At 59.2% G+C, this 60,948-nt stretch overlaps 1 protein-coding gene across 4 annotated transcripts; it reads left to right on the top strand.

Moving 5' to 3' along the window:
* Nucleotides 1–31,962: 31,962 nt before the first annotated feature.
* On the top strand, nucleotides 31,963–53,034 carry TP73 (tumor protein p73). 4 transcript variants are annotated; one of them, XM_075538098.1, is made up of 11 exons: nucleotides 31,963–32,193; nucleotides 44,376–44,562; nucleotides 45,041–45,156; nucleotides 46,872–46,981; nucleotides 47,438–47,580; nucleotides 47,844–47,932; nucleotides 48,717–48,841; nucleotides 49,302–49,450; nucleotides 49,797–49,935; nucleotides 50,529–50,622; nucleotides 52,636–53,034. In XM_075538098.1, the coding sequence occupies exons 1-11, from the start codon at nucleotides 31,978–31,980 to the stop codon at nucleotides 52,972–52,974; spliced, it is 1,707 nt and encodes a 568-aa protein (XP_075394213.1). In that variant the 5' UTR covers nucleotides 31,963–31,977; the 3' UTR covers nucleotides 52,975–53,034. The 4 variants fall into 4 exon arrangements, with proteins under 4 accessions (XP_075394213.1, XP_075394214.1, XP_075394215.1 ...); XM_075538099.1 differs by having other exon boundaries at nucleotides 48,717–48,838; XM_075538100.1 differs by lacking the exons at nucleotides 49,302–49,450; nucleotides 50,529–50,622.
* Nucleotides 53,035–60,948: the final 7,914 nt, after the last annotated feature.

The following is a 60,948-nucleotide window of genomic DNA, read 5'->3' on the forward strand; positions in this document are numbered from 1 at the left end:
GTGCTTCCTTGTCCTCAGTGTTACTATGCGATGAATGGCCCGGCCCCGCTCTTTGGATGCCATGGGAGACAAGCCCTGGGCGGTGGGGGTGGGGGTGGGGAGGGACGACCTAGTGCACAGGCCTGTCCTTCTGCATGCTTTGTTTCTCTGAATATGAGACCATCTCCCCACGTAGCCCCCTTGAAACCTCACAAGCCCTCTGGCCTGATAGCCCCGAAGGAAGGATGCCCTCGCCTGCTGTGGGGGTAATCAGGGGTCCCGTTAGTGTGGGGTCACATGGATGGGGTTAGGCCGGGCAGTCCTCTATCCTGGCTCAGGGAATGAATGTGGTTTGGGCCCATCCCAGGCCGCTGGTCACTCCTTGGTAGACCTCGGAGTCTGCCAAGCGAGCCCTGGTGTCCTTGGAAGGGCCTTGGCTGGCCTCGCCGTTTTCCCCAGGGCCTTGCAGTGGAGGGACCCTGCTGGACGCTGCAGCGGCGACCTGCGGGTGCCCGTGTCCCGTATGTTGCAAGTGTGGTCGGCATGCTCTTGTCCTGGAAGAGTAGGAGGCCACAGGATCAGGGCGCGTGGTCAGGTTCCGACTGCGTCTCCATCTCATTTGGGTGCTCGGTCAACCATTGGTTCTTTACAGAAACCACCAATGAGTTTCAGAGTTTGAGCTGATACCTGACTCGGAGAGGAGGCTGTTGGCTGGGTAAGAGACGGCGGCAGGCTGGGGGAATTCCTTGGCGGTCCCCAGAGACCGGCTCTCTCTCCCCCTCTCCAGATGGGCCCCCGCCAGAAGGGTGCGGGTGGCTTAATTGGGCACCTCCAGCTGTTCCGTCGTCCACATAGCGCACCCTGCCCAGGGCGGGGAGTCTAAATTTGTCTCTCATGGCCTGCCCCTGTTTTGCAGGCCAGGCCTTGGGAAGACGACAGGGAGGCCAGCTCTGGGCAGCCGTGGGGTCCTCGCTGTGCCCTGCCCGCCAGTCCTCCCCACCCCCACATCCTTGGACAGGAAGTCAGGATGTGGGCATCTCCTGCCCTTACCTGGACTTCCTTGTCCCCTCTGAGGGCGGAGGGCACCCAGCCTGTGTCCCGCACACGTGGCTGCAGACTGCAGGCAGAGGATCAGCCCAAGATGGCCCCTGCCCTGGGTTCTCTGAGGGGGCCACGCAGTGTGCCTTGGATTCTGGCGAGACGCCCACCCCGTGGAGTGAGAGCCGCCCTTGCCCCTGCGTGCAGGGCACTGATGGGCAAGTGGGTGCTTCCAGCCGGGCTCTGGACACCTTGCTGGAGGGCAGCTGGGCCTGGGCGGGAGCGGCCATCTTAATGGAAAGGCGCTGCTGCATGGGCTGCCTTCCACATGGTGGACCGCATGGCCCTAAGCCTCTCAGGGAACAGAGTGCTGAGGGCCGTTGCCTAGTTCTCTGAAGGGTGGGGGAGGGAGAATGGGGGAGGGGAGTGCCACCCAGAGAAGTCATTGTGAAAGTAGGGGTGTGGGTAGCGTGGCAGGGTGGCAGGGTGGGGAGCACCCAGGGCACAAGGGGCCACCCAGAGAGGCTCCAGGGTAATGGTGGGGGGCGGGGCAGGGATAAAGCTTTTAAGGAAGTGAACCAGGAACCTGGTGAGATCACTGTGACTGAGAAGGGGCTTGGGACCTTGGGCTTGCTGGTACCTCTGTGCACTTAGGCCACCTACCTGTCCAAGTTCATCTCAGGAGTCCCGCCTGAGGCCCAGGTGGGAAGGCAGGCAGGTGGTGGAGAGGGAGGCCCCGTGGAGGGGTGCCCCCTTCTGAAGCCAGTCTCTCACTAGCAGGGGTGTCACAGGGTCCCCGGTCCTTAAACGTGATCCTGAAAAGTTTCTGTTCCTACCTGGGGCAAGTGCCATTGGGGGTGTGGGGGATGGGGCAGAAGGGCCCCGTGGCCCCCCCAAACATACTAGGGTGAATGCCTTTCTAAGGTGGTGTGCTGACAGTGGGGAGAGGGTCAGGCTGGAAACCTGGCCAGGGGAGCTGGCTTCTCGGAGCAGCAGGGCCCTGGCCTGGGGGCAGGGAGAGTGAAGATTGCTGGGCAGGGAGGGAGGCTGAGGGGAGGGGTGAGTGGTGGATGGGGACAGAGCAGGGGGTAATGAGTGGGTATAGGGCAAGACAGGGGTGAGGAGTGAAGGGTGTGGAGACAGGGCAGGGGCAGTGGAGACAGGGAGGGGTGGTGAGGGAGTGTGGAGACAGGGTAGGGGCAGTTAGGGGCTGTGGAGACAGGGAGGGGTGGTGAGGGAGTGTGGAGATAGGGCAGGGGCTGTGAGGGGCTATGAGGGTCTTTCCTCTGGGCAGTCCAGCGAAAGGAGACACAGGGGACTATGTGGGTGTGGCAGCGACCCTGGGCCAGGCAGACACTGTGGGACCTTGGGCTCAGCTCTGGGGCCTACCAGTGCTCTTCTCAGGGAAGGGGGTACAGCATGTTTGCAGGGGGACACCGGGCATTTGTTCCGGATCCTTGTTGGCTACGAGGCTGCACAGCCCCCTCCACGGCCCAAGCCCAGGGGCAGACTCAGGCTGACTCAGCGGTGCAGGTGCACGCATTCACTCCGAGCTGCCTTGACCTCATGGGCAGCAAGGGCAGTGCTTCCCCAGACCCTCGGCTGACCCCCCACTGTCCCCTAGTAGATGTGGCGTTTCTTCCTAGAGCAAAACCCAGCTTGGATCCAAGCCTCTGAGATGCCCCTGATTCGTTTACATTTTACAGCCTGCTTATAAGAACCAAACCACCACCCCCCGGCCCCCACCCTCTAGTCAGTTCCAACCGCAGAGCCAAGACTGGCCCCTCTGGGCTGTCCCCTGCCATGGAAGCAGATTGCCAGGCTTGCCTTCCGCAGCACCACAGGCTGGGTCTGAGCCACCAAGCTCTTGTTAGCAGACAGTGCCAGCGCCATCCAGGGACCCGGGCTTCAGTAATGTCAACAAACAAACAAAAACATTTCCCCCTCAGAACTGGTCCTTCCCCCCTTCTGTTGCTGTTCGTGTGGTCGGGTTACCTGGCACTCCTGGTGCCCAGGACAAAGGCAGAGGGACGTGATGCAGGCGCGGGGCCGGGCCGGGCCGTTGCTCTTTGAGAGCAGTCACTGTGTCCTCCCGCCACGTGGAGGACTCCTTTGCCAGGCCAACCACCCGTTGCTTTTCCAGCGATTGGTCTTATCTGATGACCTGTCCACAGTCAGGTGGGGCGAGGTCTCCCATCCTTGCTTCTCACGAGCCTTTCTCTGTCGAAACCCCAACAAACTCTCGGCCATCAAGTTGGACTCACTCATCATGCGTGGCCTTATGGGCCAGGGTGGACCCTCCCTGTGGTTTGACCCACACGTAAAGAGGAGCCTTTATCTCTCTCTGGGAGTCCACAGCTTCCTCTTTCTTAGGGAGCTTTCAGTTCTGTGGGGTGAGAATTCCAGGTTCACGACATGGTCTATGTCGTCTTTGCACAGAGCTCTGTGTGCAGAGAGACCTTTGTAGTCCCTCTACTGGTCACCCCAGCCCCCACCCCATACCACCCCAGCCCTGTTTGCTGGGTGGTATCCTGGTGGGGCTGGGGGAAGGGGGGCCACAAACCCACCACACTGAGTGCTCTCAGTCTGTCTCTACCTCTCTTTCTCTCTGTTGCTGTTTCAACCTCTCACTCTGTCTCTCCCTGACTTTGTCTCTGTCTTGGTCTATTTCTCATTGTCTCACTACTATCCCTCTGTCTCTTTCTGTCTTTCTCTTCTTACTCGTCTCTCCTGCACTCTTGCTTTCTGTCTGGCCGTCTCTAACTCCCTGTCTGGGTCTCTCTGGTCTTAGAGTCTGTGTGGTGGTGTGGCCGGGCAGTGACCAGGCAGATGAGCAGAGGACAGGAGTTAGGGAGCAAACAGAGCAGGGGGAAGTGGCATGTGGCTGAGTGCACAATGACCTTTCTGAGCAGGTGGTGGCCTCTCTGAGAGGAAGCTGAGGAGGTTTGGGCCAGAGCTCAGGGCCCCGAGTCTAGGGAGGGAAGCACAGCGCCCTGGAGGGGGAGGCCAAGGGACAGCCCCTGGGGGGTTCAGAGAGAGGGCCAGGCCCGGGTTCCAGGTGGTGGGGGCCCAGGCGGGGAGGAGAGTGGGATAGGAGAGAGCCCTGGGTCCAGGCGTGTGTGGTCACATAGCAGAATCTGCTTTCTGAACACAGCAGTCCCTTACGGTCCTTGGAGACCGGCTTCAGGCCTGGCAGTGTCACCCTGACCGTGCTCCTGGGGACTGGCCCTCGGAGGCTGCCCTCCTTCATCCATCCTTGTCTCAGAGCCTCTAAGTCCATCCCGATCAGCCTCTAGTGCCCGGCCCTGCTCCACTGTCTGCCTCAGTGTCAGACTTCCTGGGAGCAGCAGGGGGCATTGCATGAGTCTGGAGGCGGGAGGGGGAGCCGGGAAGCGGGGCCAAGGACCTCCCCCAGAACTGAGTGAGCAGGCCTGGCCCCACATAGTGTCTGGCACCACAGGCTGTCCCAGTGCATGGGGGGAGCTCTGGGGCCTGGAGGAGGTGGCTCCTGGGTCCCATAGCTGCTTCCAGGAGTTCTGTTGTTGATACATGCCCTGGACTTGGCTCTGACCCATAGCGACCCCTCAGCAGAACAAAAATGCTGCCGGGCCCCGGGCCGTCCTCACGATTGTTCTTATGTCGGCGCCGCGTTTGCAGCCTCTGTGTCCATCCATCGTGCCCAAGGTCTTTCTCCCTCTCTCGCTCCCTTTCCGCTTTACCGAGCATCACGTCCCTTTTCAGGCACTGATCCCTCCTGGAAACACGTCCAAAGACCATGAGCCGAAGCCTGACCGTTCTCATTACCTCCAGGGGCAGTCTGGCTGCACTGCTTCCTCTCTCGGCTGCCGTGGCACTTTCAGTGTTCTTCGCCAGCACCGCAAGGCAAACGTGTTGCTTCTTTGACATTCCTCGTCGTGTCCACTGTTCGCCGGCAGATGAGGCGACTGGAAAGGCCCTGGCTTGGGTCAGGCGCATCTTGGTCCTCAGAGTGACTTTCTTGCTGCTCAGCACTTTAAAGAGGTCGTGTGTAGCCCCCCAGTAAAATGATTTTTAAAAAGAGGCCGAGTGCAGCAGCTTCATCCAATGCAGCGCATCATGTGGTCTCTTGGCTGCTGCTTCCATGAGCATCGATTGAGACTCCAAGCAAGAAGAACTCTTGGATAACTCCCATCCTTTCCCCCTTTATCATGATGTGCTGATGCAGGGAGACCTGGGGAAACGCTAATACACTAACCCCCTCCCCATGCCCCAATCCTGTGCCGCCAACATGGGCGATGAGGAGCCCCCGGACCAGGCCCTGGGAGACATTGATCGATTGACTAACTGGTTGATGACCGACTTGCGGCTGGCCAAGTGCTTGCACTGAGAACATGCTCTGCCCACAGGTGGCCAACCCAACAGTCTTTAAAAGGAAAAAAAAAAAAGACAAGCACTCTTAAAATTGAGGTGAAATACACACAGCATCAAACGAGCCATCGACAAGTGTGGTTCACAGTGGTGTTGGGTACCTTCACAACGCCACACGACTGCCACCTCCATCCAGTTCCAGGAAGCCCTGTCTCTGCCATAGGAAACCCTGTGCATGCCCAGCTAGCCACCACCACTTCCTGGCCCCCTCCCGGGCCCTGGTACCGATCCATCTGTGCTCTCTGCACTTGCCTATTCTAGCTACGAGGGCAAGCCCAAAGCATCGCCACACAGTGATAGAACCCTTCATTAAACAAAGATATCCTCACAACGTGAAGCTGTGGTTTCTCAGCATAGCCTCCATTAAGGTCAGGTGTGGGGGATGGCTGGGCCCCCTTCTAGGGCCTGGGGAAGCATCCACACCGGCTGACCTCACAGACCTCTCCACAGGGAAGCATCTCCCGCTGTCGTGTCCCCAGGGGTTCTTGGTAGGTGCTGTCAAGTCGGTTCAGAAGCAGAGCAGACCTATGTACAGAGAGACACGGCGGTGTCCTCACAGTTGGTCCTGGGTTGGATCCCTTGGCCGCAGGCACTGTGTCCCTCTCCTTGAGGGCTTTATTATTTTCCCCCGCTGCTGCTCCACTTGACCAAGCATGACGTCCTTCCCCAGGGCCTGGTCTCTCCTGACATGTCCAAAGTCCCTGAGACCCAGTCCCACCACCCTTGCATCTAGCTGTGCTTTCCCCAGACAGAGCTGTTCCTTCGGCCAGCCGTGGTCCTTTCAGTGTTCTTCGCCAGCAGCATACTTCAAGTGCATCAACGCTTCTTCAGTCTTCCTTACTCCGTGCCCAGCGTTCACATGCATAGGAGGCAAATGAAAATACCGCCCGTGGCTTGGGGCACGTGCACCTTCCCCCTCAAAGCAACGTCCTTGCTTTTCAACACTTTTAAGAGCGCTTGGGTGGCAGATTTGTCCAGTACAACGTATCCTTCGACCTCTTGACTGATGCCTTCGTGAGCAAAGAGTGTGGAGCCAAGCGAGGTAGAATCCTTGACAACGTCAGTCTTTTTGCCATTTATCCTGCGGTTGCCCATTGGTCCGGTTGTGAGGATTGTGGTTTTCTTTACATCGGGTTGTCATCCATATCGAAGGCTGCAATCTTTGATCTTCACCGGCCCGGGCTTCAAGTCGTCCCCGCTTTCGGCAAGCAGAGTTGGGTCATCTGCATGTCGCAGGTTGTTAATAAGCCTTCCTCCAATCCTGATGCCGCCCTCTTCTTCATATAATCCAGATCCTGTGATGATTTGTTCAACATACAAATTGAATAAGAATGGGGAGAGGATGCAATGCTGACACAGACCTCTCCTGATTGGAAGCCATATGCCCTTGCTCTGTTCGTGTAACTGCCTTTTGATCCACGTGCAGGTTCCGTGTGGGTCTCAGTGTCCCAGCTGCTGCTCCAGCCCCCTGTAGCACCAGTCCCCTCTAGTCGCCCCCCGCCCCCACAGCCACCTCTGTGCCTTGCATGCCAGGCTGCCGGGTAGCCAGCTTTGCTCTGGTCAGTGTGCAGGTCAGAGCTTCCTGCTGAGGATCTGGGTCGTGCGGGGAGTAGAGGTGATACAGGTCCTCCTCTTGACAGAACCGGTCGGGCCACCGTGCGCATGTGGCCTTAAGTCCCTGGACACCTACCTCGGTCCTCTGGGGAGTGCTCAAAGCCCTCACACCAGACAGAGGGCAGAGTCAGCTGTGACGAGCTGTGACAGCTCTCTCCTCACCTGTGTCCCTGGCCAGGAGCATACCCCCTGCCTCCAAGGACACAAAATCCATAGGTATCTGGTCAGCCTTCACCTTCCCGACAGCCACGTCCAGATCCAGGCCTACACGCTCAGGTCCACTAGCTGGTGACCATACAGAGGACCACAGGGTGGCCCCCAATAGATCCCACCTCAGCCCAAGGAGTGAGGGTGGGCATTGACAGTCAAGGGCAGGCTCCCGTCCCTGCTGCTGCAGGACAGCGGGCTCTGAGCTGCTTCCTCCTGAGGCACCAGGGTTGCTGGACGTGGGTGTCTTGGGAGAATTGCTGTATGGGGAGGGACCCACGAGTCTGGCACTCCCAACTCTCTCTGCCCCATGGGCAGGCAGCTCTTGGGGAAGGAGAAACCCCTATGCCCTTCCCAGGAGATGCTCCAGGGAGGGGCTATTCTCAGACCCAAGGCCCCGGGCAGCCCTGTAAACTGGCACCTAGGAATGAGACTGGTCTCTGGTAAGACTGAGATATGCCTCCCAGGGGCCATCGGCGTCCCGGGGATAGTCTATCTCCCACAGCGGTGGCCCTGGGAGGCCCCTGCCTGGTCTGAGCCCTCATCCCCAGCCCTGCCTCGGTTGCTTCCCTGGGAAGGGGGCACGTTGTGGCCCATGCTCCCCTCTGCAGCTTCATAAGCCCCTGGCATCACCAGCTCCCCTGCTCTTTGAGTGCTCCAGGAGGAGGAGGATGGGGTAGAGCTGCTGCCTACAGACCCATGAATCTTTTCCTGACCTGTGTCCTCTCCTCTCCAGAGCCAGCTGCCCACAGTGTGCGGGTGAAGATGTCCCAGTCTACTTCCCCTGACGGGACCACGTTTGAGAACCTCTGGAGCTCCTTGTGAGTATTCACCTCTGCCTAGGGCCCCAGGGGTCCACTGTGCATTAGCCTCACTGCCCCCCCCTGCCCCCACTATCCCTCCCACGGTGGACTAACAGGGCCAGAACAGGTAGGAGAGGGTACTGGGCTGCCGGGCTAGACTCTGTGATAGCCCCAGCTCCTGGGGCTAACTAGGCCAGAGTAGATGAGGGTGGGTACTGGACTGGGCTGATGATGGGCTAGCTGACGGGACCAGCGCAGGTCCAGTGGGAGCCTCGCCTGGATTTCGGGCTAGCCTCGGCTACTCTGCCTGGCTTCCCAGACCAAAGCCGAAAGGACGGCCCTGGGCTGAGCTTGATCCAGGCCCTCTCCCAGGCTGGCTGGGTGTATGTATGTGTGGGTGTGTGGGGTGGGGGTGGCTGTGGAAAAGCAGACCTGCTGTCTCAGCTCTTCTCCTGGGTCCCAGGCCCAGATCTGGCTCTTTCCCTGAGAGCTGAGGGCAGGAGGATTTGGAACCAGTGCCCACTGTGGCCACAGGACTCTCCTAGCCCAGGCAAGGTGGGCAGAGGAACGGGGCAAAAGGTCATCAGGAAGGAGACAAGACCAAAGCCAAAGGGCTCTCAGGGCAAGAGACCTGAGCCCCCAGTTGGGTGTGGGCTAGCCTCAGACTGTGCCTGAGAGGTGGGGTCACACCCATCTGGGGCTGACGACCCCCATTCCCTCTCTCCGGCACAGGGAACCAGACAGCACGTACTTTGACCTCCCACCAGCGAGCCGGGAGAACAACGAGGCAGTTGGCAGCGCAGAGGCCAGCATGGACGTCTTCCACCTGCAGGGCATGACCATGTCTGTCATGGTGAGAGGGGCTGGTGTCTGCCAAACTTGGGGTTATAATGTGGGTTGGCCTGCTGTGGGGGCCTGGCAGAGCCAGGGAACGGGGCTCTGAGGCATGTAGCTGCTCCCACAGCTCTGTGGGCACTTTCCACACTGGAAAGTGGGATTTAAATGTATTGGCTCATGTGACTGTCAGTCCAGGAATGTGGATGGCTTCAGGCATGGCTTGATCCAGGAGTAGGAGCGGCTTTGGGCATGACTAGAAGTGATGACTTCAGGGTTGGCTGCATCTGGGCTCTCACACAGCTGCTTCTCTCCTACCTCCCATGATGGCCTCTGATCTTAGATAGCACCCCCCCCACACACACACACCATAGTGAAGGGTACCTGACTCCACTTGCACCCCATCTCTGGGGAGAGTGGACCCCCTTTTGCTCACAGTCCAGCAGGCCTGTCTGTAATTGGTCTCAATGGGTCTCCATGAGCCTGGTGGTACAGTGATAACACGTTGGGCTAGTAACCTCAAGGTCAGCAGTTTGAAGCCAAGAGCTACTCTACATTAGTACCTCTTCCCACTCCCATCCAGGGTGCCTGACTCCGACAACCGTAGGGGCAGGTCTTGCCTGCAGTACAGAGCCGCTGGGCGTCAGTGACTTCATGGCGGAGAGAGTGTGGTCTTCTGGCTCGGGCGCCTCTGGCTGTCCTGAGTCACGTGATCCCCACCACCCCTGGGATGATGGAACACCCCTGCCTCATCCTGAGATGGAGAAGGGGCTCCCTAGAAATACAGGAGGCTGCTTCAGTAGGAAAGGGTGGGGACAGGCCAAGCACTGGGGCTCGGGCACCTCATCCTGATGGGCTCCCCTTCCCACCCCATGCATGCATGTGCACATACACCACATCCCCACCCATACACCACACATACACACACACACACACATCACATCCCCACAACCCACCCCCTCACACGCTCACACATTATCCCTGTCTGCTCACTCCTGCCCAGCTGAGGTTTTCCCTGGACACGGATTAAGGACTGTGGAGAAGTGGTGGAGCACATCAGGAGAGGGGTCCCGGGGGCGGCACACACCAGGACAGGGTGTGAAAACCCCTAACACAGAGAGGGCCACAACACCCGTTGTCCCAAGCATTCACCCCTGCAGTCACCTCTCGGGCTCCAGGTCTCTTGCCTTCTGGACACTGGACAACACAGTCCTGTTCCCAGCGCTCAGGCTCCCTCGGGCAGGGCCTGCTAAATGAACAAGGAAAAGCATCTCCCTCAACACACACCCCCACACCTTGCCCACTGAGCCTTTGGGGACAGAGGCCCCTGGACAGGGGCTGGCTGGTCTCCTCACCTGGGCACATTTGGGACAGGGCTGTGCTCAGCATTCATGCCAGCACCTGGCCTGAGGCAGGTGCAGAGCAGGGAGATGGTACTGAAAGTCCCCTAGGCCAGGGGTTGCTACCAAGGCTAGGCCCCTCTTATGCCTTCCGGGACCCCTCCACAGAGCCCCCACTGCAGGGTGTTCAGGCAGATGACCACCCACCATGGGCACCTAATGAATAATGGGGGCATGCTGGCTCTGGTCAAAGGTGACAGTGGGGGCAAAGGATGGGGAGAGAGACAAATGCTGGGCCTGGGGTGTGGTTGGCTCTGGGTAGTTCCAGGAGGAGAGGGTGGCAGCTGTGTTCTTCCAGAACATTCCTGTTCTGCGTTCTGTTCCACAGGGACAAAGGTCCCGACCTCTCTCTTTCCAGATCATTTCTCCGGTGGACATCAGTATTCCTTCTGTGGTCCACAGGGCTCCCCTGAGTGCAGATGGGTCAGATGTCTGTCTGTCCCCAGGTTCTCAAAGCTGCCTCCCCCATCCCTGAATGACCCCCCTGGACCCAGTGTCAGGGGGGGGCCATGGCTCAGGTAGGCAGGGGTGCCAGGGCGGGGGAGGGAGCTGGGCCTGGGTCTGGGTGATCCAGGCCCTCACCTGCTGGGACTTGCTGCCCCACCCTTCTGCCCCACCTGTCAGGAGCCATGGGCCTTGAAGTCCTTAGGAAACCCCTGCGCACAGTGAGCTCTGCAAACCAGGGGGTCCCCGGCATCACACTGTGCTCTCTGCACTTGCCTATTGTAGCTACGAGGGCAAGCCCAAAGCAAGCCCAAGTGCAGAGAGCACAACCTGCTGACCCCAGGTTGGCCAGCTCCTCGGGCAAGGCAGCAGCCCTCTGTGGTCGTTTGCCCAGGCTTAATGGGCAGCCCTGTCCAAATGGGGCTTGTGCTTCCTGAGCAGTGTCCCAGTGCAGCCAGAGAAGGACTGTCCGTGAGAGTAGAGTTGGGCGGGGGCTGGGGGGGTTGGGCTTCAGACAGGTCCCCCGCACGTCTGAGCCTCGAGGACCTTGCAGTGAAGTTGGGGTCACAGGAATGTGGGCCCGGAGCCACCAGCACTGTAGGCACCTCACGGATGTGTGAGGGCCGCCATCAGACCATCACTGTGGGCCCCACTAAGGAAACTGCCACCCACTATTAGAGAGCAGGGGGTGGCCAGGAGCAGCTGGTCCCAGGGGCCTGGGGAGGCTGTGAGCTCTGGTGGGCCCTGCAGGAGAGAGGCCTGCCCACCTGGGCCCATGCTTTCCCTGGCCAGTCACCTCTTGGCCCCCAGGGAGCATCCCTGGGCGTGGGGCTGCAAGGACAGAGGCCACCCTCTCCCTCCCCCAGCCAGTGCTTCATGCTCCTCCCCTGTGAAACGGCGTTGGCAGGCAGCCCTCGTGGGGGCTGGGAGGACTGCAGTGTGCGTGATGAATGGTGGGTGGGAAGTGTGGGCAGGTGGAGGCTCACAGTCCAGCCAAGCTGTTCCCCGGGCAGACCCAGACCAGCGGCTCTCAAGAAGTCTGGGGGACAGCCTCCATCCACCCCAAGCTGGGCCTGCACTGCCCCTTCCCATTGAGGGGCCCGGAAGAGACAGTCTGGGGTGCCTGGGAGGGGGAGTAGGTGGTGGTGGTGGTCGTGGTGGTGGCCGAGGAAGAGGGAAGTGACTGTTGGATGGAGCCAGGGTGGGGTGAACATGTGCTGCGAGTCGGCAGGAGAGACTGCGGGGGCACTGCCAGTCTCCCGGGGTCATCGTGGGCTGTGCAGCAGCAGCCAGCCAGGCCTTTCTTCCGAAGCACCTCGGAGTGGATTCCAGCAGCTGACCCTCCAGTGAACAGACCAGTAGGCCCCGTCCCCTGGCACTGGAGTCTCCCTCTTACTCAGGGATCCCTGTAGCTGTCGGTGGAGAGGGGGGAACTGCCTGAGGTGGCCTTTGCCCCCTATGGGCCTGAGAGGTGGGGTAGGTGGGCTGAGGAGACCGAGAGGAAGAGCTGTCAGTCTGGCTGGGGGTAAGTCAGACCCGGCCTGCCCTCCTGGAGCCCAGCAGGGTGCAGAAATGGAGTGGCCGTCTGCCCTGGCCTGGGCTTGGGGTGTCCCAGAGCCAGCTGGGAGGAGCAGGGTCCGGAAGAGGTGCAGGGGTGGGCTGAGGGGCAGTGGTGTAGGAGACTGGTCTTAGTCCCTGTGTTCTCCTCCCCGCCCCCCCCTGCTTTTGGAGTCTCCTGTCCCTTTGTCCCTTCCTGGAAGGGTGGTTGAGGGGGGATAGGGGTAGCCAGGGAGTTAGATGGGGAGATCTCTGTCCTGTGTCCCCCTCCTCAGCCCAGTATCCGCCCTCCTCAGACCCGTGTCTCCTCCCCTGCTCTGTGTTCCCCTTCCCAGCCCCATCACATCTCAGAAGGACTTGGAACCAGAGTAAGCCTCCCTGCCCAGCCCCACCAGCCCCACGCCTGCAGCTCCCGCCGCCTTCTTCCCGCCTCTCCTCCCGCTTTTGTCTGGCGGCAGCAGCTGCTTCTGCGGGCAGGGGTTAAGGGAGGCTGATCCACTCCAGGGACACCTGCCCAGCTCTGGGACAGATGCCCAGATTAGAACCTGGGAAGTCTGGGGTCTGGGGAAAGGTGAGACCACCAGAGACCACCAGGAGCGGCGTGACTGGCTCCACAAGACCACACCAGCCCAAGTCCTGGTCCTCACTGTGACATGGGCCCCAGCCACTTGCCTGGCACTGAGCTGCCCTGAAGCCCCATCTCCTGCCCCTCCTGGAACATGCTCACTGGTGTGCCCAGTGCGGCTAGGGGACATGGGCAGGGGGAGGGGAAGAGGATGGGAGGTGGTCAGGCCTTCCCCCACTGCTGAGAGCTCCACGGAGGAGCTGTCCCTGAGGACTCAGAATCAGGAGCGCAGGTACCGAGGGCCCAGGGGAGAGGTGCCAGCTGACAGCTGGCCTCCAAGGGTGTTGGTGCTGCTCAGGCCACAGCTTTACCATTGGCTGCATGTGCCTTCGGCATCAGGACCCTGGCCAGGCCCTGGTTCCCAGAGTGTGGGCAGGGCTGGCCCTTGGGCTCCCTGAGTGTGGGAAGCTCCTCTGCCTGCCGTGCATTCTGTGATGTACCCCCAAACAGGGCTCCAGCCTTACCCAGCTTCCCTCCCACAGGGCACTCCCAGGCCAGGGCACACAGGTGGTCAGTGTCTCCTGCAAGGCCTGAGTGCAGGGCCAAGGCCGCCCCAGCCTTCTCGTCAGCTCTCCTCTGCCCTGGTCTTGGCCTGGCCCCATAGTTCTCCCGCCTCGGTGGATCAGCTATTGTTTGTGATTGATGCTGTGTAAGGAACCTGGTGGCATAGGAGGTTGTCCCTTGGAGCACTGACCACAAGATCAGAGGTTCAAAACCATCAGTCACTCCTTGAGTGAAAGACAAGGCTTTCTTTATTCCCCCCACCTCACTGCCCTCCCTCGGTCCCCCCTCCCTCCCTAGTTTCCTGTTCTTTCACGCTCCCTGCCCCTGGCCCCTGCCCACATGGCCACACCTGGCCTCTTCGTTGTCTTTAAAGTCTTGTCTTCAGGTGCGAAAACCATTGTTCTTTTCCCATCTTGTAGTGGTGTCCTCAACTATTTGTCTTCACGGGATTGACTAACTGGGCTGCGCGGCATCGTCTCTAATTCTGTCCGTGTCTTAGGGAGTTTGACAGACTTGGCATTGTTTTCAAGGGTCCCTCTGGAGTCGGGGTTTGGGGTTGTTTCCATCTTTTTGCTATTGGACTCACTGCCATAAACATCAGTGTGTTTATGTCTGTTCATGTGTGATCTTTCTTTCTTTTAAAATAATTTGATTGGGGGCTTGTACAACTCTTATTACAATCCATCCATCCATCCATCCATTGTGTCAAGCACATTTGTTCATTTGTTGCCATCATCATTCTCAAAACATCTTTCTACTTGAGCCCTTGGTATCAGCTCCTCATTTTCCCCCCTCCCAGACCTTTATTTCTTTAGGGCATTTATACAGGAAGTAGAGAGGTGGATTGCTAGATCTTAAGGTATTTGCATTTGGTTACAGAAATGTCACACTGATTTCCACAGTGGTTGTACAATCCTACAACCCCACCAGCCACAGATGAGTGCTCCGATCTCTCCACAGCCTCCCAGTATTTATTGTTGAATTAAAAAAATCATTTTATTGGGGCTCATACAACTCTTATCACAATCCATACATACATCAATTGAGTAAAGCACGCTTATACATTCGTTGCCCTCATCATTCTCAAAATTTGTCTTCCACTTGGGTTCTTGGAATCAGCTTATATTCCTTTTTTCCCTCCCCCTCCCTCCCCGCTCCCCCCTCCCTCATGAACCCTTGATAATTTATAAATTATTATTTTACCTTATCTTACACTGCCTGGCGTCTACCTTCACCCACTTTCCTGTTGCCCATCCCCCAGAGAGGAGGTTATATGTAGATCCCCGAGATGGGTTCCCTCTTTCTAGCTCCCCTTCCCTCCCAGTATCACTACTCTCACAGTTGGTCTTGAGGGGTTTATCTGTCCTAGATTCCCTGTGTTTACAGATCCCATCTGTACCTCTGTGCATCTACCAGGTTTGCAAGGTAGAATTAGGATCATGATAGATGGAGGGGAGGAAGCGTTTAAGAACTAGAGGAAGGTTGTGAGTTTCATTATTGCTAGACTGAACCCTGAGTAACTCATCTCCTCCCCACTACCCCTCTGCAAGGGATGTCCAGTTGTCTACAGATGGGCATTGGGTCCCCATTATACGCTCCCCTCATTCACAATGAAATGATTTTTTTCCTCCCTGCCTTTGGTGCTTGAAACCTGGTCCCCTTAGCCCTTCATGATCACACATGTTGGTGTGCTGCTTCCATGTGGGCTTTGTTGCTTCTGGGCTAGATGGGCGGTTGTTTACTTTCAAGCCTTTAAGTCCCCAGACGCTATATCTCTCAATAGCCGGGCACCATCAGCCTTCTTCACCACACTTACTTGTGCACACATTCATCTTCAGCGTTTATGTGGGGAAGGTGATCACACAATGATGGTTTTTGTTCTTTGGTGTCTGCTACCTGATCCCTTCAACACCTTGTGTTCACTTCGGCTGTGTGCTTCTTCTCTGTGGGCTTTGTTGCTTCCGAGCTAGATGGCCGCTTGTTTGCCTTCAAGCCTCTAAGACCCCAGACGCTATATCTTTTTGATAGCTGGGCACCATCAGCTTTCTTCACCACATTTGCTAATGCACACGTCTGTCTTCAGCAATCATGTCGGGAAGGTGGGTGTCATGGAATGACCGTTTAGCTGAGCAAGGTGCTATTGTATTGAGGGAGTGCATGCGAGGAGGCCCAATGTCCATGTGCTACCCTACTACTGAGCCTATAAATAGATGCACATAGGTCTATTTTATTGTTGAATTTTGCTGAGAGCGTTGGTGTGTGTGTGTGTGGGGATCTCCTGGCTGTTTGTATTTCTCCCATGGCTTGTGGACACAACCATTTGTTCCTGTGATTGTTGGCCACCCGGGTATCATCATTAGTCAGCTGTCTACTTGTGCCCGTTTTTGGTCTGGGTTATTTGCATTTTTCTTTTTAAGGGAGTGTCGTTTCCTATAGATTTTTGGAACAAGCTCTTTCTCTGATATGTCACTGCTAAACATTTCCCCCCAGTCTCTGGGTTCTCTGCACTCTCCCGATGAGGTCTTCTTGTGCGATCCATGTAGGTGTAGGAGGTCCCAGGCCTCTGTCTTGTCTTCTGTGGGGTGGGTAGTTCTCAGTACGTTCAGTGGTGTGTTTATGCCTTGTCTTAGGTCCCTGAAGTCTGTCTGTATTTTTCATGGTGTGTCTTGATGGTTCCAGCGTTTGATTTTAGGGTGTTGGTGTGTTTTGAGTTTGTTTGGGGGCCTGGTGTGAGGTAGGTCTGGGTCCCAGTTCATTCATTCTTTCATGGGCAGGGTGCCTGCTTCTCCAGCTCCACTGATGGAAAAGGCCATCTCTTCCCTTCTGAAGGTGTCCCAAGTGTTTGATCAGAGATCCGGTGTCCGTGGGTGCTTGGCTGCATCTCTGGGTTCTCAGTTCTATTCCATTGGCCTGCATGTCCGTCACTGGGTCAGTACCAGGCTGATTTGACCCCCGGGGCTAACTGCTCAGAAAGCAAGCTCACTGCCCTCAACGCCATGCCGACTCACAGGGACCGGGGCTGTGGAGCAGGCTTTCAAGCCTGCGGGTGAAAGCCCACCTGCTTTATTTTTTACAGCAGCGTTCTGTTGATCCGGGAGTGTTTTGTGTTGGCTTGTTTTCCTTTCCATGTAAAGTTGGCAATTAAAGATAAGGCTTTCTACTGCCACGAGTAAGATCTGCACTCTTGGAAGCAAACCCACGGGGCAGTTTCTCAACGGCAGTGAGCTTGGTTTGCGCTTGTGCCCAGCGGCCCCTCTTTTAGTCATTGCCCCTCTGCAGGGCCCACTGTGCCCTGGCCTCAATGCCGCTTCCTCCTCCCAGCTTCGCCGACCTCACTGTTTCCTCCAAGACCCTCCTCTGACCCTTTGTCCTCACGCCCACCTCTGATGTCCGCACCAGTGACCCAGACCTGCCTCAGGCCAGAGGGGGCTCCTGGAGCCCAGAGCTGGGGGTTCCCACCCCTCCCGCCCCAGCCTTTCCCTTTTCCTCCCTTAAACCCCCAGAATGGTCCTGCTGCACAACAGTCCTTGGGTGCCCCCCAGACTCGAGCCTCCCCCACCAGGCTCCCAGATGCTCCCCCACCCTCAGGGGGTGCTGAGGGCCAGCTGGGGCTGTGGGAGGGGAGGGGACGAGGAGCCCACCAGGTCTCTGCGCTGTGTCTTCAGCATCTCGAGGGGGCTCTGGCTTCTGGGCGGGGCAGAGCAGCTGCTGGGGGACTCCACACACATGTGCAGCCTGTCTTCCTGCCTATGACGGAGGCCAGGCCTGCCCCCAGAGGACACTGCCCCACAGTGCAGGCAGCTGGGAGCCCCAGGGCCCGGCCTGCTTTGGGCAGGTTAACGCTCTGGGTGGGTGATCTTGTTGGAGTCCTGGGCACGGAATCTCTGTTTCTACAGACCCGGAGTTCTTTGGACCCACTTATCCCGAGTCTCCTCCCGCTTCCCCCACCACTGCACCGGCTTCTCTGTGCCCAATGGGCTTTTAAAAAGAAAATCCTCAGAAGTGGTTAGATGTAAGACACTGGCCACATTGCTATGGAGGAAAACTGAGGGCCCAATGTGATGACCCCTACATTTTTGGAGGTGGGGTGGGCAGGGGCCCTGGTGATCTAGTGGTTCCTGAGATGGGCTGCTCTCCACAAGGTCAGCAGTTCCAAACCACCAGCCACTCGGCAGGACAAAGGCGAGGCTTTCTGCTCCTGGAGAGATTGACAGTCTTGGAAACTCACAGGAGTAGGTCTGCTCTGCCCTGTAGGGTCACCATGAGCCAGAATCGAGTGGCGGGCAGTGGGTTTGGAGGTGGGGGAAGCTTTTCATTTGGACTGTGGGGCCCGGTTCATTCTTTAACCGTGGGAGGAAGAGCACAGATGTACACCTTCCAGCAGAGGAGTGGCAATAGAGGAACTCAGACGGCTGGGCTCCGACACTGGCTGGCAGGGGACTCGGGTGGTGGCCCTCAGCTGGTTGTCCACACACCCCTCTGTTTCTAGGAGGCTGGCGTGGCCAGGAATGAGGCCAGCAGTAGCTGGAGCCGAGGCGCAGGGCACACAGGCACGGGCTTTCTGCTTCTGCCTGTGGCTCTGGGGGTCTGGGGACCCAGGCCTCTCACCCCCCCACCACGACCCTCCAGCTGTTAGGGCTTTGCCCTCAGCTCAGACCCCGAGGGGCAAGCAGGGAGCTCCAGTGACCACAGGCTGTCTGAGCAAGAGGGTAACTGTCCTCTGGTTCACCATGGGCGGAGCAGGGCAGCGGGGTAGTCCCTGCCCTCAGGGTTCTCCAGTGTGCCCGCCAAGGTCTCGAGGGCCAAGGCTGGCCCAGGAGCATGGGGTGGAGGCTGCCATCGGGGCAACCTCTCCTGGGCGGGCACTGTGCGACGCTGGGGCGGGGTGAGACGGAGCTGCTGCCGCTGCTGACCGGGCGCACCCCCCCTCCCCTGCAGGCGCTTGGCGCGGTCCAGCACATCCCGGGCAAGCTGAGGCCTGCCCGCTGAGATGAACAGTCACGGGGGACCGGGGGGTGGGCTCGGGTTTGTTGTTGGATGCAGCCAGTTGGCAGAACTGAGGGAGATGGAGAGGGTGAAAATGCCCACGAGCAGCCCACATGGTCCAGAGCATCCCCGGCTCCTGCCTCCCTAGCTGCCAGGTACAGCCTGCCCGCGGCCAGCCCCTGGCGCTGCCCGCTCCAGCCTGGAGACCCATGCCGCCCCCTGAGGCCCGCCAGCTCCCCGGTGTGTCCAGACCCCCATGCGCCTGACATGCAGTACGCAGGCAGCCCGATGCAGCACTTCCCCACGGTAGGTGAGAACTGGGCATTTGGGCAAGTGCACTGGCTCGGTTCTTTAAGGGGGTCCTTTGGGCTCCTGCTGGGAAAGGGGTTCCCAGGGGCATCCTGCCTGTCTCTGGTCAGCACCCACTGCTAGCTAGGTGCCCTGCCAGGGTGACTGGAGGCAGGAAAGGTGCTGCAGGTGCCACCCACCCAGGGGGACTGAGGTCCAGTGCCCACCAACTGACAAGGACCATGGTGCAGGAAAAGAGGGCAGCGGTCAGTGGCTAGCCACTTGGGGTGTCGATGCTGCTCCAATTTTAAGCTGACACTTCTGCCCACCTGCAGCGCTCCTTCCTGCCCAGCACAGGGCATCCTCAGGGCTCAGGCTGGGCCGCAGCCCCGCCCTGCTCCCTGGCCTGAGCATCCTCACCTGGTGTTTGCTCCTTTGAAAGCAGAGGCAGGAAGGGGCTCTGGTCGCCATGGCTCCCACCCAGGTGTGCCTGCGTCCCTGTTGCAGATTTGCAAGTAACTGGCCTCTGAGCCACCTGCTGCGGCTCTGGGTGGGGCTGGCGTGGTGGTGAGCCGGAGGGGATGGCAGCTGTACTTGGCCCCAGTGGTCTGAGCTCAGGGGAGCCAGGTGCCTCCCCAGGGCCAACCAGGCTCCAGGCTGCTAACTGAGCAGGTGAGGGTGGGGCAGCGGCTGCCCCAGGCAGCGACATTTTCTTTCTGGGGGAGGCCGAGAGAGCCCAGTGTCCTGCTGGAGACCCAGCACATAGGCTGAAGGGCAGATGGACAGACACAGAGCCCCGAAGTCCCTAAGCTCTGCCAGCCGAGGGCAGGAGCCCCAAGTGCCGTCACACAATCTGGGGTCCCAGGAGCCTTGGGGACCCACAGCCTCGTGGCATCTGTCAGTGCACACATGGGCATAGGCAGGAGACATGTGTGCCTGAATGTGTGTGCACCCAGGGGTGCCGGTGTGAGTTCTCGACTGGGTGTACGTGTGGTTTGTGCATGTGTACCTGTACCTGCGGGTTGGCGTGGGGGTATTCTCTCAGGTGTGCTTGTGTGTTGTGGGTGCAGGTGATCCTGTGCATCTGTACATTTCTCTGTGCGTACGGACGTCATTCCTGGTGCATGTCTATTCGCATGCTCTGGGTAGAGGAGTGGGGACTGCATGTGGATGTATGGCCCCAGGAAGGCTGTGGAGGGGTGTGTCTGTGGCTGCTAGCTGTGTGGGGGGCCCTGGCTCTGAGTGCAGATACCCTCACACCCCTGGCTGGGCCGGCTGTAGCCCAAGGCTTTCCCAGCCTGTCTCTTCTATCCCCCTTCACCAAAAGAGTTCATTCATTCATTCATTCATTCATTGGCTCATTCTGTCAGCGAGTACCGGCTGAACATCCCCTGGTGGCAAGGGCCGGTGCCTAGAACAGGGACAGGGGTGGGGGTGGGGGGGCTGTAGGCCAGGCTGGGCTTTCCTGATTTGGACAGGCACTTCCATGTCTCTGTCTCTGCCCCCTTTCCAGGAGCCCTGGTGGCATACTGGTTACATGATGAGCTGCTAGCCTCAAAGTCAGCAGTTCAAAACCACGAGCCGCTCAGAGGTGGAGAAAGATGCGACTTTCTAAATCCATAAAGAATTACGGTCTGGGAAACCCACGGGGCAGTTGTATCCTGTCCTATTGGGTCATTCTGGGTCAGAGTTGACCGCTACTCCTTGAGAATGCCCTGAGAGTGAGCATGGCCTTTGGCCCCCAGTCCTTAGGGAGGCAGTAGGGGGTTGGCAGCTGCATCTGCTGCTCCCACTGTGCTTGGCGGAGCTGGGGTGCCCGGCAGGAGGGCAGGGGCATGGGGTGCTGGCTGAGGCTACTACGGTGTGGGCTGAGAACACAGGCCGGGCCAGGCCCTTTCTGAGTCAAGGTTTCCTTACATACACCGGTCTCCATCAGGGAATCCCGGCCCTGCCAGGATGAGGGGCTGCTGGCCGCCGGCTGTAACTGCCCCTGGAGTCAGTGAGTTCAGGTGTGACAGTCCTTTCCGGAGCGCAGGCCATGCACTGGCCCCGAAGCCACGGTCATGTAGTCACACTCTGCTCTGAGAGTCAAAGGCTGACTGCCTGCCTGCCTATCACTGTCGCTTTGGCCACAGGGGCACAAGCTCTGGGTTCCCTGATGCCCTGTGGCAGCTTCTTCTGACCGGTGGCAAGTTGTGGCCGAGCCCACCCAGGTTGGGGGCCGGGAGGCCCTGATCCCGGCTCAGTTCAGGTGCTCCTTGGGGACATGTGCTCTGTGGACAAGCCTCGGGGAGATGGGCCTCTCCCATGGCTGGCACTGCCCGAGCTGCCTGTGACTCTGACTTCAGATGGTAAACCCTGCTGCTTTGTGGCCCCACTGCTGCAGCGGGGCCCCCGGACGCCGCCTGGAAGCCCTTGGCTGTGAGGGGCGAGCAGGGCTGATTGGAGGCCGCTGCCTCCTCCATGTCCTCCTATCGGAGACCCGAGAGCTGGGTGCCGGCAGCCATGGGGTCCTTCCAGCTGGGCTGGGACGCCCGCCCGCCCGCCAGAGGGTCTCCAGCAAGAGGGGCTGGTGAGGATGCACAGGGAGACAAAGACACGGGGTGAGACCACGGGCCCATCCCTGAGCATGCGTATGGGTGTGTGTGGTGTGCATGCACTGTGTAGTCAGTGTGTGCATGTATATGTTGTGTGTGTATATGGTGGATGGATGCATGTGCGTGTGTGTGTATTGTGGTGCATTTGGTGTGTGTGTATTGTGGTGTATTTGGTGCATGTGTATTATGGTATATTGTGTGTGTTATCGTATATTGTGTGTGTGTGTGTGTGCGCGCTCAGGAGACCTCTACCACTGCAGGAAGTACAGCCACAGGTTGAGAAAGGCAGGCAGTGAGGGGCCCAGAGAAGCCAATTGCTAAGCCTCTGCCCAAGGGATGGTGGTGGTTGGGGGTGGTGGTAGAGAATGCCCGGAGGGACCCCCTGACTGGGGGCTGAGGCTGTGGGGTTGGGGCTGGGCACGCCACTGGACGGCAGAGGGATCCTGCAGGGAGATGGGGCCCTGGACTCCCGGGGGTGACGGGCTTGCTGCTCGGCTGCACAGTAGGTAGACTGCTGTTTGCTGAGTGGAGAAGCTGCAGGAGGGGAGTGGGCTGTGTCTGAGACCCCCCCAGGACCACCTCACTGGTGAGGTCTTGTAGCAGGCAGGAGGAGAGAGAGTGGGGAATGGGGAGCCTTGCCAGAGGGGGTGGCCTGTGTGTGTGCGCTTCTGTGGCCACACAGTAGAGTGGAGGTGGGGGGCCAGGCCAGGACCAGATGCATGGGAAGTGCTGGGCATGGCCAGAGCAGCGTAAGGGAGGCGGCGAGGGCAGCATCCGGTCCTGCTTCGAGCTTCTGAGACTGAGGCTAGAGAGGTGTCCGTGGGAGGGCAGTGTGTGGTCCAGGTTCCCCACCAGAGAGGCTGCATAGATACACAAGTGGAGGTGCCGGGTGGGAGGGGAGGTGGGGTCCGGGTTCCCCAGCAGAGAGGCTGCATAGATGCGCAAGTGGAGGTGCGGGATGGGAGGGGAGGGTCCAGTGATGGAGAGCCAGGACTGGGGTGGGGGCTGAACAGACAGGAGAGGGACCTGAGAGAAGGGGGCCCAGAGTCAGCTGCCAGACTGCAGGGGGCACCAGTGGAGGGGAACCCAGTAGAGGTGAGTACTAGTGAGAACCCTGGGGACACTAATGCAGGGGGCCCCAGCAGAGGGGGTGCCGGTGGAAGGGGGTCTCAGCAGAGGGGGGTTGGAGGAAGGATGGCTGGTTGAAAAATACCCTACATGGGGGGGGGGGTTCTGGGGGAGAAGGGCCCAATAGAAAGGGTGCTGGGGGAGGGGGTTTGGGGGTCGGAACACCATGGAAGAGAAACATCAGTGTCCCAGCTCCAATCAGCCAGTGGGAATTACATCATCTGAGTGCTCAGCCAGGCACCCCGCTATCAAGAAACTCCATGTGCACACCCTGCATATGCCCAGCCATGACCCCGCACCCTCAATTCACCTTCTCCCTTGCTGCTGCTGCACACCTTCCTGTGTACCCGGCTCGGCAGCCAGGGGCCCAGTCACAGTGCTGGCTGGGCGCTGCTCACTGCGACCAGGTTCCTCTCGGTGACTGCTCTCAGGCTGTCAACCCCTCACTCTGCCCGGCTGACCCTGCTTGGGATGCCCCCCACCCAGCCCAGCCTATGAGGCTGTGTCGCAGACTACCACCTGCAAGATCCGACCTCACGCCCGCCTTGCTCCTCCTGTCACGGGGGCCATTGCTGGTCTCCTTCTTCCTGGAGACTCTGACTTCTGAGGTCAAGGGCAGAGCATCTGGGGCAGGTCTGTCCGCATGCTGTGTGGAAGGTCCCACCTGGCCGGGCTCAGAGCTGGTCCTTGCCTCAGCTGGGTGGGGGAGGGGGAGAGTAGTATGTGTGTGCGTATATGGGGAAGGTGCCTTGTGTGTGTGTGGGGGGGTGTCTGCAGGAGGAGGGCAGTATGTGTGTGTGTGTGTGTGTGTGTGTGTGCAGGAGGAGGGTGCTGTGTGTGTCTGCAGGAGGAGAGGTGTGTGTGTGTGTGCAGGAGGAGGGCAGTGTGTGCGTGTGTGTGCACGCGTGTTCACAGGAGGGCGCTGCGCATGTGTTCACAGGAGGCAAGGACGCCCTGCTCCGGCACAGGCTGGAACCTGTCAGCATTTCCATCCGTTTAATCACAGGCTCGGGAGCATTTGTGGGAAGTCCTGGCAGTGTGGAGGTCCCATTTGGAGTGGGATGGGTTATCTCTGTGCTGGAGCCAGCCTGCATGTCAGTCACCTGCCCCGGGTGAGGCTGGAGGCCCAAGCCCAGACATGCCTGGGTGCGGAGACCAGGGAGCGCAAGACTTCTTCCTCTGTCTTGTTCTGAAAAGTTCTGGTCCCCAGAGCCCCCTCATCCTGGATCTGCTCAAGTCACAGCAGAGAGGACTCAGACCCCCGACCCCGGTGCGGGGAGTGGGGGTGGGGGAGGCCTCACAGGGTCCCCATTCTGGGCCCGGGGAGACTCAGCAGTGCCCGCTTTGCACCGCATGGGTGCTGACAGTGAGCGGGGACTCACACATGTCTGTCCTCTTGGGCCGGGTTTCACAGGCAACCCCATGGGATGGGTGGCAGACGGCAACTAGGACAGGCATGGAACGCTGAGGAGGGGCCTGGCTGGGGGGACCAAGGCCAGCACAGCCTGCAGAGGGTGTTCCTGATGGGCACCCACTGAGGTCACATGTGGGGCCCCCTTCCTCTGTTTTCACACCCAACCCCTGCCCCATTCAGACTGTAAGCTGTCCTGGGGGGCTGCCATGGGGACATTGCTTGTTCTGACTGTAAGCTGTCCTGGGGGGCCGCCACGGGGACATTGCTTGTTCTGACTGTAAGCTGTCCTGGGGGGCCACCACGGGGACATTGCTCATTCTGTCTCCCACAGAGGCGGGCCTGGAGCCGGGGTCGGGGTGGAGAGGTTCAGCACCTGTGTCAGACAGAGGGCAGTGAGATTCACCTCAAAGGTCTGAGGACCAGGAGCTCATTGGCTCCGGCCACCAGCTGGCCCAGCATCCAGAGCAGAGCTTGGGTTCTCACCACGGGGGTGCTGCAGGAGGAAATCCCCCAGCCCCAGGAGTCCTCTCTCCAGCTCCCTGTCTCTCTGGGGCTATGGAATCCATCCGCACGTTCCTCCTCCAACTCTTTTCCCGCAGGAGGAGCGGGGTTGGATGCTGGCTGCACAGTGGGCTGGCCACTGCTGCAGGGGACACCTCCTCTCCTGCAAGTTGTTCCTGTGCAGGTCCCCTCAAGTCCCTTCAGAAAGTGGAGAGAGGATTCACAAGGGACCAACGGGGACCTGCTCTGTGGACTGAAAGCAGACTGGTGTCACACACTCCCTCAGCACCCGCGTTCACCTGGGGCAGGGGGGATGGAGGGAAACATGAAGGTGAGAGTAAGGGCCGGCCGGCACTTCCGGTGCCCGTACCCTACCTCCAAGTGATCCCTGAACCCCCTTGAAGAGGTCCCCAGCAGCAGGCACCCAGTGTCCGGGGCTGCAGCCAGTAAAGGTGCAGATGGGATCCAAGCCCGCCAGGGGCACCAGGGAGGGCAGACTTGAGATAAGCAGGATGATGTTCCAGGCGTGGACTAGGGACCAGCGTGTGTGGCCCCAGGACGGGAACCTGGGACACACCGCCTGGTGTCAGGGATCCAGGGGTACTCGGACCTATGGTAGGGAGCAGTGTATGGACACCGGTGGCAGGGATCTGGATTTGCAAGTCCATGTTAGAGACCCATGCGTGGTGGGGGCCTGGGAGTGCTTGTCTGTATGGGGACCAGTGCGGTGTGTGGGCTGGAAATGGCCCTTGGGGAAGCTGTCATCACCACCAAATGGGCAGAAATGTCCCCTTTTGCATCTGTGTCCTCATGGCCAGGGACATCCAGAGGCCTCCTGTGGCCACGCTGCCAGGGGCTCTGAGGATGAGCAGACGCTTGTGCACCTGGGTATGATGAGGACCCCAGGCGAGGAGAGCCTGCGAGGCTTGCCTGGGTGGGGTGGGGCCGGGAGGGGGGCAGAGCTGGGACTTGGCCCCACCCCAGGGCTGCGACTTCGGCCTTTTCCTCCTCAACCAGGACCTCCAAGGGCAGCCTGTCCCCTCCTCTTCTCTCGTGCCAGCCCGGAGCCAGTTTTTACTCTTGGGGACATTTGGCCTCTCTAAGCTTCTGTCCCCTCTGTGACATGGGTGGATTTTGCACCCCTGGGTCGTATCAGCTAGGAGACCCCAGACAGAGGCAAGGCCCTGGTCCCCATGACCCTAGGATGTACCAGCAGCCATGGCCTCCCAGGGCACAGGTCATCGACAGGCTGGCTCTGCCTCCGTCTGGTCACCTCTGAGTGGTGAGCAGCACCCTGACCTGTGCCCTCAGGAGTCTGACCTGGCCTGGGCCCGTGCCCTGGTTGGAGGGGGGTGGGGGGCGGGCATGACACTGGTCACTTTGGTTGTGGTGGCTTCTGATGTACGGCAGTTGGGCTCCTCAGCCCCTGGCTGGAAACTCAGGATCCTGGGAGCTGAGGGGGAGTGCCCTGCTGCTGGGGACACTGGGGAGGAGCCCAGAAACTGCTGTCTTAGGGGGGCTCACTGCCGCAGCACTGAGATGCCCCCTTGTCCCTGTGTGCTGTGGAGCTGGGTCCATTCACAACACCCCTAGGAGACAGACCTTGGGGTGTTCAGTCTGTGGTCTTTACAAGCTCAGTGGCTGCGGGGTTTGAATTGCCCACCGAGTGCTTACGCACTGTGCCACCAGTGTCCTTAGGGTCTGCTTGGAGGGGCAGGGGGTGGATGTCATTTCATGCCTCAGTGTTCTAAGCCAGAACGGGACTGGAGCAGGTGGGTCTGCGCTCTGGTGGCTACCAGCCTGGGAGGGGATCTCTAGGGCCCCTGCCCTTTGAACCTTCTCCAAGCACCTTCTGGGGGACAGACACTGTGTCCCTTTAAGCTGGGGCCCTCGGAGAGCCCTGTGGAGACACGTCTGTGACTGCCCTCCCCTGGGGTGGGGCCCGCCATACAAGAATATGCCAGGGCTGAGCAGGGTGGTAGAGTGGTCAGACTATCCAGGCACCCTGCTCAAGGGATGCATGGGAGGGACTGACTACTGGCAGGGCCCTAAGGGCAGGTTCTTACTCCTCTGCCCCGCCCCCTACCCTCCTGCCCACCCCACCCCCCCACCTCCGAGCACCCTGCTCAAGGCTGGCTAAAGTAAGGGTGTGGGTGAGGACGTTGAGAAGTTCAGCTGAGGATCAATGCCATGTGGATGGGGCATTGGGGTGAGCGGGGTGATCACACCACTCTCAGGATGCCTCCTGCATGGTCTCCTGGGGCTCAGTGCCCCCCACTCTGAGGCCCGGGGGTTCAGGGCAGGCCTGGCGCTCCTGCTCGCCTGAGGCCTGCAGGCCGGGCTGGGAGCCCTGTACACACATGCAGGCACAGGCGGGCGCCGCAGGCCGGGCGTGCCCTAATTGGCCCACTATCTGGGGAACTCTTTTGGGAAAGCAAAACAAACCAAGAGAGCCCTGGTTTCGCCTGGTCTCCTCCCTGCTACCAAGTGCGTCTCTCCTGGTCCCTGGGGGCTCTCGCCCTCTCTTCTTCCCTGTGGGCCTGGGTGGGCTGGCCTTTGCAGCCTGGTCTGTGTTGGTCTGGCAAGGGGAAGGTCTCCGGGGTGGCTGTGGGGAGGCCACCAGGAGGTAGGAACCACCCGTGGCCTGTGGTCCTCCCGCTGTGGCTGGAGCTGCAGACACAGCAGAAGCAAAAGTGGAGAAGGGGCTTGGGCGGGGTGGCCCCAGACATTGTGCTGGGAATGGAGAGTCGGGAGGCAATGCCCGTGCCCAGGAGCAGCCAGTGCGGCATCACCAGCCCTAGGGGCAGCCCCTGCCCCTGCCCCTGCCTCCCTCCAGACCTCTGGGGTGGAGCTTCAGGAACCCTGGAGCTTGACCTCTAGATCAGGGGGCCCAGAAAGAGGGGGCATGACCCAGGTATTGCAGGGGACTGCGATGCCTGGCCTCCCCCTGGGCAGCCCTTCTCAGCCTCCCTAGGGGGCTGGTGCTGGGGTCTCAGTGTGCTGCGGGGGGGCCTTGGCAGCATGTCTTGTCTTCGGCTCATTAAGGGGCTGCTCTGGTGGCCGCCGCGCCCTCCGCTTTGTTGCTGGTTGGCGAGGAGATACGATCAGCCTCTCGGCCCGCTTGGTTCCGTGACTAATTCCTTGGCACCCACCTCAGATCATTAAAGAATGTGGACAAGTTAAAATATGAAAAACGGTGTCCAGGGTCTGCAGCTTGCCGCTTCTAAACAAGGGCGGCACGGCAGGGCCCCTGCGGGCCCCAACGGTGCCCGGATGGACAGGTCCAGCCTGTGTAGACCCCAACTAGCCTTGGAGCCGCTGAAGCTTCCAGGCCAGCACAGAACCCGGTGGGCGGGCAGCAAGAGATGCTCCCCTAGTGGTCAGGTCGGCTGGCTGGAAAAGCCAAGGCTTGGGGAGGGGGCAGTCAGTGTCGGGCAATATCTAGGGAGGCAGCTACACCAGAGTGGGAGAGGCTCCCCTGATGCCAGATCCTGACTCCTGACCACCCCGTGATCTATCACACCCACCTTCATCACCCATCCCTGCGTTCATTGGTCCATCGCATCCGCCTTCAGCATCCATTCATGCGTTCATTGGTCCATCGCATCCGCCTTCAACACCCACTCATGCGTTCATTGGTCCATCGCATCCGCCTTCAGCATCCACCCATGCATTCATTGGTTCATCGTATCCGCCTTCAACATCCATGCGTTCATTGGTCCCCTCCTTCATTCGCGTGCCTCGTTTTAAGAAGTAGCAGTCTACACCCTCCTGGTCATCGTTGGCTGCTGTCCCTCAGCCGCCAGCTCAAGGCCATCCTGTGTACAATGCATCAGACCATGTCATCTAGAGAGCTCTCTTTCTTTAAAAATGCAAACTCCGATTCTCATGAGGTGGAAGTTTACAGAGCAGGCCATCCATTGGCTCACCCACAGCTCATACGCCTTTTGCTCCAACGCCTCTCTTACAATCCGCTCGATGTACAAGCACCTCTCCCACCTCTCGCTGTGCTTCCTGTTTCTGTGCCTCCACCTTCCCTGACACCCTGAGCTCTGTCCTGGGGCCAGTGCTGCCCTTTGGTTGGCCACTGGTGGGTTATTCTAACCTAGTTCCAGCCCTGAAGGGTGATGTAGGGTCATAGTTTCAGGGGTCGCACCTGTGTCTATCCAACCAGGAAGCCTGGTCTCTTTCATGGTTTTGTGTTTTCGCCTACATTCTCTTTCCACTGTACTCAGGATCTTCCAATGTGGTCCCTTTCAGAGCCGTTGGGGGTGGGGGGATGGCCGGCCACCGTCTAGTTCTTCTGGTCTCAGGATGGTGGAGACTGGTGTTTGTAGGGTCCCTCAGCCCGTCGGACGAGGTGTTTCCACAGGTCCTTTGGTTCTCGTCACTTCGATCTCCATCTAGGGGCCTTTCAGGAGCTGAGTTTTACAGAAGTCGGTGAGCAGGCCTTTCTTCGGAGGCTCCACTGGAGGGACTCGAACATCCAACCTTTCAGTTGGCAGCCTAGTGCATTCAAACGCTTTCGACGCCCAGGGACTCTCTATGTCCTGGAAGGGATGCTACTACTACTAACAACAGGCTCAGCGGGCATTGTTGCTGGTCTAGCCCAGCACCAAGGAGCCTGCTGGCCCGACAGTTAAGCACTGAGCTGCTGGCCAGAGGCCGGCTATTGGAGCCCAGCCAGCGGTGACCTGCCTGTTCTTGTGAAGATGGCAGCCTAGGAACCCCGGGGGACCGCTCTCCTGGCTCACTGGACAGCTCTGTGTTGGACCAACTCAATGCGCTAGCAGCACAGCCCCGTCCAGAGAAACAGGAGGCGGGAGACAGGGCCTTTCAAGTGTTGCAGGAGCCACAAGTGAAAAGGTCCAAGGAGGCCGGCGTTGTGAGACTGTTTCCTTTTTGCACGTGATGAGTGTGAAGCTTGTCACTGAGGTTCTCCATCTATTTGGGGGCTGAGTCCTTGGACCCCGTGCCTGTACCCAGGCCCAAACTCAAAACCAAACGCACTGCCATTGAGTCGATTCAGACTCATGGGACTGCCTGTAGGATTGGGTAGAGCTGCCCGACACCACTGCATGTGGATGGGGCTCAGAGCGTGGCACCGACCGTCCCATGAAGGATGGCGTCTCTCCCTGTGGGGTTTGTAGCCCAGGGGAGAGGGGGAGGCAGAGACATAGGAAACACACAGGGACCCTCCCAGAGGTGCAGACTTACTCCAGGGTTGGTCTGAGGTTGGCCAGGCTGCCACCCTCCTGAGGGGGACCTTGGAACTGGGAGCATTGAGGAGTTAGGACAAGATCTGAGGCAGCTCCAGGTGGTGGGCAGTGGTGTGGGATAGAGCAGGCAGAGGGCAGGCTACTGGACATGGAGGCCATCGAGATGCAGGGACTGGGAGCCTGGGATGGCACAAGGCCTGGGATGACCCACACACCTGCAGGTCACTCACTCACCAGCCCAGAGAGGGCAAACCTGGCACCAGCAGGCAGAGTTGGTGCAGGGACCACCAAAGCCTCTCGGGTGGGTGACCCCACCCCCTCCAGAAACTTCCATGTGAGCTTCCATGTGTCCTTCTGCCAGGGGCCTTATTGGCAGCTGCCCAGGGCTAGCAGGATGGCCGGTCCCTACATGGATGGAGTGAATTGTGTCCCTTCCTCTGGGAGGGAAAGGACTTTCACTTCTTCGAACGCCTGTCAGGGGAGCCAGGATCTGGGAGGGGCAGGGGCCCCAGCTCAGGGATGAGGAGCAGCCAGACTGAGACCCAATGGAGAGCGTGTGGGACCCAGATGGAAGGGGAGAGGGAAGCCTCCGCAGTGTGGGGAGAGATGGCTGGACCAGAGGTGATAGGCCCAGGTCTGAGGCCACCATAGCTCAGGAAGGTTGGATGGAAAAGTGACCATAACAGAAGGGGGAGTGGGGTCGCTCAGGGCCAGACAAGGTGCCCATTATGGTCCTGAGACCTGCTGGACCTGTCCTCGTCAACATCACCTGGTTCTGGCAGCTAAGGCCTCCCTGCTGAGCCCAGCATGGCCATCCACACTGAGCGGAGAGCCACACAGGACAGCAGCTGGCACCCCAGGGGTTGGCACAGTTTAGGACAGTGGCCGGTCAAGGTCATGAGGCAGGGTGTCCCCCTCCCCTCTCTGGTCCCTGTGTTGGGCTCCTCTCTCCCAGGCAGCTCTCGGGAGAGGCGGCTCCTCTGGACTTGCTGCTGAGGCACACACCACCCAGCCTCAGTGTACATGCTGGGAGGGGCTGGGGCCTCCCAGGAGCCCGCTGGGACACACTAGGCATTCGGTGTCTCTGGCAGGCTGGAGCTGGACCAGGCTTTGGTCTACTCAGAGACTGAGGGTCAGGGAGGGACCCTGGGGTCCAGCTGGGGCTTCTTACATGGCTGTGGCCAGAGAGGCAGGCAGCTTTTTGTTTTCATCGGGATGGTTTTGGAGGAGGGTGGCGGCTGGTGAGGGGACACATGTATTCCAGGACGGTTCCTGGGGGGTACAGCCAGAGCGTCTACCTCTCCCACTCAGCTCTGCCTCTGCCCGGCTGTGCTGTGGCCTGTCCCCCACCAGCGACACTCCCCAGGCCACCTTCTCAGCCTGGAACCCTGGGGGAGCCTTTAGCTGGAGACCCCGTGGGTGGCTGGTCTCTGGTGTCATTGGCCAGAGGCCTGAGGAGCTGGGTGGGGAGGAGATGGGGGGTGGGTGAGGTGGGATCTTAGACCTTCTGAACTCTATCCTGCATACATCGTCCAGGGCAGTCACTGCCCCTCTCTGGGCCCAGGAAAGCCCGTGTGGGTCCTACAGAGGATGGAGGGGCCCAGGCGGTGACGATCAGAGGCCCCAATCTGTCAGCTGTTGGGTGGAACCCTCTCAAACGCACATCCTGATAGAACCCTCCCCCCCCCCCCCCCCCCCCCGTGGGTAACTAACTGGCTTTCCCTCCCTCGGCTCCAGCACCCCCACAGAGCATGACCCCAGCTCCTGTGTTCTTGCTCCTGGGGTATGTGACCAAACCAGGCATCTGGACTGCTGGCGAGAGTAGAGGTGTAGGAGAAACTAGTACTCTGCCAGGCCAGGGAGCAGGGGGAGGGTCGCGCTGATGGTACGCAGGCCAAGGACCCGGGCAGGGGTCTCCAACGAGAGACTGGCTCTGCTGGCCAAACATGCAGCCCCCATCCAGGTCTGGATGTGGGAGTCAGACTGGTGCCCGAGGGCTGTCTGGGCACCCATGGGACAGCGAGCCCTGGGACTGCACCCATCCTGTCCCAGAGCTGGGGTCCCCAGTCTGCATGGTGAGGTGTGGGGGTGACCCTGCGCAGGAGCCCACAGGGGAGACCTGCCTCCTCCCCCCTCCTGGGCCCGGTGGGTCCCCTAGAAGCTGTGGCAGCGGTGGGCCCTGCTGGAGCAGGGGGTGAAATGACTGTGTCAGTTCACCCAGCACAAGTTGTGACCTGCTGGGGGGGGCGCCCGAGGAGATGTTTGGGCTGACTCGCTCACTCTCACTCTCCTGGGCTGGCCCTTTAAGGCCCCTGTAACCGGACACCTGGGTGGGTGGGGGGGGGGGGCTGGGGCGGCTCCAGCTCAGGGCTCAGCCTGACTCTCCCTCTTCCCCCTCCCGCCAGTCCCAGTTCAATGTGCTCAGCAACACCATGGACCAGATGAGCAGCCGCACCACTCCCGCCAGCCCCTACACCCCGGAGCACGCCGCCAGCGTGCCCACCCACTCGCCCTACACCCAGCCCAGCTCCACCTTTGATGCCATGTCGCCCGCCCCCGTCATCCCCTCCAATACCGACTACCCCGGCCCCCACCACTTCGAGGTCACCTTCCAGCAGTCCAGCACAGCCAAGTCAGCCACCTGGACGGTGAGTGCACGGAGCCTCCAGGAGGTCAGGCGGTGAGCCGGACCAATGCTGGCCACAGGGGGTGGCCATTCTGCGGGCAGAGAGGGCACCCGGCAGGGGGTGGATGGGGGTGGGGTGGGGTGGATGTGACTTACCGGGAAGCCCTCTGGGCAGGGGCCACCTCCTGCCAGCCCACCTCCGTGGGGCTGCAGGGAGACTCTGATTGGAAATCCTACTTGGGTGGGCTAAGAGCTGATGGAAGCTGGTGCTGGGGTCTAGGGGTCACCTCCTCCTGGCAGCCACTCTAGGTCCCCAGCCACCACAGCCTCCAAGTGGCCATCCCAAGCATTGTCATGGGACAGAGAAAGACAAAGTTGGATCTGTCCCCTCAGCAGACTGTGGTCCCCCAGCAGGGAGGGAGCCCGTGGCCCTCACCTCAAGTGGTCACCATGCAAAATTCAATCCCTTCTCGCTGCCCTCCAGTGGGCTCTTGCTCACAGCCACCCAGGGTTTCCCAGGCTGCATGTCTTCACAGAAGCAGACGGCCTCCTCTTTCCCTTGAGACGCCGGTGATGGGTTAGAACTGCTGACCTTGCAGTTAGCAGTGCATTGTGTAACCTACTCCGCCACCAGGGCTGCCTGGGACCCGAGCTAGGGGCTTGAATTATAGGCAGTGCCTGACAGGCGGTCTCTCGATCAAGCCAATCTTTGTCTTGGGGATTGGGAGCACTGTATCCAAACACAGATAGGATGACGTGGGCATACCAGGGGCTGCGGCATTGGATGTTGTATGTGTCACTAATGACGCCGAAACACAAACCTAACAAACACACTGATATCCCGTCCATGCCGGCTGGTAGCGACTCCAAAAGACAGATGGGTTTTGAGATTGGCACTCCTGGAGAGAGCAGGAAGCCTCTGCCATAGGGCACCGCACCTGGGAGCCCTGAGAGGTGGGGGCTGCACCTCTCACAGCTGGGGGTGGGGGCGGACAGGACAAGGCTCATGCTCCCCATGGCACCAGCTAGAGGCAGCCCCTTGCTTCCTGAGCAGCGGTAGGGACCATGAAGTGCAGTGGTCAGAGCCCACACACCAGAGCAGCCATCCTGTCCATCCCAGCCCCCACTGCCTCACTAAGTGCCTCCTCCCCCGTGGTGTAGAGCGCTAACAGAGATAAGTAGCACCCCTCTTACAGTATCTTCAAGTTACAGCAAACCACACTTGCCTCCATTCCCCCCCCCCTTTGTGCTAATGTAAGATGTACCATTGGCCCATGGTTCCTACTGCTGCTTGGAGAGCAAAGGACTGTTTGAACTCCCCACTGCCTCCTCCCCACCATCAGTCCACACCAGGACTCACCACCCTGATCCCTTGCCCCTGGCGACCTCGGGCTGCCTCGGAGTGCAGAGACCAGGAGACAGGCAGACACGCAGCTCCAGGGGCCCCAGTCACCTTGCCCGTTGCCACTGGGGAACATGAGTCTTGTCCTGGTCCCCAGCCCACTAGGGATGGGAGTGTAGTCCCCACATCTCAGAGCTTCCGGGGATGGTGCTTCATGATGCCGCCCTGTCCTCCCCAAGGCTCCCTAGCCCAGCTGTCGCCTAGGTGACAGCTTGGTACTCAGCTCAGCCCACCTGGAACAGAGAAAAGAGGGAATTGAGTCGTCCAGGGTGGCCATCATGCCCACCCAAGCACTGTGCACACTCTGTCCCTTTTAAGACACAGGGCTTCACCATCTCCACTGCCTGGAGTGCCTGCTTTCCCATGGTGGCTGGAGGCAGACAGAACCCACCGAGCTGGCACTTTGGAGCTCTGGCCCTGATGTTGCTTTTTTTGGGTCTTGCTCCAGCTGGGAGCTCCGTGCTGCCTGCTTCTCTCTATGCTGTCTCAGCCGGGTCTCAGCGGCGGGCATGGGGACTCGTGCCTCTTCATCCTCCCAGTTATCCTCCCAACGCTCCTTCCTGCGTGCTGCGGGTGGGGCCACAGGAGCTCGTGCTGTACAGGGTGCGTCCCAGGGCCTAGCACTGCGGGCATGAGGCACCCCATCACCAGGTGGGGTCATTGGGTTTTTGCTGCAGTAGTGGCGGTGGCTGCAAGGGGCTTCGGATACAGCCTGGTGCCTCCTGAGAAGGTTGCTCAGCAGTGACTGCCGGTGGCTAGAAGGGTCTCTTGGTGGCTCTGCTACCCTCCAGAGGGATTTAGGACACTCCCCCCCACCTCAGCTTTGGGTCAGGAAGCCTGGCGCGTCTCCACACCTGCACCCCTCCATCAGGCACTCACGGCCTCTCTGTTCCACATTCTGACTCTTTCCTGCCTCCGCTCTAATGGAGAAGCCCCTCAACACTGAACATGATTTGCCTGGGTGTTTGGGAATTGGTTCCCTGTACGGAGTCCTGGCTGGCAATGGGGGGGGGGCGCTCTGTCTCCCCTCCTTCCCCCGAGGTTGAGATATCTCACTTGAGGGGGCTTGGAAGACCTCAGAGGGGCTGAACTGGTCCTCAGATAAGGATGAAAGCTGCCCCCCTGCCAATGCCCGGTGTTTGGTGTGTGGGCATCAGGACTGGGGCGAAGGTCCTGAGGGGCCCCATGGGGTGCCCTGCTCCGGAACAAGACATGTGGCCAGCCACCAGTGCCACAGGTCAGGGAAGGCTTGTCCGAGGTCAACAGCTCTGCCCCACCAGGTGCCTGAGCAGCGGCTGCTGTCAGCCAGGGCCTCCTCTGGGGTCTGGAGGAGATGCTACCAGGCTGCTCCAGCTGAGCCCTGCCCCAGTCGCTACCAGTGCAGGGGTGGAGGGCACTGGGGTGGGACAAACGTTGATAATGAGATTTTGGCGCCTTGGCTACCTGGGAGCACCCCCCCCCCCCCAGCCCCCCTGCAACACCATGCTCCTTCTCTTGCCCAGGGAGGGGCGGGGCTGGCAGGCTGGAGTGCAGGGCAGGCTGTGCCGGCTGCCTGCACCCGCCTCCCGAGGTCCAACTGTGCAGTGCTGCCCGGGCTTGTCGCCGGGCCTGCTGCCCCGGCCCTCCACACACGGCTCCCACCTCGCCGGCCGGCTGGTAACTGATAGATAATGCATATTTTTCTCAAGTACAATTCCAAACTGCCACGTTTCTTCCTTTCTGCTCTTGGGGAAAACACCTCACCCCCATCTCAGGGTGTCACAGGTGTTAATGGGGTCTTTGGCCTCTGCCTGGCTCAGGCTCCCATGGGATTCCCACTCAGGGTGGGCCTTCTGCTGCTGGCCAGCTTCCACACTTTCACATATGCACCCACTACATACATGCGTGCATTACCACACACACATGCATACACACCCTGTACACAGACTACACACACACATGCACAGGCCACAGGCATATATACACATACCACATACATGAATATGCCACACACACCACGCATGTACACATGACATATATGTACATGCAATGCATGTGCTTGCACACACAATGCAAGTGCACATGCCACACATGCACCCATGCCACACACATTCATGCACACACCACACAGGCATGCACCACGGACACGCACACTTCTCACACACACACAGGTTGCATGTGCACGCCTTCTTGTTCCATCCTGGTTCTGACAGACCCACAAGGGCTGGTACGAAGGTAACTGGGGTGCCAGAGAGGACTTCGCATTCAGTGAAGAGTTTGGAAATTGTACCCCTGGTGACAGCTTGAATGGGACTCTGCACAGGGAGCGACATGGACCAGAGGTACCCACTGGGGTCAGTGTCTTGAACCTGACCAACCCGTGGCTGCTGGGTCATCTTCCCACATCTGGGCAGTCTGTAAAGGCGACGATGGGGGCCAGAGCCTGGCTCTGCGATTGCTTAGGGCAGGGACTGGGACTTTCCAATGGACTGACTGAGGTCGTCCCAGCCCAGGGCCCACTGGGGCTTTTGGAGGAGGAAGCATAAACCCTCAGAGCAACCCCTGACAGCCTGGCACTGGGTAGGCACCTGAGGCCTCCTGGCAGAAGGACAGATGGTAGATGAAGCTGGGCCAGGGTGGTGGCTCCAGTGCCTTTATCCCTCCTAGGCACCCTCCTGGGAAGGGTGTCCAGGCCTGCAAGTGACCTTGGCCAGTCTCCCTGGGCATCAGAGCATGGGCTGTGCCAGCTGCCAGGTCCAAGCCTGGCCCCCTGGAACAGCCAGAACGTGAGCAGTGTTGCCCTGGCCCTGGCCCTGTGGGCTTGAACTCTGCTCAGTGCAGCCAGCCGCCTCCTGGCCGGGGCCAGGCCTGCCAATGTTCATAGAGCTCAGGAGGGCTCTGAGGTCAGGCTCGAGGCCACACTGGTTAGGTGCCCAGCAGCCCCTCCTGATCTCACCCTCCCTCCTTCCCAGGCAGGCTGAGAGGCTCTGCCAATGCAGCTGCGGTCACTGCCCTTCCAGGGGTGAGGGCACTGGTGGGGGGGGCAGGGCTGCCACCCAGGACAGACAGGGCTGGGGACAGACAGGAGCCCAGACACAGCACCTAACTTCTTCCCACTATGTGCTGGACTGGCTGCTGAGGATACGGGGTGAGCGTGAGACCGTGTCTGCACATGGGTGAGAGAGAGAGTGTGTGTGCAAGCGTGCATGTGCATGTGTGAGCCTGTGTGTGTTGTGAGTCTGCGTGCGTGTTGTGATTGAGTGGGCCGGCGTGTGTGTGTGTGTGTTGTGAGTGGGCCAGTATGTGTATGAGCATGAGTGTGTGAGGTCGTAGGACTGCAGGTGAGCCTCTGTGCAAGGCTGTGTGTGAGTGTGTTGTCCCTGGGAGCGTCCCCGTCCACTCCCACCCCAGCACACGCGGCGGGCGGGCGGGCAGGCGGGCAGGGAAGCCAGGGTGAAAGGAGGCTGAGTCAATGCTTCTAGGTCTGGCAAAAACTTTCCAGCCCCTCGGAGCTCTGCTGCCGGAGAATAATAGCGGAGGTGTCCCAACACGACTGTGGTATCAATTGCGTTATCCTAAAAGTTTATGGAATGCATAAGTGGAATTAATACCTTTTACTGGCACCAAAGGCAATTACCTGTCTTTAGAGCCGAGGGAAGCATTCCGACCATGTTTATTGTGAGATGAGGCGCAGGGCATGAGAGAGAAACAAGGACACTCGGGGAAATTGCAGCAATTGCTCATCTTGTGCAGGCCCTCGGGCAGGGCGGGTTTCCTGTAGGCCACCGCACAAGGGTGAGCTGGGGTCCCCTCACCAACCTGCACCCCCTGGACGAAGCTCCTCCCTGGAGGGTGTGGGAACTGGTCTTGGGGACATTGAGTGGAGCGGCCTCTTCTGCATCCCCGGGTTCCCAGCCACAGTGCAGACTTTGGGAGATTCCTGGGGGACCCTGGGGGAGGGGCACCCAGGCCTTCACCCCACACAATCTAGGAGCTACGAGAGAGAGCTTCTTGAAGCATCTATGTTTGAAGGAGAATGTTCTCTTAGGACTTGTTCCCGAAACAGAGCCAACCTTCCTCGCGGTCCACCGTTTGCTTCGAAGCACTGGTGGCCTGCAGCAGGGAGCGTGCTCGGCTGCTAGCCAGGAGGATGGAGGTTCAAGTCCACCGAGAGGCGCCTCTGACGAAAGGCCTGGAGATCTGTTCCCTGAAGGGCTCGGCCTTTTGGTAACCTGAGGGGCATATTCAGTTCTGACACACGGGGTCTCTAGCAGTCGGAGCTGACTCCACAGCAATGCTGACAGGGGGGTCCCAGAGAAGGATCTCGAATTCTCCCCACTGGGTGGTGGGGAAACTGAGGCTTCAAGGGGCACCTGCCCGTGCAGGGCAGCAGGAGCCAGACAGGCAGCCAGACTCCTGGCTTCCGGTGCAGTGAAGTTACCCCTCTATGGGTGCCTGGCCAGGGGCACCCAGTTCCAGCTCCATGGGATCCTTAGACCCCCTGGTGAAAAGACTGAGGAGGGATTTGACCCTGGATGTCCCTGCCTGCCCCTTCAGGCCCCTGGAAGAAGCTCCAAAGTGTGCCTCAGTGGGATGCTCCCTACCTGTGGGTAGGTGGGACGAGGCCACCGCCCCAGCTGCTGGTTTTGTGGCTTGCTTTTTATTTACCAAGGAAACCCCTGCCCACCCCCCCCACCCCCCAAGAACATTGTAGTTAGAACACTCCGGGTGAGGCTGCCCTTGTACCTGGGGGCAAGGCAAACAGCAGGAACCAAAAGAAGCAGAATTCCCACTCAGTTCCCTCTTGATCTCTCTGCCCTCCCTGCCCCCTGCCCCCACCCTGACAAGGAGCGCAGACCAGTCACCAGTTCCATCACTCAGAGCCACCTGCATGGGGCTGTGTCTCAGACAGAGAACACCAGGCCTTTCTTCTGAGGCACCTCTGGGTGGACTCGAACCTCCATCCTTGGAGTTAACAGCTGAGCGTGTTCACCATCTGCACCCCCTGGAACTCCCCACCTTAAGAAAGAGGGGTCACAGGTGACACCCTGCTGCAACCAGAGCCACATCAACACAGGACCCTGGGTGTCTGGACCCTGGCCCAGGGAGGACCTGGGTGGGGTGGGGGCACAGCAGGGGAGAGGGCTCAGGACCAGGGACCCAGGTCTCTCTGCTAGTGATTGACCAGTGGGGAACCTGCCCTGTTTTTTTCTCAAGCTCAGGGCTGACAGTCGGGCTCTGTGGACCCAAGGTTGGCTGATCCCGACCCTGGTGGACAAGCCCTTGCCACCTCCAGCCATCCAGCAATGGTCCTGGGAGTCTCAGGAAGGGCAGAGGGTGGGGAATGCCAGGATATCAGAGCTGGAAAGAAAAGCCCCCTCCCATTTTGCAAGTGGAGAGAGTGAGGCTCAGGAGGGGAGTTGCCTCAAAGCGGGGCTCTCTGGGTCACTGGGTTTATTCCCGGGGCCGCAGAGGCTTCGAGGGGCTCGGCTCATTTGAGGGCAGAAGGGCCCTGCTGTGGAGGTCCCAGCACCAAGGCACAGGGATATGGGAGTTCTGAAGTTTGTCGTCCCCCGCTCCCTCCTCGCACTCCATTGCTGTGGGGTTGATTTCAACTCACAGGGACCCCGGGTGTGTCAGGGTGGAACAGTACCCCCCAGGGTTCGCAGCAACTGCTTTTGGGGGAAGGGGATCACCAGGCCTTTCTTCTGAGTCACCTTGGGGGCCAACTCGCACCTGGAACCTTTGGGTGAGCAGCTGTTTGCTCCGCCCAAGGGGACTTCCTAAGAAAGCATGCCGTAGCCCCCCAGCCAGAGTTGGCTCAATATTGCAGCCCCACCTACCTCCTCCACTGCAGTTGTGGGACCCAGACAAGACCGCCCTGGTCTCCGCAGACAGAGGGGGCCAGTTCCCGGAAGACAGAGGCAGGCCATCGGCGCAGGCCCTGAATGCTGAGGTCCACTGCTCTCTGCAGCAGGTGAATCAGCCATTTCCACATCAGGCTCTTCTGGCCCCAGGCCCTTGTCAAGTATTTATAGGCTCAGTGAAAGCTCCCTTTCTAGCCAACAATTTCCTCAAAGGCCCCACGGCCCCACGTGTCCACAAGCTGGCCAGGCATGGGCAGCTGCGCCCCTCGGAGAAGCGCTGGGCCCTGACCTGCGTGGAATGGATTGCACTTCGAGCAGACATCAAGCTTGAGTGAGTAGGGGCATCTCAAGCCGGGTCTGCCATGGGGGGATAGTCCTGCATCCTGGGTAGTCAAGAGGGAGGCTATAGGGCCCATCTCCAGACTTCCTGATGGAACCATCTGGAAGTGAACACACACCCAAACTCCACAGAGGCCCCTGGACTCACTGGCCCCTCTCCTTCTCAACTGGCTAAGACCCAGCCCCTACCAAGTGCAGCTCTGCAGAGTCCAGGGAAGGAACTGACCTGTCTAGCCCTGGACTGTCTGATGCCAGTGTCTAAAATGCAGTGCCTGTGGTCCATGGACAGCCCCAGGACTGCCCTTCTGGGTCCAGGCCAGAGTCACAAAGGAGGTGTGTGTGGGTGCTGGTGGGGTGGGCAGCCAAAGGAAATTGCCCCCGAGGGCAGAGCTGCCAGGCACGCCTCATTGGCCAGCTGCCCACTCTCCTGCTGCTGCATCCCGTGCCAGCGCCTTCTCTCCGTGAGCCAGGGTCCAGAGGAGAGGCTAGCAGGGATGCCCAGCACAGCCAGTGACCCTCTGGCCCTCGGGAAGAGGAGGTAGGTGGAGAGCCCTCGGGGTGGCAGAGGCTAAGGGCTAAGGGCGGTTCCTTCAGATCGCATCCGTAGTGCCTTCAAGTGAGGGCAGAAGGCTGTTGCTGGGGCCACCCCTGGTCTCCCTGCCAGCCCTGCCCTGCCCTCAGGGACCCTAAGGACAGCTCCCCGCAGGGTGTCTGGGTCTCAGCGCAAGGCTCAGATGGAGGCGGCACCTACCCTGGTGGGAAGGGTAGTGTCCCCTTTGCAGCCAGGGGGTCTTGGCTAGGTGAGTGGTGACAGAGGCTGTGTGCTAGCCCTCCCTGGGCACAGTGGTCCCACCGAAGTGGACACAACCCTTTGAGGAAGGTCTCAGGGTAACAGTCGGGGCTCGGGCATCATGCGGGAACCTCGCCTCCAGCCAGCTTGGACCTGGCCAGGCCCCTGAACAGAGAGGGATGGAAGGACCCTGTGCTGGGGGAGATAGAGATAGACTCACCTCTAGGGTGTGTCCTCCAGGAACCCACTTCCCCTGGAGGGAAAAGAGCATCCAGGGCGGTTGGCTGGGGTCCCTTGTGAGTTTGGGGGGATTGGTGCGTAAGCCCACAGAACTCCATGCCAGGTGTTCTGTGGGCTGCCCGGGAACTCTGCCAGGGAGAGAGGGCCTGTCACCTGGGCTGGGGGTGGAGCTGGGGTCCTCCACGGGTGCTGTGACCCAGAGCAGGCTGAGGCACTGGTTCTAAACCCACATGCACCCGCGCACACCAAGCAGAAAGAGAATAAAATGAACTATTAAAAATATATATATAAATTTTTAAAAAAGAAAAAAAAAGCAAGCCCCCACCGCAGGCCACGTCTTCCAGAATCTGTTGTAACAGATTCACCCAAGCTGGTTAACGGTATTTGCGGTTTGCAAGATGCTACATGTCTTGGGAAATTGACAGACAAGTTATTATCACCTCTCCACTGTCCTCCTGCCCAGACCTGCCTGCGCCGGGCACCCCAGCTGCCGGGAGCGGGTGAGGAAATTAACAGCCCCCGCACCCCCGCACCCTCCTGCCCACCACCCTCCAGGCCACCAGCCTCGGGGCTGCTAGCCGGGCCAGGCCCCTTTGGGACAGAGCGGGGTCGGGGAAAGGCTGGGGAGGTTGGCCCGGAGGGGGTCCCAGAAGAAAAGCCAGCAGTGGGGTGCAGAGGGAGTAGCTGCTGGGCACATATCAGTGTTTGGGCGAATCATTTCCTGCAAGTACAGAGTAGCACACGCATCCCGGAACAGACAAGTCTAGGCGGTTCTGTGTCAACAGCCGAAGATAAATAAGATTTTATCGGCTCGGAATCTGCTGAAACACATTCATCTAGCGGTTCTAGAGAAGAACGGGAGGGAGAGAGGCGGCGGGGACACAGCAGTCACAGAAAGGAAGGGCACTCGGGTGCCCTGCCTAGCCCCCAGTCCAGGACCACAGTGGACCATCAGAGGAGGGGGCTCGGGGCTCTCGGGGAAGGATTCTTATCTGGAGCCGGATCCAGGGGGGAACCCCTCGCCAGGGCCCAGGGCTTCAGTAGGATGTGTGGCCCCAAGGCCACGTGGGCAGCCCGCCCTTCAGCACTGGCCTGGGATACTGTGTAAGGGTGGCCGGATGCTCTGTATCTAGTGGTCTTGCTCGTGGCGGGGGGAGAGGAGGGCCCTCACGTGGTCCCAGGGGGGCGGTATCTCCCCATTTCTCCCGGTGTGTATGCCCCTCGTCTGTCCGTCCTCATTGCGACATTTTGCCCTGGCCTGGCTCAGAGGAGCCTGGGGCTGCCCAAAGCAGGAGGGGTGTTGCTGTTTTGCGGTACCAGGGACAGCTCCCTGCACTGCCCCAGCCTGCAGGCGGCCAGGGCTCCAAGGCTCCTCTTAGGGGGAGGAGTCGTGGAGCATCTCGCCCAGGTGGCCCTGCCCTGCATGGGCACATTGATGTCTCTAGGACCTTCTCAACCAGGAAGTCCAGACACATGCGTCCCCACTGTCCCCCCACCTGGGGTCTCGGAGTGTGTGTCTGGGCTTCGAGGGACTGCTGACCCACCTCAGCAGAGGGGAGGAGGCAGGACAACAGGGATCCCGATGTAAGGGGTGAGGCTGGGGAAGGGAGCAGAACTGGGCTTCCAGGAATCTTGGACTCTGTCTTTCTGGGAGCCGGGGTGTGGGAGCCGTGAGAGCAGAGCCCTGGGCAGCTATGGCAGGGAGGAGCGCAAACCCACTCACCCTTCAGACTCCACTCACCACCAGGGAGCCAGGAGGGCTGCAGGTACCTCCCCATGGGCACAGCCACCCCTGGGACCCAGCTGCTGTGAAAAGGGGCCACTGGTGGCCATCCCTCTCCCACCCTACCCTGCATGAGGACAGGGTCAGCCTAGAGAAGGGCATAGACCTCCCCTCTCCCCCCACCAACCCAAATTCAGCTCTCCCCTCTCCCTGACATCCCCTCGGATAACAGTGTTGCCTAATTCCAGCTCTGCCATCTCACCCAACAGTGGGGCCACGTGGAACCTACCAGCCCCGACTCTGCTTTCTGTCTTACTTGAGGTCGCCATGCTGAGCCTGGGGCCTCAAGTTGTCCACCCCCCACAGTAGCCTCCTCCTGCCGCCCCTCTGACTTTGACCTGATTCCTTCCTGAGTCCTGGCTCACGCAGGCCTGTTGGGCAGGCCAGTCTGCCCACCCCTTCCACCCCCTGTGCAGACCCTCCCCAGGGCTCTGGCTGGCCTGTGCCCTTGGGTGTCATCTGGAGCCTGGCTGACCCTGCAAGGGGTGGGAGGGGTGGGAGCCATTTATCAGGTCACAGCTAAGGCCTGATAAATGTGATCAGGGTGGTGCCTGGTGGCAGGACCCCTGAGTCTGACGGGAGAGGTTAGCTGGGCTCCTTGGGGCTCAAGGAGGCCCAAGAAGGAGTCAGGACTCATCAGACACAGTGGGATAGAGGTCTCGGAATCCTTGCCCAGTGAACTCCAAGTCACTCATGGCTCTGCCAGCAGTCCCCTTGGCCTCCTCCTCCAAGAAGACCTCCTAGCTGGCCCCTCACATGGAAACCTTCTAGCACCTTCCTGGTAGCTGATTCTCTCCGTGAGATGAGTTGCCTCCATGTCCTGTATCCTCGCTTGTACATTAAACCGACACCCCGTGTTTGCTAGTGCAGCCCCGGTGGCGTAGTGGTTATGCGTGGGGCTGCTACTGCCAAAGTCAGCAGTTCAAACCCACCAGCTGCTCCCTGGGAGAAAGATGAGCCATGCTGCTTCCACGAAGGGTTGCTGCCTGGGAAACCCACCTGGGCAGCCCTGCCCTATCTTCTAGGGTCACTGTGAGTCTGCATGTGCAGTGTTTGCTGCACCTGGGCGGCTACAGCCTGGGCACAGATGGGCCCCCTTCATGCTGTGGCAGCCGTGGCCCACGCTCTATGCAAACCCCCACCCAGGGAAGTATGGGGCCAAGGTGCACTTACCGAGCACCAGCTGCATGCCCCATTGGCTGGGCATCACTGAAGTGAGACAAGGGGGTGGGAGCTGGCTCTGTGCCCCTCTGCACACAGGGGTGAGGTGCTTTCGGAGCGCTCATCATCTAGGGGGGACCTGGAGCCTGCTCCTTCCTGTGTGGCTCTTCCCTGCCCAGGGCGCTGACACAGGGAGGAGTCACCCTGCCCCCAACACATACCCCGCCTTCAGGATGGCTGTCCCTCAGGCCCCCACATGGGGGGTGCCTCCTGCTTTCTTGGTTGGGTTGCCACTGGCCCCAGTCCTGCTGTTCATGCTGCCCCCTCCCAAAGGATAAGCTGATCGCCCCTCTGTAGTGGGGAGGGCCCTCAGGGAGTGAGAGTCTGGGAGTCGGGCCCTCGCCCTGGCCGCGTCCAGGCTCTGGCCTCCATGGACCAACGCCCTCTCTGTGTTGGTCACCTGAGGGTGGAGGGAGGTAGGACCGATGGTGCAGTCACAGCTGCCACGGAGCCTGTATCAACCCGCTGGGTGCTGAGTGGGGCTGGGGTAGGTGCTGGGAGAAGGGGCCTGAGGAAAGGGTCCTGGGGGACAGCAGGGGTCCCAGAGGCAGGGCCGTCGGCCTCATGTGCCTCTCGTTGGCAGTACTCCCCCCTGTTGAAGAAGCTGTACTGCCAGATCGCCAAGACCTGCCCCATCCAGATGAAGGTGTCCACCCCCCCGCCGCCCGGCACTGCCGTCCGAGCCATGCCCGTCTACAAGAAGGCCGAGCATGTGACGGAGGTCGTGAAGCGCTGCCCCAACCATGAGCTGGGGAGGGACTTCAACGAAGGTGAGGCCCAGGGAGGACGAGGCCATGAGGCCCTCGCTGTTCTGTGCCCGTGGTGGGGATTTCTAGTCCCAGCTCAGCCTTTCAGCGGCCCCTGCAGGGCCCCTGGCATCCCTGTGTGGCCCCTGGTGTCCCTGTGTGCTGGCAGACTGACCGTCCCTGTGACTGGGCCTCCCTCTCCGACAGGCCTGCGTGTTACCCTGCAGGCGGGGACAGGGCCTGAGAGGGGTCCTGGGCAGGCCTTCTGGGACTGGGATGCTATGTGGAGCAGCCCTCTCTGTGCCAGTGAGCCTGATAGGCCTTAGGGGCCACCCAGGAGGGCTGCAGAGGAGCTGAAAAGCAGGGTCCTGATTCCAGCTCCCAAGATCTCATCTGGGGGACCAGAGGTCAGGGCTACAGGCACCCCCATCGCATTGTGGATTCCAGCCAGGGGTGGCTGGGCATTCTTACTCCTCTCTGAAGTCATGCTCCCCCTCCTCAGGACAGTCTGCCCCCGCCAGCCACCTCATACGAGTGGAAGGCAGCAACCTCTCGCAGTATGTAGATGACCCGGTCACTGGCAGGCAGAGCGTCATGGTGCCATACGAGCCCCCACAGGTAGGAGCTCGCCAGGGCAGTGGGTAGGGAAGGGTGGGGTGGTGACCACAGCTGGGGGCACAACACCCACAAAAGGCTGCAGAGGTAGGTGGGGCTCAGAGGGACCCGGGTGCCGGTCAGCCCATTACCTGAGGCAGCAGAAGGTTCCAGGGGCTGGGGGCTTGAGAGAAGTGAGTTTCTATGACCGGCAGAGAGGAGAGGTAGGATGGGGCCCAGGATCAAGGTGGGATCAGTCATGCTGGGAGGTGCTGGGCTTCCCAGGGAGGAATGGAGGCAATAACCCCTTAACTATGCTGTATGCACCCCTGTACCCCATCCCCAGGCCTCCTTGGATCCCTTCTCATGGGCTTTGTATGTGGGACCCCACAACATCCTCCATCCCCAGAATGCCTCAACTCTAATCCACGTGCACGCAGACCCAGCCCTGGCCTGCAGCTGTCTGGTCAGCCTCAGCGCTCTCTCACCCCCTAGTGGCAGTTCTGTGAAAGGCCTTGGCATTCCCAAACTAGGGACTCACTTCCACACGCTGACTGACCCAGGAAGCCAGTGAACACTCCTGTTCAATCGTCCAAGCAATCAGCGGTCAAGAGTTCGGAGTTCAGGTCCCAAATCTGCCCCAACCCCATCCATGGTGTTCACTATGCTCCACTTTCTCCTGGGAAATGGAGGTGGATGCTGGGACTGGGGTTCCCCCACACCGCACTTTGGTCGCACCCTCCATCGGAGCCATGTTCCCACCGTGGGAAAGCGCAGTGTGTAACACACAGATGTCCACAGAGGCCGGGGCATGTACCCACCACACATGGCCTCGGGGCCTTGTCTTCTGGCCTTGGTCAGGGTAGATGGCAGAGGTGTCCAGAGCAAAGGGCAGAGCAAAGACCAGGCCTGACCCCTCTCGGGCAGCACCCAGAGCCAGCATAGCACCTGCAGCCAGTGCACTGTGTGGTGGGCCTATCTGTGGATTGATGGATGGATGGGAGCTTGAGTGGTTGGAAGGATGGATGGACACCTGGGTGAGATGGGTAGGATGGTTGGAATGGATGGATAGTGGCTTGGTTGGTCGGATGAGTTAGACAGATGGATGGATGGTTGATTGGTTTGATAGATGGATGGCTGGGGATGAAAGGATTCATGGGTTGGTCAGATGGATAGTTCAGATGAATGGGTGGTTAGGATGTATGGGTTGTTACAATGGCTGGATGGGGGGTTCATTGTATGGATGAGTGAGGTGAATAAATGAATGGATGGATGGATGTGGGTTGGTTGGATGAATAGATATGAATCAATGGATTGAATAGATGGATGGTGAGATAGGTGGTTGGGATGGTTGGTTGAATGGATGGAAGGATGGATGGTTGGATGGGAATGAATTAGTGGGTTGGTTAGATGGATAGTTCAAATGGATGGGTGGTTGGGATGAATGGATAGTTGGAATAGATATATGGTGGGTTGGTTGGATGTATAAGTGAGATGGATGGATGGACAGTGGGTGGGTTGGTTCGTTGAATGGATGGATCTAAAAGGATCCATGGATTGATTGGATGGATAGTTGGGATGATTGGTTGGAAAAATGGGTGACAAAGAAGGGCCTTGAACCTCCCCTTTCCCGTATCCACTCACAACCACACCTAAATCTGGGCGCTGCCCAGCCTAGAAGCCCCACCTCCATATCATAGGGCCTGTGCACTGACACTCTTCCGGCTGCCCATGTGCAGGTGGGGACCGAGTTCACCACCATCCTGTACAACTTCATGTGCAACAGCAGCTGCGTGGGGGGCATGAACCGGCGGCCCATCCTCATCATCATCACCTTGGAAACCCGGGAGTGAGTCTGAGTTCACATAGAAGAGGGGCAGGGGGTGAGGGGGCTAGGGGGGCTGGGGCAGTGCTACTGGAGGGTCTTGACATGGGGACGTGGAGGCCAAGGCCAACGGCTGCTACCTGAGTTCTTGGAGCGAGAACGAGGAAGGAGTCTTTCATACTGTGCTGTGGCTGCAGGACCTGGCTGCTGTCCTTCCCCACCCCACCCCTGCCCTTGCCACGTGCCAGCTGTGCAGGGGCTTCTGGGGGCACAGCCGGGCCTGGAGTCAGGGCTGATGTCTCCAAGCAGGCTCCCACATTCCCAGTTGGTTCCCTCTAGCCCCAGAGGGCCCACTCCCCTCACTGGGTGCTCAGCCCTGGAGCCCCTGACTCTCAGAGTGGGGGTGGGGGTGGGGGGCATGAGCAGGGTTGAGGGTGGAGTGTCCAGAGATTCAAGGTTCCAACGGTGTCTGCCTCACAGTGGACAGGTGCTGGGCCGCCGGTCCTTTGAGGGCCGGATCTGTGCCTGCCCTGGCCGGGACCGCAAGGCCGATGAGGATCACTTCCGGGAGCAGCAGGCCCTGAATGAAAGCGCAGCCAAGAGCGGGGCAGCCAGCAAACGCAGTGAGCCCCCTGGGACTGGGTGGGGGAGGTGGGTGGTTGAGGCCCGGTGGTCTCTGCATGCATTTGGCTGAGCCCAACTCAGCTGAGGTGGCACAGCCCCAGGCCACACTGATAGAAAGACAGGCCTGCCCAGTCCAGGCTCAGAAGGCTAGATGTCCTCCACGGTGGGTGGTGGTCTGGAAGCTCTGCCACGCCCCCCCCCCCCATGCACAGGGACCCTCCCTCCTCCTCTGACTGCGTATGCAATCCCTCTCCCCATGCAGCATTCAAGCAGAGCCCCCCGGCCATCCCCTCCCTGGGGGCCAGTGTGAAGAAGAGGCGACATGGGGACGAGGACATGTACTACATGCCCGTGAGTGTGCTCAGCAGAGGGCTGGGTGCCGGCCCCAGGGGCCACCAGGAGCCATGGGGACTTCCCAGAGCTTCATCCTGGGGCTCCACAGGGCATCAGGCAGGAAGAGCCTGCTCAGAGTGGTTAAACAGATGTCAGGGGCACAGGGTTCCAGGGACCAGCAGCTTTAAACCCACAATCCCAAGACTGGCTGCAGGGACACTGGAAGTGTGTGACCGATCAGGAATCATGTCATTTTCATGTCACTCGGCCTGCTCAACACCCCAGTGTGCCACCCTCTCCTGCTGACCCCACAGGCTCCATCCTCCATAAACCTCAAAAGCAAATCAAGCTCACTCCCAGGTCAGAAGTAGAACTGGCCCATGTGGGTTTCCAAGACTAACACTTGACAGGAGTAGAAAGCCCTGTCTGTCTCCCTCGGAGACACTGGTAGTTTCAAACTGCCGACCTTGTGGTAGGTCGCCCAACACACAACTCACTATGCTACGACAGCTGCTCCAGAAGTCAGGAGCTTCTCATGGCCGAGTCCTTCCAGAGTGAATGCTCTGTGTGGGTGGAGTGTCCCAGGTATTGCAGGCATTGCCCTTAGTTCTGGGGAGCAGGGGGAAGCACACAGTGGACAAAGGCAGGACCGGGTGGACAGGGTCACCTCCAGGGCAGGGACTCTGGCCAGGCCAGTGCTGTGGGAGCCCATGGAGGGAGCCGCCCAGTGCTGCCTGCACCCACAGAGAGGTGCGGGTGGCCAGCGTCCGTGTGCACCTGCAGAGGTCTGGCTCTCCCTCAGGTGAGGGGCCGGGAGAACTTTGAGATCCTGATGAAGATCAAGGAGGGCCTGGAGCTGACGGAGCTGGTGCCCCAGCAGCTGGTCGACTCCTACCGGCAGCAGCAGCAGCAGCTCCTGCAGAGGCCGTGAGTACAGCCCGGCCTGGCCATGGCCAGCGCTGCAGCCGGCAGGGGCCAGGGAGTGCCAGCCATCTGAGCTCACAGGACCCCTGCCCCTAGGAAGCCTTCCAGGACCTGCACTGCCTGCCCTGGACCCAGCGGCACAACCATCAGCTCACCTCTTTCTGGGGGTCCCGAAGCCCCAGGAGTGGCTCAAGGCCAGGGGTGCCCCTGGACTGACACAGAGCTGACCCTGAGGAGGAAGAAGCCCCTCCCAGCCTGCACCCCTTGACAGTAGCAGGGAGGGAAGGCACAGGCTTATAGGGGTGGGCGAGATGAGGAGGGGACCCCTGCCCCTAGTGTCCGGTTACAAGCCAGGGCTTCTCCATCTCCAGCCTCTGGGCATGGTGGGCAGTGTCAGTGGGGGCGGGGGAACATGAGGAGGAGGCTCTGACATCAGACCCACAAGCTGTTACTCTCCTAGCAGAACCCACCTGCAGCCCCCCACCTACGGGCCTATCCTGTCGCCCATGGGCAAAGGCCACGGTGGTGCCAGCAAGCTGCCTTCTGTCAACCAGCTGGTGGGTCAGCCTTCCCCACATGGCTCTGCAGCAGGGCCCAGCCTGGGACCTGTGGGTGAGTCTCCCTAGGGCCCGCTCGGGGCGGTAGGGAAGGCTGACTGGGCTACGTTCAGACCTCACCCGCCTGCATTTGCTCTGACCCTGGTCACTGTCCACCAGGGGTGCCCATGTCTGGGGGAGCAGAGGGTGCTGTAGGGACATGCAGGGCACACCCTCTGGCTCTACCTCTTGGAGACCGAGGGCCCCTGGGATGACCTCTGAACCTCAAGAGGCTCCGTGTCCCCACTGGTCAAATGGCAGTGATGTCCTCGGGTGGGGGTGAGAGAGGAGGGTGGATGGAGCCTGCATAGGGTGCAGGCGGACACTCTGCTGGCTCACCCTGACCATCCGCCTCTCGCCAGGCCCCGGGATACTCAACAGCCATGGTCACCCAATGACGTCCAACGGCGAGATGAACGGCGCCCACAGCTCGCAGCCCATGGTCTCGGGGTCCCACTGCACCCCACCACCCCCCTACCACGCCGACCCCAGCCTTGTCAGGTAGGCAGGCTGCTGCTGGGGCCCGGCTGGGGGATACCTAGGCTGACGCCATGTCCACTAACCTCGGTCTGTCTGTGGCTCCTGGTCCGCTGGCCTCCAGCACCCCCTCCCTCCAGTCGTCCCTGCTCATCCCATCCTCATGTGTCTAGTTACTGCCCACTCAGGACAGAGGTGGACCAAGGCACACGCCAAGAGTAGGTTGAGACGGATGGGTGGGGGGCAGACAGGGTGCTGGTTGTGAGGTTCCGTGACGTCCATCCTAACACATAGCCACACTAGAGGACACAAGGGCCCCACAGGCTTCTCCCTCCAGCCGTCATCTTTGTGAAAGCAGGTCTCCTGGTCTTTCAGACTCTGAGCTGATGGGTGAGTTTGAACTGGCAACCTTTTGGTTCTCAGCAAACATGGAGTCATGGCGCCATGCCCTATTTCGTGGAAGCCAGGGGACCTGTCCTCGCTGGGAGGGCTGCAGCACTGCCCGGCACCTTGGCCAGCATCACAGTGTGGCCAGCTGCTGGGCCAGGAGTGGCTCCCTGCAGGCGTGGCCATGGGCACTAACCCACTCCCCCTTGTCTGTCTCTCACTCTCTGCAGTTTCCTAACGGGCTTGGGGTGCCCCAACTGCATCGAGTGCTTCACCTCCCAGGGCTTACAGAGCGTGTATCACCTGCAGAACCTCACCATCGAGGTAAATGCCTGCAGCCACCGACCCCAAAGGAGGACAGAGGGTGTCCCCTCCCTCCGGGCCCGCAGGAGGACATTGGGGAAGGGCCCCTCCTCCACTAGCAGAGTTCACAGCCTCCATGACACTTCCTTTCTGGAGGCACCCTGGTGAAGGGCAGTTGAGTGGGCAGCGGGCTGGTGAAAGGCATGTTCCGGTCTCCCACGGCAAGGCCCCCCTTGGACTGGTCCTCTGGATTTAATTAGATGGGACTGCTGTCTCCAAGACACGGAGACTACTGGGGGTTATATGAGCCACCAGGAGTTTGATGCCCGTCTGCCCGTCTGTCAGTACCGCAGTGCCTGGTTGCCGGGGGTGCTGTGTGTGTCACTGGAGCTCAGAGAAGGCCAGGGCCCTCTGAGAACTGGACAGCCACCCTGCCTCTGATCACAGATCCTCTTGAGCAGTGGTTCTCAACCTGTGGGTCGTGACCCCTTTGGGGTTGAATGACCCTTTCACAGGGGTCACCCGATTCACAACAGTAGCAAAATGACAGTGATGACGTAGCAATGAAAATAATGTTATGGTTGGGGGTCACCACCACATGAGGAACTGTATTAAAGGGTCGCAGCATTAGGAAGGTTGAGAACCGCTGCTCTAGAGGAAACCAAAGTCAGCTCTTACTTGTGGTGACTGCCCGCTCTCCCACCACTGTGACCCAGCAGAACTGCACCCTGTGGCATTCCCAGTGACTGAGGGGGACCCTGGATGGGCTCGAACCGCCAACCTTTTGGCCAGCAGCCCAGCATGTTGCCGTCTGCATGACTCCCTGTCGAGGCCAGCCAAACCCAGAGCGACCCTCTAGGACAGAGTACAATTGCCCCCGGGGCTTCTGATGCTGGACATCTTCCCAGATGCAGGCAGCCATGTTTCTCACCCCTGGGGCAGCCGGGGGATTTGAACCACCGACCTTTGGGTTAGCAGCCTGGTGCTTAGCCATGGCACCTCCAGGGCTCTTCTGGCACTGCCCGGGGACTCTTCAATGAGACTGCTGGTCTACTGCTTTCAGCATGGCCAGCGCTCAGCTCACATGACTCTGCGCCAGCTCTGAGAGGCCGGGACACGCCTCTGGGATCCCGGGGGTCCTGGGAGCCCCTCTCTCTGCTCCCACTGAGCTCAAGCCGGGGCACCTCCTACTCCTTCCAGCCCCGGGCCTTGGTGCCCCAGAGACTCAGGGTTGTCAGAGGAGCCTGACCAACTGCTCAGCCAGCCCCCACCCCCACCCCCACCCCTAAGGCTGCCAGCTAAGTCAGTACAGCTGCTCTCTGTGCTACTGACTCATCCCCAGGGGCAGACCATCTCCCCAGGGTGCTGCGTGTACTTCTGCTGTCTGTGTGGAGGGCTGGGGAGCAGGGGTCCAGTGGAGGGGCTGTCAAGTGACCCCCCCCAGGATGCTGTGAGACCTGATGAAGATGCCAGTGCTCCCCACCCACAAGTCCAAATGACCTCTGTTCTTCCCTTTGACCTCTCCCAAACCAAACCAAGCTCACTGCCACCTGTGGGCTGTGGGTCTCTGACACTGTCCCTCTTTTTTTTTTTTTTTTAAAGATTTTTAATAAACCATTTTATTGGGAGCTCTTATTACAATCCATACACCAATTGTATCAAGCTCATTTTGAAAACATTTTCTTTCTACTTGAGCCCTTGGTATCAGGGACTCTTTCCCTCCCTCACTCCCCCTTCCTCCCCTCTTGAACCCTTGATAAAGTATAAATTATTGAGACTGTTACTCTTTTTTTTGAGACTGTTACTCTTACGGCTCCAGCAGGGCTCCTTTCTCTTCCTCAGGCCCCAGCTCTGGCCAGGACTCCCCTCCCCCACTAGTATAAAGAGGCCACAGCCAACCGTGCCTGTCCGGCCCCATTGCTTCCCATTCGTGCAGACTTGACCCGTCCACCAAGCTCCAGGCTGCAATGGTCTCAGAGCTGGGGTCCTAGCTCGCACCACTCAGGCCCCCTCACACCGCCCTTGTCCTCGCAGGACCTGGGGGCCCTGAAGATCCCGGACCAGTACCGCATGACCATCTGGCGTGGCCTCCAGGACCTGAAGCAGGGCCACGACTACAGCGGGGCTCAGCAGCTGATCCGCGCCAGCAGCAACGCTGCCACCACGCTGGCAGTGGGCAGCACAGGCGAGCTGCAGCGGCAGCGGGTCATGGAGGCTGTGCACTTCCGCGTGCGCCACACCATCACCATCCCCGGGCGCTCCGGGCCCGCTGGCCCCGACGACTGGGCCGACTTCGGCTTCGACATGCCGGACTGCAAGGTCCGTAACAGACAGGCCATCAAGGAGGAGCTCACTGAGGGTGAGATCCACTGAAAGCCAGACATGTGGAAGCCGGGGCCTGGAGCCTTGCGCTAGCTCCTTGTCCTCTTTGTCCAACACTGCCCTCCGGAAGCTGTGCCCAGGGAGGCAGGAGGCCAAAGGGGCGAGCTGGACCCTCACCTGCCCCAGGAGACGCTGCCAGGTCCCCAGGCACCCATGGACAGCCTGATTCTCCTGCTGGTGACTTCTGGAGTGGGCCCATAGGTGGGTTTCTGGGAGGGTACAACTTAGACCACCCAGGCTGGACAGAGCCCCAAGGCCAGTCGCTTGCTCTCAGCCTGCCCTTCACCACCAGCCCAGAGCAGAGGTGAGCCCGGAGCTGAGCTACTGGGTCCAGTCCCCGCTGTTTCAAGTGTCTGCCCCAGGAGAGACCCTTCACAAGTACAGGGTCTGCTCTGCTGATGGACTGCCAATGAGTATTCCCCGAGGCCCCCAGGGTCTGGGTAGCAATGGTCAGCTTGGTGATGGAGTCGGAGATGTGGACGAGGGTGTGTGCTTGTGCAAGATTCTGGGGACATATGTGCGTGAAGATGCGCAGTTGTGAAAAGAAAGCACGCTTGTGTAGGTGAACATCTCCGCTCCAAACTGTGCCGGGCACTGCCAGTGCTGGACCAAGGACTGGGCTGGGTCCCTACACACTGACCACCCGCTTCCTGCCACAATGAAACTGAGGGGCTAGAATTGGAGAGAAGATGGGGGAGGGGGAGGGGCAGCTGGGTGCAGAATGGACCTACCCATGGCCACAGCCTGCACCAGGGTGCCCATTCGGCATGTAATCCACAGCGTGTCCCTCCCCACCTCACCCAGGACAGTGGACATTGTTGGCATTGGATAAAACGGTGCCCTTTTCTACCACGGTGGGCCAGCTTTCATTTCTTTAAACATCTTTGCCAGCATACCCCAAGAGCACAAACCAGCACGGCCCCAGCTTGCCCGTGCATCTCAGGGCCCAACCTGCCAAGAGGACTGTCCCAGAGCAGGGGGCACACTGGGCAGGGGCTCTGGTGGCCTCAGGGAGTGGGGTCTGGGTGGTTCTCCAAGAGAGGCAGCTCTTCAGCCCATGACTTCTTTGGCTCGTTGGGCGGAGGAGAACCTTCGACCACGGGAGAGACTTGTTGGGAAGAAAGGCAGTGGGTGAGCATTCTTGGGGACGGCCGCAGGCAGGCTGCCCTGGACCTGCACTGTGCACCCTCACTCAGCTGAGAGTGACACGCCCCCTGTGAGATGCTACCGGGGCACACTTTATAGAGCCGCCCTCCCTGTCGGGGACAGCTGTCTGCACAGGAAGAGGGCCAGTCAGTTGTATTAGACAGGCTGAGACCCGACTGGCGCGCCCCATGCCCTCCCTGCCGCAGCTGCTGGTCCCTGCGTGGGTGAGCAGAGCCACAGAGCCGCTGTGTCCACCCTCAAGCACCCTGACCACTGCCCTGTGTCCAGCCCACTACCTGGGCGTCTTGGAAAGCCTCAGGCGTACGCCGCTCCCAGTTACACTTACGTAAAGGCAGTCAGACGCCGCTCCCAGTTACACTTACGTAAAGGCAGTCAGACCTTTGTGCTGGCCTCTGGATCAGCGCCTTGCATACCCCTCTCTCCCCTCCCCACCCCCTTGTGCACTCTGGGGGGCCTTTTCTAGAGGTGCGGCAAGCGGTGCTGGGGTTTCAGCACCACCCAAGTCTGTCCAGTCAGTGGGTCGGGCTGAGAGACCCCAGACTACAGAACTAGTTCACACCTCCAGTGCTCCGGCGGATGAGCTCAGGTGCTCAGCTTCTGGGGGAGATGCAGAGCCCCCAGAGAATCCAGTGTCCCAGGATAACCTGCCTGTGCCCAGGTCACTCCAGCCCCGGGGTGGGGGTGAGTGGGGCCTGGCGCCCCTGGTGCCTAGGGCCACTCACGGCAAGCAGCCCTGGGGAGGGAATGCTGTCTCCTTGGGATGTTTCGCACCTGTGCCTGGCTCCCTGCCTGGGCTCAACTTGGTGGCTGGCTGAAGGCTCCCCACCTCAAGTGTCCCCCAACCCACTCCGGAGAACTTCCTGCTCCCACCCCCACCCCCAAACAAGCCCCCGGGGTCAACTTCAATGCAACATGTACCAGAGCAGAACTGGGTGCCTTAGGGCTGGTTCTCCGTGCCTGCCTTTTCAGAAGGAGACTGCCAGGCCTCTCTTCGGAGGTACCTCTGCGTGGATGGAACGACCAGCTGAGTGGTGTTCACCGCTTGTTCCGCCCAGAGACCCTCAGGCCCACGCTGCGGTGTGTCTGAATCCTGGCTTTCTTTGCCACTCTCATCCACTCCCCCAAGCCCATCCCTTGGGGTTTTCACAGCCCCAGGGAACAGGGTGGCCTGCACCTAGAGGGCGAGCAAGGATGTTGGGAAGGGTCTGCCCAGCACTCTCCAGGAGCCTGCGTGCTCCCAGCTGTCCCACCAGTTCCCCTGCCTCTGACCTGCTGAGACTAGAAGAAACAGTAGAAATGTCAACATGCAAAGACAGTTATTATAAGTTTGAGACCCTGGGGCTTTGAAACTCAGAAATCAGGGAAAGGTAAAAAACTTTGATGGCTTACCACAAGGGGAATTCTACCCTGTCTTAGAGGATCACCGTGAGTTGTCAACTTGATGGCAGTGAGTGAGTGAATGAATGAGTGGGTGAGTGGGTGAATGAGGGAGGGAGTGAATAAGAGACTGAGGAGTAAGTAAGTGAATGAGTGATTGGGTATGGAGTGAGTGAGTGAGTGAGTGAGTGGAGTGGGTGAGGAGTGAGTGTTGAGTGAATGAGTGGAGTGGGTGAGAGAGGAGCAAGTGAATGAACAGTGAATGAGTGGGTCAGTGAGTGAGTGAGTAAGTGAATGAGGGAGTGACAGTGAATGAATGAGTGAGTGGGTGAGAGGAATGAGTGAATGAGTGTGACTGAGTGAGTGGGTGAGAGGAGTGAGTGAATGGACAGGGAGTGAGTGGGTCAGTGGGCGAGTCGTGGTGTTAGGTGGGCAGGAAGCTGCCTGCTATTGAGTTCTGGACAATGAGCTCGGTCAGGGACCCCCCACCCTCCGTGCCCCCGAAGCACCAGCAGGCTAATGACAGGGGTGAGGACCTTCAGAACGTGCCAACCAGGTTCCCACTCAGTCTGAGGTGCCTCCAGGCAGGAACGGTGGCTCTCCCCACGTGTCTCCCATGATGGCAGTCTGTGCTGCCCAGGGACCAGCGATTTGGCGTTTCACAGTGTCCACGTCACCTGCCCCTCATGCTTCCGACACGCCAGCCCATGCTTCCTGCAGTCCCTCCGGAAAGCACTGTGATGCTCTCACACTGTGGAGGGACAGCCCCCTGTCCCCGGGGCAGAGGCTGCTTTAGGCAGTATTTATGGCGAGGGTCCAAAAGCATGAGGAAACCCCTGGGCCTGTGAGCTTGGAGGCCCATGGCCTCTTCCCCTGTGGTTCCGTGGGACCATCTGTTCTTGTAACATAATAAAGCACCCACCCTGATGCCGTGTCTGCTGAGTGAGCTGCGCCCCTGCCCAAGGCCTCGGTCCCCCTCCTGCCACTGACAACTTCAGTGCCTGCCCTGAGCTTCTGCTCAGACCACCTGCAGAGCCCGGGCCACCCCCTGTGTCCCCAGAACCTCAGGGGGGTTGCCCGGCCAAACTCTCCTGCCCTGAGTGCCCCCGCCCACGCCCTGGAATCGCCAGTGGCAGACATACAATTCTCTGGACAGAGCCGACTGACACCCCCGCCCCCACAGCACTTTCGGTCTGTGAGGCACAGGCTCACCTGATTCCGAGCCAATTGTCTGAGCCTGACCAGAACCCGCCCACAACCCTCAGCAGCACACGGAGCACAGGAAACTCAGAACTCTGCCTTTGCTGCCACTGGACCTCCAAGATGCACCCCCCACCCCCCCGCACACATACACCCTCCCTCTCCGCAGTCCTCACATTCCTGCCTTTCAGATGGTGGAAGGAGGAGGTTGTAGGCTTGTCACAGACAGACAAGGCTGTGGGGTCAGGTGGGCCCTGAGGCTCTAGGCTTTAGAAACTGAGTTGAGAGCGGCCAAGTGCAGAGAGAAGAGGGGACGAGACTGGAGGGACGGGGCAGCAGCCTTCCGGTCAGCACTACTGCTGAGCGAGGAAGACGGAGAGACCGGCAGAGACAAGAGAGAGACGGGAGAGATAGGGGGAGAGAGAAAGTGAGAGCCGGAGAGGGAGAGAGACCAAGAGGGAGATGGAAGGGACAGGTGGAGACAAGGAGCGAGAGAATGAGAGACGACGGAGACTGACAGCGACAGACAGACACAGCGACACGGAGAGATGGAGACACAGAAGGAAGCAAGCAGCGATGTTCAAAGGCATCAGGACAGCACCTGTCACGGTCTGACGTGAAAGTTCCCAAATACCCTGCCCTGTGGACAATGGCAACTCCAAATGCGCTTGGGGGCCTGTCCACAGGCCGGCCTCGGGGATGAAGGCACGGCTGGAGGGTGGACAGGTGTTCACTGCGTGACAGGGGAGAGAGCCACAAGGGGGAGCAGAGAGAGCAGAGGCCCCGGTAGGGTAGGCTACGGTGGGGTGGGGGTGGGGGGGTTGATAATTGAGGATTTGAATTAGAAACCTCCACCTAATTCACACACACACACACACACACATACACACACTTGTTAAAACAGGAAACCAAAGCAGCAGTCATTTGAACAAGACAAGGTGACCCCTCGTGGTTTCAAATGAGCCAAGGTGTGCATCAGAATTGGCTCCTTTCTCCGTACCTGTTCGATTGAGGAGCAGCCCGGGTCACCTAGTGTGATATGTGTTGACCTGCTAAGCACACGCTTCGAAGTTCCAGACCACCAGCCTCCCCACAGGAGAAAGAGGAGGCCGTCTGCTCCTTTGAGGGGTGATCGGCTCAGAACCCCCCTGGGGCAGTATTCTACCGTGCCCTCTGGGGTCGCTATGAGTCGGCATTGACTCGATTTGTTTGTTTCCCGGTCCATCGGTATGCACAGTAAATCATCTGAGAAGCTGGACTCTCTGAAGAAGAGCTTGGCATTAAGATCAAGGGGGACTCGGGAACAACCCGCAATATGCAGGCCACATGACCTGGCTTGCTGAAAGCAAAGAAGACGGGGAGCACTTACTGGTGAAGATCAAAGACGACAGCCCTCAGCGTGGGACACATCGCAACCCACAGGAGACAAAACTCACAACGCCGTAGATGGAGACAAGACTGAAGTCTCCCGGGATGGACTCGGATTCACAATCAGTGCTCGTGGGGACTGCTGTCAAGAAATCAAACTGCGTATTCCGTTGGGTAATTCAGAAGCACAGAGGTCACCTGGAGGGTGACGCTGTGTCTGACCCACGCGGGAAAGCTGGATCACGAACACAGAGGCTGCAGAATTGCTGCGTGTGTATTGGTGTTGGTGAAGAATATGGAAAACAACCATGACTTTCCAGAACAAACAGATCTCACTTGGAGAGGTGCAGCCGGAATTCCCAGAAGCAAGGAGGGGAAGGCTTGAGCTCCTGTACATTGGACATGGAAAGCCAGTCTCGAGACAAGGACGTCAGGCTTGAGGGTCCGTGAAAAAAGAGGAAGACACTTACCAAGATGAATGGACACAGTGGCACCTGGGCACATGGCATCCTGGTACATCCCAGCCACAGGAAGGAAACAGTCCGTCAGGAAACACCCATGCACTGCCATTGAGTCCATTCCGACTCACAGGGACCCAGGAAACATCCGCCTCAAAGGGCACCATCACCAGCCAGGACTCTGGGCTGGGAGGAACGGGACAGGTGACAGTCACCATTGTGAGTCAGCACCTAAGCAGACTCAGCCAGAGTCGGGAGGCTCACAGCCCCTTCATCCTGGCCCCAGAGGCCTTGGCCACCTTGGGCTGCAGGCCCACAGATGACCCTGAGTGCCAGATTGCTCTTTGGTAGCCGCCAGGCGGACACTGCTAAGAACAGGCAACTCTCACCTTGGCACAGAGAGATCACACGAACATGTTTAGGGCAGACTCCAACATGCACCAAGACTCAAAGGCACTTATATTTCACAAGAGCCTTGTGTGTTAGACCCAGTTGACTAGATAAACCCAGGGACATTTATATACGGGTAAGAGAGAGCTTTGTATCAAAGAGCAATTGAATATTGAGAAAACACCCTAGCTCAGTCCAGGTCAAGTCCATAAGTCCGATATTAGCCCATATGTCCAGTACCAGTCTGTAAATTCCTCTTCAGACTCATGCAGCACATGCAAAGATGCTGAATGCAGGAAGATCACAGGCTGGTGGGTGGAAAGTCTTGTGGATCCAGTGGCAGTGAGCGCATCTCAGTGTTGGAGAGGGTCTCCCTGTGGCTTCTCAATAGGAAGGTGAAGCAGAGAGAAAAAGAGAGGAAGCTCCCAAAATCCTTATGAGGAGGCCACACCCATAGGAGGCATCATCAGGCTGTGACCTGATTCACAGACTAGACTCCCCCCTAGACTTATTTCTCAAGTTGACATGAAATTATGTAACTACCATGGAACTCCCAGGTGGGTCTGAAGAAACCCTTCCACTTTCTCTGCTCTTGACTCCTCATCCAGGGCTACAGCTCCACCTCCCTGGGCCACCTCATCTTATCTTCCCACCCCCTTCCCTGGACCTAGATTACATGAAAACATCCCCTCTCTCTAAGACCGAAGTCGTTCATGGCACCCCAACAATATGCAGGTCAGAGTATGAAGGGTCTCCAAACATTTTGTGGGAAGAGCCTGTTATCTTTCAATTCCATTTGTTACAAACTTTTTTAAGCCCCTTCATAGTTATTACTGATGTTGGGTGCCACCAAGGTAGTTCCAATTCACAGGGACCCTCGGATAACAGACGGAGACATCGCTACATCTCCTACGCCATCCTTGTCATCTTTGTTTTGTTTGAGCTCATTGTTGCAGCCACTGTGTCAACCCATCGTTGGAGACCTTTCACTTTTCCACCGCCCCGCTACTAGACCAAGCACGATGTCCTTCAGCAGGGACTGGTCTCTCCTGAGGACATAACTGAAGCACATGAGACAAAGACTCACCATTCATGCCGCTAGGGAGCATTCTGGCTGGAATGTCCTTAAGATTGATTTGTTCTTTTGGTAGCCCATGGCACTTCGAAATTTTTTTCACCAGCACCAAAATTAAAATGCACCGATTTCTTCTTCAATCTTCCTTATCCAATGTCCGACTTTCACAGGAACATGATGCAATTGACAATATCATCACAGAATCCAGAATCCAGAAACAGGAATGAGAACAGAGATACCAAAAGAGCAGAGGAAAGGAGGGGGGAGGGGAGGGGAGGAAGGGGGAACCTATCTCAATGATTGCCACGTCACTATACACACCCCTCCAGCGGGGGAGAACAACAGAAACCATGGGGGAAGGGAGACAGCGGTCAGTGTGAGATATGAAAATAATAAAAATTTATAATCTATCAAGGGGCCATGGAGGCAGGGGGAGGGAAGAGGAGCCTGGTTCCATGTCTTCTGAATCCTACTAGAATCTCTGGGAGCTTCCTGTCAATGTACTGCTACAACTATTGTTCTATGTTCAGCCAAATTTTACTTGCAAGTGATATTAATGATATTTTTCTATAATTTGAGCATTCTTTTTGGGTCACCTTTCTTTGGAACAGACACAAATATTAATCTCTTCCAATCAGTTGGCCAAGTACCTCTTCCAAATTTCCTGGCATAGATAAATAAGTACTTCCAGTACTTTATGAACTTGTTGAAACATTTCAATTGGTATTCCATAAACTTTGTAATATTTAAGTACTCCCTCAGTGCAGGAACACTTTGTTCTAATAACCTGGCATTCCGTGATGCTCACCTTCCCAACACGATCGCTGAAGACAAAATGGGCACATAAGCAAATGTGGTGAAGATAGCTGTGTCTGGGATCTTGAAGATAAGCAAGATAAATATTGTGTCTGGGATCTTGAAGATAAACAA

The sequence above is a fragment of the Tenrec ecaudatus genome, chromosome 1 (assembly GCF_050624435.1).
Source record: "Tenrec ecaudatus isolate mTenEca1 chromosome 1, mTenEca1.hap1, whole genome shotgun sequence".
NCBI classification, from domain to species: Eukaryota; Metazoa; Chordata; class Mammalia; order Afrosoricida; family Tenrecidae; genus Tenrec; species Tenrec ecaudatus.

Excerpts from the sequence above, each read along its gene's own strand:
- TP73 (XM_075538098.1), top strand. The coding sequence starts at position 31,978 with ATGGACCAGATGAGCAGCCGCACCACTCCCGCCAGCCCCTACACCCCG. Across the intron at positions 48,842-49,301 it reads CAGCAGCTCCTGCAGAGGCC|AACCCACCTGCAGCCCCCCA; the intron begins GTGAGTACAGCC and ends CTCTCCTAGCAG. Across the intron at positions 49,936-50,528 it reads GCCGACCCCAGCCTTGTCAG|TTTCCTAACGGGCTTGGGGT; the intron begins GTAGGCAGGCTG and ends CACTCTCTGCAG.